The sequence below is a fragment of the Misgurnus anguillicaudatus genome, chromosome 23 (assembly GCF_027580225.2).
Source record: "Misgurnus anguillicaudatus chromosome 23, ASM2758022v2, whole genome shotgun sequence".
NCBI classification, from domain to species: Eukaryota; Metazoa; Chordata; class Actinopteri; order Cypriniformes; family Cobitidae; genus Misgurnus; species Misgurnus anguillicaudatus.
In genome coordinates, this window is record NC_073359.2 from 27,377,256 (window position 1) to 27,436,293 (window position 59,038).

Sequence of the window (59,038 nt, forward strand, 5' to 3'; positions counted from 1 at the left end):
ATCAAGATTAACAATTTTTCAGAATATCATTAAAATCAGAATATAATTTTCAAAGTTTCAAATGATATTTAAGCATAAGTCAGTCAAACCCAATAACAGACACACACAGTTGTGGGAAGCTCTAGTTACAGAAAGCTTAACCGAGTCTCTCATCAATGACCAAATTAAAAAAAGAGTCCCAAATGTAGCTATAGAATTTTGCTAGTCACTGTTTCATGACCTGAAATATCATCTTAATATTCAATAAACTTAGACAACACATGCAAAATCCTTCTTAAATGCTCTGTCCTACAGAAGGTTAGACTTTTTTAACCCACCAAGACCTAAAATTATGCCAAACATAAAAAGAAAACTGAAGAACTCAGTGGCATTCATGTTATGGTGTTTTTTAAGGATCTAGGAGGTAGAGTGCAAAAAAAATAAGACAGGGAAAAAACATCATTTTTGAGTTTATACACTGAAAGTGAAAATTCACAAGCTATGTGTGTAACACATCTTAAAAAATGTGACCTTTGCATTTAATTGTAGTGAAAACACGCAAAACAAGTCTGAACACACGCAGTACAGGTCTGAACACAGACACACCCAGAGCAGTGTGCAGCTATTCAAGCGCCCGAGGGACACCACAGTTGCAATCTGCAGGCCGTGAGACTCAAACCAGCAACTCTCGGGTTACCCAGCTAGAAGAAAAAAGTTCTAAGAACGTTCCCTGAAAGTTCCCAATGTTCCCAAAAACATTCGCCAACGTAAAACGTGTCCAGTTTTCTTTAAGTTCTAAGAACGTTTCTGTTGTCTGAACGTTAGAGAAATGTTACATTTTACCATTTTTAAACGTTATGACAATGTCATGTTTTAATGTTCACCCAATGTTTAAAACAACAACTGTTTATTATATTGACTTGTTTAATTGTTATGTAAATGGTAGAGAAACATTGCATTTTATTATTTAAGAAAACATTATTTCTGAATGTTCAGTAAATATATTGCTGTAGAAAACACAATTCACTTACTAGGTTTAGATGTTGATGTTTTGTTTCATTTAAAGTCACCCTTATTGTGATTAGTGTTTGTTTTAGTTGGTCTCTTGACACTAGACTTTTTGCTTGCTAATTTTTTCTCTGGTTGTGTTAACTTTGTGTTAATGCACCATATTTGTTATGAGAAGTTAATAGTGTAATTCTGTGGTTGTTGGTACATAATGGTAAAGATCATCACCTAATTTATTTACTAATCAAAAGTTTATTTTCTGTCAATAATGTATATTAGATCCAACTCTTTCACTGCAGTTTGTCATTAAGGAGTTTTGTTGGGAATCCTGAATGAGATTTGTAATTTGTTAATACCCAGCATGCATTGCAACATGAAGTTTTTAATTTATTGTCACCATGATTGAGATTCATACTCTGATTCTTGATGTTTGTGCGTCCCAATTGTAATGCAGAATTTTTTTGTCCAGTTTCTTAGACTCTTTAATGACAAACTGCTGTGAAAGCGCTGGATCTCATTTATGTTTTTGACAGAAAGTAAACTTTTGATTAGTAAATTAATTAGGTGATGATCTTTACCATTATGTACCAAGCACCACAGAATTACACTATTAACTTTTCATAACAAATGTGGTGTATTAATGTCACAGGTAGGGGTGGACCCAGATGTTAATAAGGTCACGCCCCTTTTTCCACCTCGAGGAGGTTCCCAAAGCCACCCCAATGACCAGACACACACGGTAAACATAATATTAAAATACTCTTTATTTAAATTACTTAAAAATAAATAAATAGGGGAGGGAGGAAGGGGAACTTAAAATAACGGCCTCTTCCATGTCGTTTCACTCGCTCTCTTTCTTCTCTTTCCACAGGCAGCGACAGGGACACAAAGACACGGTTATTTCTGACTTGGATATTTCTCACCTCTCCGCTGTTTACAGCTCTTGGTAAGTGCAATTTTCCCCCAGTTCGTTCTCCTGGTTTCTCACCTCTCCGCTGTTTACAGTTCTTGGTAAGTGCCACTTTCCCACAGTTCGTTCTCCTTTCTCTATCGACAGGGATGGGTCGACAATGTGCGAGGTGGCGGACTTACGACGGTTGGCATACACAGGGTGTCAGACGGACAGTAATTTCTAGATGGCGCCGGGGGCAAAACCCGCTCGGCGAGTTCGCTGGTCGGCAGAGGGGCGAAATGTCACACCGTCTCACCGGGTCGAGCGCTGCCCTCTCCTCGCTACCCGTAGGGCGATCGGACACCGGACAGGGGCGCCCTTTTGTAGAGACCTCGGGGCGGCGGAACTCCTTCGCCTCTAGCTCTGCAACAATGGAAATTACACAGGTAAGTTATCAATGCTACGGCCCGTATTTGTACTCACAACACTCTAAAAAAAATCCGTAAAAAAACTTGACAAAGTACTGTGTAAATATGAAGGAATTTTCCGTATTTATGTTTTACAGGCGTTTATCCGTTTTTTTAAAAAAACATGTTGCATTATGGGTGCAATAACTCCTGCTGCAATCTTTCACTTTTGCCTCTCTATCACCATCTCTGTTTGAAACCTAAAATTACAACTTGCTTGCATTATTGTCTAACATGGATGATGTTTAACTTCTAAACAAATGCTGTCAGAACAAGATACAAGTGTTAAACTATTCCAGCATCGACACATGTGATTTAGTAGACAAATCTTCTTTCTTACGTGACGTGTAAGTCAAATGGATGGATGACCTCCTGGCTCCCTGGTGTTTAAAACCCTCAACGAAGCCTTCAAGGCAGCACTGCCTGGAAGGCAATCCCCATGCCCAGAGCGTTTCAGCCAATCACAGCACTGGTGCTAGATATCGAGCCTTCCGCCAGCTTGTGGCAGTTTGAGCTCACCGTTGGTCAGATGAGTAGCGCAGATATGGTAAGATAGGAATGAGACTGTTTTTGAATTCAGCTCGAAATGTTTCAAGCATTTCAGTGGCGCGTTTTCACGTGTCCGTGGCACGACTTTCTTTTTTGTGCCAGTTTCACGTATTGGTTATGCAATTGTTTTTCCTATTTTCTTACCAGTTCTCCATATAAATTATCTTTTAAGATGTATAGGTAAAAGTGAAATAGCATTCATTAACCACTGCTTTCAGCTGGTGTGTGCGTATGTATTTCCAAAAATGTGTGAACATGACTAATCCTCGACAGAGAACTGGAAAGCAACATACACTGTAAACAAGAAATGTGTGTTTGACTGTGGGTTAATTTCTTTTCTCAGGTAAGACTGTGTGAAAATTTTGTAATATGTGAACACAAAGAGATTCTTCAGAGTTAAGTATGAAGTATTTATAATTTGACAAAGAATCTCACACATTAGTAGACCTAGATACATTGTTACATAACACAAAGTGTCTTTGTTGCAAGTGCTGGTAGAATCAGTGTTGTTTGGAATGTTGGTACTGTAGGACAGGTGGACAAGTTTTGTTTTTGGAGCTGGACCATAAAACAATAAAAAACACATTCTGTGTCTATTTTTGAGAGACGTGTTGTCTCTCTCAACAGGGGTCACGGATACCGAGGAACTGATCTGTATTTCACCCCCTCTCTCCTCTCCCTTAAAGGGGTCATATGATGAAAATGTTAGCATTGCCACTTTGTAGGTTTGAGCAAAAATGTGTCGTTTTGGGTGTGTTTTTTAAAATGCAAATGAGCGGATGAAGTGCAAACAGTGATCACAATGATGGTGGTTTATTGTAATTGAAACTCTATTGTGCTGTCAAGTCCAAAAATGTGTCGTTTTGGGTGTGTTTTTTAAAATGCAAATGAGCGGATAAAGTGCAAACACTGATCACAATGATGGTGGTTTGTTGTAATTCAAACTCAATTGTGCTGTCAAGTCCTTCTTTTCTCTCTCTTTCAGAGTTCAGATTAAGGAGGCGGTATTATTCTAATAAGATATCCTTATGACATCATAATGAAAGCCAAATTTCAATGACCTGTTTTTGCTCACACCTACAAAGTGTCAATGCTAACATTTTCATCATATGACCCCTTTAAGGTTTTGGTTACTGGAAATATACTAAACACATGTAACATTGGGTATATCATATGTTTTGATGCTACAAAGGTTTCATCTTCATGTTTGGTTTCGTTTTAAAGGTGATGGTGCGATGGTTAAAAAGGTCTAATTTCTATAATGTTAAGAGAAAGTATATCAAAGTTTAAAACTTAAGACATAATCTGTACTCCTGTGATGGGTGTCAACTCATGAGGAGATCTAGATTACAGATGGTTAACAGTCCCATTTGGTGCTCCTTCAGGTCACGAGAACCGACCAACCAAATACTGATTTTATATGTTATTATTCTTTGTCTCTTTCTGTGTATATAAGGTGGCTTGGCAAGAGACTCTGGGAAGTATTCTTTAGCAAGAATCTTACCCACACTTTGGGTGTGTGTATTCAAACATAATGGAAGACATCTTTAACAAGAACCTTCCTAGACCACTTTGTGTGTCTTTAATTGCCAGGTATGATTTGAATTTTGTGAAACGTTCATTTTTCTATGCTGATCTTTTAGTGAATGTTTTGATATATTTGTAATTGAATGATTTGAATAACCAAATTATTGATTTAAGTGTAACCTGCCTGGCAAAATAAATTGTTAATCTTTACTCAGTTTAAAACTTGTCAAGTCTTTTCTTGTATTCTAAATATTTAAGAGAAAGATACCGAAGGGGGCCTAGATTAGGAAAATTACCTCTATTGAAAATATGATGTGTATAATTGCCTCACTTTATAGGTTGGATGGAGAAATGCCTCAACCTAAACTATAGATGGATCCTCTTATTTTCAATGTGTTTTGGAGAAACCTCTACTTTTAATTTAAAGGGGACATATTATGAGATTTTTTTAAAGATGTAAACTAAGTCTAAAATAGGTCTGAGCAAAAGTGTGCCGTTTTGGGTGTGTCATTTAAAATGCAAATGAGCGGATGAAGTGCAACCACTGATCACAATGATGGTGGTTTGTTGCAATTGAAAGTCAATTGTGATGTGAAATATTTTATCTCTCTCTTTCTCTCCATACTAAATGGTTGTGCTGTGATTGGATAGTCCAGATAAAGTGGGCGGTATTACCTTATTCTGACATCACAATAAGGGCCAAATTACAATGACCCATTTTTCACATGCTTGCATAAAATGGTTTACCAAAACTAAGTTATTGGGTTGATCTTTTTAACATTTTCTAGGTTGATAGAAGCACTGGGGACACAATTATAGCACTTAAACATGGAAAAAGTCAGATTTTCATAATATGTCCCCTTTAAGTAAGAAGGAGAATGCCTCTACGCCCAGCTGTATGGAACTGCCTTAGCACCTTCAGGATTATAACTTATTCTCTATGTATATTTAAATAATTAAGAGAATGAAAACATAATAATGATAAATATAAATTATGATCAGCATCAGAATAATATTGATATTTTATAAATTGGAATCAGATTATAATTTAAACACAGAGATCAAAGAAATTAATTTAATCATGATATGGAATTATTCTTCTAGAAGCACTGAGGAAGGAACGAACACGAGACCCCTTCGCCCACTCCACTTGTATCTGTCGTTGGGCTTGTGGGTGGTACCTTACAGTACATACTACACACCTTTGTTTGATGTGATTAAAATGACAAAAGACATATGACACAAGAATGCTTCAAACAAATTCCACTCCATAATACTTAATTATCATAGAGGTATTTCCTTTTCAGTTAAATAAAATGAATTACAATTTGCAAGTAACAGTGAGACTTTAAGAATCAAGTCATCCGTCTAAACATTTCAATCTGGGCTGGTTGCATAAACATAGTCGCTAAATCAAGACTGTGTCTAATACCAACTAGCAATTTGTTAGTGTCATGACACGGGACGTGAGTCAGGACACAAACGCAGAGTTCAAAATATAAATAACATTTAATAATAAAATGGGGAAACAAAAACACGAGGAGTAACAGGGTAGCAAAAACATAGTAACATCCAGAACAAGTAACACGGGAAACAGACATGGTAAGCAATGACAATAATCCGACCATGAGTGTGACACAAACACTGGTATAAATACACAAAGACTAATGACACACAGGTGGAATGAATGATGTGATAATTAAAAAGTGTCCAGGTGATGACAATATAGAACAGACACAAAACATGACACGGATCACTGTGACAGTTAGGGCTAATCAATCTTACTTTTATAGATTGAAATTAAATCAGTCTACATTTTATGCAACTGGTTTTTAATTTTAAAATACACTGAAAAATTAATCATTCAATTTACAAAATATTTTTAAGGAATGTGGTTTCAGTCAATTTAAGCTATAAGCTATACATTTAAACAAAAGTTTTGTTATTCAAATTATTTTTGTTTAAATATAGCTTAAATAAATTGACTGTGACAACTTACCTTAAAAAAATTGAGTAAATTGAATGAATAGTTTTTTTCAGTGTATGAATCAATAATTTACATGACAAGTGGGAAAACCGGTTTGACTGTACAAAGTATCAACAATGATTTCCTCCTCTGGCTTCTGTTTGTCTTGAGAAAAAATTACTTTACTTTACTAAAAAATGTTCATAGTGTTCAATCATACTTTATATTCTTTCTACATTGCATATTAACTTTGATTTCTTACCTAATTCCATAAAAAATGTGTACTTTTACTTTTCTTAAGTAAAAAGTAATAAATCCTTTTTTACTTTTACTCAAGTAAAACAAAAACTAGATGTTTAATGTACTGAAATATTAAATATAAACCAAAAACTTAAAATTCTGAAATGTATTGGAGTAAAAATTATGATAATATGTTCTGAAATGTATGTTTTCCAAACAAAAACACTAATAAAATACGAATACTTAAAAAATTACTTTTATGTAGAAAGTAAAAATACTTAAGTAGTGTCCGCCTCTGCCCACAGGCCATCAGGATACTCAACTGCACTGCTTGACCCCTGCTTTCACTCCAACAGCAAATCTGCACTATTCATTATAAGATGTTTCTTTGTTCAAATGTATTGAAATGTTTGTTTTACAGTTTGTCATTGTTGCAGTGCTCATCTTTCACTCATTCAAGCCAGCGAAGCAGTAGGCAAAATGTATATTGGCTCTTTTGGCGACCCCTGCAGCAGGCAACTGCCTAGATTGCTTATCCCTAGAAACGGCCCTGGCAGTGGGCATCATAATGTTGGCTTGGTACAGTATATTGCAGTCACAGCCACAGACATCAGGTCCACAGACCATTGCATATGGAATTATCCAGAAACACTTCAGCAGCTTCAAAGTCTTCCTTTGACTGGTTGAATTATACAGGAGTTCCAGGAGATACATGCATATATAATGGTCTGCACAACTGTTTTAATAATAACAATAAAATGTTTTAAATAATAAGGCATGTATTAGTAATGAAAATGGTTTGGTACTATCTATTTTTGCACATGAACACTCACCTTCTTGTTGTACTGACAGTAAATCACACAAGCTACAACTATGAGCAGCGGAACAATTGTAGCTGTCAGTAGTATTACATAAAAGTGCTGTAATTCTGTAATATGCAAAGAAAAAAAGTATCATTAGTAAAAATTTTCGTTTTCTCATAGTTTGTGATAGATTGTGAAGGTAAATAAATTATGAATAAACTCTCTTTTAATGGAATCATTATTTTAAAGATAATTAAGAATAGTTTGAAAAAACTAAATTGTATTCACCCTTTAGCAAGGAATGATATTGTCAGCATTTTATTTATTTAGAAGATTCCACAAGTTTCAACGAATTATTATCACAGGATGACGTCCAACAGAAAACAACAGTGCAGGTCAATATATGACAGACAGAATTATTAATATTGCTGTTATAGCTGAACACATCTGACAGACATCAGTAATGTTGAAATATTGAGTTTGGTTTGTGATGGGATTGTTCACCACACAGCTGTATGTGTTGTTATCCTGATATTCAACCTCCAGAGGTAGAGAGAGTCTGATGTTGAGATCAGACACACTGATGCTGGACAATAAACTGTTTCCTTTATACCAGGACAGACTCACATCTCTCACATTCAACACTGAACACAATAACACACATTTTAAGCTTGATGGTGACGGACATTGAGAAGAGTTTCTCATGATAACAGGAACGGGCAGACGAGCTGGAAATACCAAAAAGTTCAAATAAATATTATGTTTAGAAAATTAAATTACTGATAAAGATATCTGTAAAGATTTTTTAGACATTAAATAATAAATGAAATAATGTATAACAGTGTTGGTGTCATTTTTAAACTTAAATGTACTCACCATAGACCAGGGGTGTCAAACTCATTTTAGGCTGAGGGCCGGATGGTAAATAACGCCATGATGTGAGGGCCGGATATTTTTTTTAAACTTTAGTGTGCTGATAATTGTGTTAATATTAACTAAACAAACCAATTAATTTGTTTGTTCAGCAAGAAAACTAGAGAAACACACAGCTCTGTGAAAACTACATTTCATAAGGTCACACTCATACTGTACATATTATACACACAAATTTACATCTGTACAAAATCCACTGGCCTTAGGTTGAAAAGCCTTAATTTAACTTCTTTTGCATTATTCCTTAATGCCAAAATTATTTATAAATCATTCACTTTTCTTTGGAATATATTTGTAATGAGAACAGTCATTTAGAAAATGAAAATGCTAGATGGGGCAGTGGCCCAAACCAAAAAGGGCACTAAGGGGGTTGGTACTATTATTATGGTTTTAATAAAATATTATGATGTGTTATATTACTAGCATGTGATTATAATGGGAAATATAATAACAAGAATTAAAGTGTGACAATCTGCTAAATATTCAATATGATTTACCTACTGGCTTGATGGAGCTTTGAATCCATGTTTGCAATGTTGAACTGCCTTTAGCAGCCTCTCTTTCCGTTCTCTGTCGTTATTTTGTGAAGGCATTGGTGTTTTTTGTATTTTTTTGTCTACAAAGTGTGCCAACAACAGCAAATTTAGTGTTTATATTAACTTAGATCTGACCGGGAACATTAAATCGATTAGACATGTATTGTAACGTTAATAAAAATGTGGCTATTTTGTTTTTGTTTTGCTTGCTAGCACTTGTTAGCACTTTTAAAACACCGACAGCAAATCATTACCGGAAGAAATACATAAACAAACTTCCAAATTAATAATTCTGTTGTTTAACAACTGATTTGATGTAATTAATCTACCTGTTAATGCAACGAACTTCGGGAACTGTCATCTTCGCTCTCCAGGCACTGTGGACACAGAGATGCTGCGGAGCGGTCGGGAAAACACGAAGTGGATCACCGGAATAAGTGGATCTTTAGCGGAGCAGTAACAATACAACAGCAAGATTTTTGGGCACCGTGTTTAGTCTATGTTCCGCGTTTTGCTGCTTTCCGCAAGTCTCTCATATTAAAATCGAACTAGACACCCGCCTGAAAGGGTTTTTAAAATATGTATTTCATATTTTATAAATCATCATGCGGGCCGGATTGGACACCTTTGTGGGCCGTATGCGGCCCGCGGGCCGTATGTTTGACACCCCTGCCATAGACAGTAACAAGAAATTTCTTGTATGAATTCCCCATGTTGGTGCTGATCTTTAGTTTATAAAGTCCAGAGTTTGTGATTGTGATGTTTGGGATGGTAAGAGATCCAGTCTGACTGTCCAGCTTTAGCCCATCATATGTATTGATAATCTCTGTATATATTTCAGCTATAACAGTCCCTTTAGGTCCAAATATCCACACTATCTGATCACCTTTCTGTATGTCAGTAATATTAGTGTGCAGAGTAACAGAATCTCCCTCCATCACTGACACAGACTTCACTTCATCTCCAAACACACCTGAAGAACAAACAACATTATTTGTTTACCCACAAATTTAGTTAAAATAACTAAACTGTTTCAGATCAGTGGCAATCATGAAAATTCACAAGACAATTTTAACCAAGTCGTTTTGCATAAATTTCATAAAAGAAAATTCTTTACTTACCGGTCGTGATTAAAAACAAACAGAGATATGCTATATGATGACTCATATTCCATAACAGATCTTCAAACAATCTTTCGATATAAACTTCACATTGAGATCGATGAATAAACTAAATTTAAACGCTGACAACCAGAGACTCTGCTTTTAAGCAGAATGATTTCGTTCCAAAAATAAATGATCAATGATCAAACGATGCATGTACTATCACCTATCACTCTCGGTGCTCTGCTTTTAAATGTGTTTTTACTCTTTGGACCCACCCCTTTTTTTTTTTTTTTTTTTGCTTCCTACGCCCTATGTTCAGTTTAACATTTAAAAGTTTATTCGGCTCCTCCTAACATCTATATAAACCACATTCCATTCATGTTTGAGAGGGTAGAGGGGAGGAGGAAGGGAGGCAACGAAGCACAGCAGATCAGCCAAAGAAACGAAGGAGCGAGTTTAAAGCCGAAAGTATACTAGGGCCATCCGAGTTTAGCCGCGGGAAGTATACTTGGAAAGCTGCGCGGATGCCTGCGCGGGTGAGCCGGACGCGGAAAAAGGTATACCCCGGCCTTTTTGGGCTGCACGCGGACGTCCCTAGTATACTTTTGGTTAAGAATTGGTTAAACAGAGACACCTGTGCACATTTTCAAGATCTCACCACTAGAGGTCTCTTAGAAGTAAACTAGGTTATATAACAGTTTACCAAACAATCCAAAACTCTTTATTAAACATGATTACAAAAAACAAATTCAAAACTCAAACATTAGCATGAAAAATTATATGGAAAACAAGCTACCTGCAAAAATTATAAAAAATTAGAGGAATCAATATCTTCATTAAGTCCAGGCCCACTAAACATGAGACGTCCGCTCGACGTGCAGAATATGTCTATGTTAGGTCGGTTGGTCCAGGCCCTTATCTGTATGTCTATACAACGTGCAGATCTGGTACAGTATCTGGACGTCTGACTATGACCCCTCTTGGACGTCAGGTAGACGTCCAAAAGGGGTTCGGGAAATCAATACAAAAATATTTTATACAAATGTGGTAAATGAGTTCTGAGTCAAAAAACATAAACATCACGTGTATTTTTGTAGAAAAATTTTGTTAAGCTGATAAAATAATGTAATCTTTATAAATGAATGAGTGTTTAAAAACATAGCACTGCTCATAGATAAAGTTCCACCTTAAATGCTCTCTCTCTGTCTCTCTCTCTCTCTCTCTCTCTCTCTCTCTCTTTCTCTCTCTTTAATTAACAGAGATGTATATGCTGACGTTTGGTTGGGGATGTTTTGTCGCCATGGTGACGATCGGTGGTTCCTTTGGTTGGGTAGTTTGACTCTTTGACTTTTCATAGTAGTGTTTGGTTTTTGTAAGAGTGTTTGCTAAAGCATGTTATTTGCTGCAAAGAAAATTTGTTATAAACAAAACTCACATGTGGATCTTACAACTTCATTCAAAGTTTACCAAGAGTAATACCACATATGTAAAGTCTGTAAATTCATTTTTTAAACCATGTAGAATTGTCTCAATTTCTCAATTGATTTGAGGTGTCACATCTTGTCACAACTTATTACTTAGGTTCATACCACCACTGGGAAGCACTTATATACAATTAAAAGTCCAGATTTCGTTGTCACATATGCAGACATCAAGAATCAGCCCATGAATCACAACAGTGGTGACACTCTCTGGACTCATGAGTTTTTATAATACGCTGGTGCAATGCATTGCAACATTTAGAAAACTCACCATCGTTGTGATTCATGGTCTGATTCTTGATGTCTGCATCTGTGTCAAAAAAATCTAGACTTTACATTTTTGATTACAGCCACGAGGTTTCAGTTACAGTAGGCAGCAGTATGCACGGAAGTATGTTTATTGCAGCTCCAAACAAAACTGAGATAGAGGTTTACTTCTAAACTAAATTTATGATGCCTTATCTGTGTTGTTAGTTCAGTTATGTTATATTATACCATCACTTCTGACCATCAATGTAATTAATGTGAAGCCACAAGTAAGTTGCATTGGTAACAATCACTTGGTGCAATAATAATGTGTTTTAAAAAACACCATCATCAAGCACACACTTTATAATATAAAAACAAAGAGTCAAACTACCCAACTAAAGGAAACACTGATCACCATGGTGGTGACAGAACATGTTCAATAAAACATCAGAATCTTGTAAATTCTCAAAAACGAGCAGGTAGAAATGACAAAAAATAGAGTGAATTTGGTTTGTTTAGTCAGTATGGTCCTACTTTAAAACAATGCTTTGTTAAAAAAACTTTTTGTAATGGTGATGACATTGTTTTAGAGAATGTACATGTAACAATTATCCAGCGAGAGCAAGTGTGGGAGGGAGAGTGAAGTTCACGTCACTTCACTTCAATTATTGAACGATAGAGAGAGAGAGAGAGAGAGAGAGAGAGAGAGAGAGAGAGAGAGAGAGAGAGAGAGAGAGAGAGAGAGAGAGAGAGAGAGAGAGAGAGCAAGACAGTTAAGGTGGAACTGGTATATTTGGGAATTATCTATAAGCAAAAATTTTTAACATTTATTCATATATAAAGATTATATATACACATATAATGTTTAAAAAGACCACATTTTAAATAGTTTTACTTTGCATGGAGGTCCCCTTGACATCAATCTTGGATGTTCAGAACAGGTCATAAAAAGACGTCATAAAAACTTTCATTCTGGCTCCTCATGGGACGTCAAAATGACGTCTTTTTATGACGCTTTGCTCAGTGGGGGGCTGCGACAAAACGTTGCACAATGTTTATTAAACAGAGACGGTGATGCGTTGAACGCCCTGTTGTGATGACGTAAGAGTTGCAACTAAGGTAGCTGAGAGGCCATTCTTTGTGTTCTTTTATAAATGTTTCTGAAGCCTGATGAAATCGTTATAAATGTGTGTTTAATACTGTAAAATACCCCCAGAATAAAAACAACATTCCAACTTGAACCCATTGAGCGAGCTGTCTCTTTACTACCGCGTAGTTTTATACATCTTGCCGCTGATTGGGCCGACATTTCTGACACACCCACCAAACAAGAGAAAACGCTTCTAAAACCTGTTGCACGCCATTGCACAACGTTTCCAAGAAACATGTCATTCAACCTGGAAACCGTAGCAAAACGTTGTGCACCGGTGTGAGCTTGAGCTTGCCCCAGGATATGTCAGAGCACTCAAAGTATGTATCCAATAAGTCTCTCATTGTTTTAACCGTCTCAGTCTGTCTCCGCCTCTGCTACATATCACAAGTTCAATTCCAATGACTTTCAAATTACTGTCACTACCATGTTTGGCCTGTAGGGGAGAGTGGGGTAAAGTGAGACATTTTTTACATTTGCTCCCCTCTAAGCGAACTAAAATGATATATCAGTCAAATTTACACATTTCCCATTAATTCAGGATGTTTCCTAGCTATGGAAATTACCAGAATGTATTCAGGACGAAGAGCAGTGAAAATATGATTGTTTTAAAAAAAGTGGTCTTGTGTCTCACTTTACCCCAGCTTAGGGGTAAACTGAGACAGACCAGAAAAATTAAGGGGGTAAAGTGAACCAGCTCGGGGTAAACTGATCCACTTACTTTTTCCACTCTGATACTACCATAACAGCACATATTGTAACAGATAAAATCCTGACGGCTAGCTTGACAACCACACATTCCAGAACTAATGTTGGACTAGTAAAAGAATCAAGGGGATTGGCCAATTAAGAACATTATTTTTCTAAACACTTGAAAGTACAGGAACTCTAAACCAAAATCAAATACAACATAATATAATTCAAAAGTTATATTTTTTTGGCCAGTTTTTGCCTTTATTTCACAGTGAGTTTCGGAGAGGACAGTTAAGTACAGGGAGGAGAGAAGGGTATTGGATCGGCAAATGACCACGAGCCGGGAATCGAACTCGGGTCGCAGAAAGTGTGAAAGCACCACATGTCGGAGCGTTGCCCACTATACACCATTGGCTCCGACAATTCACATTTTTTTAATTAACATTCAAATGACATATAGAACCAGTTAGATTAGAACGCAGTCTGGGGGTCAGAACAAAGGACCCTTAGAGCCAGCTAGTGTCTGCGGGTCAGCGCAAAAGACAATCAGAACTATCTATCAATATTTCTACCCCTTGCAGCTGCTCTTACTGTGGGTTCACACCAGACATGAGTTCAACAATTTGTGCAAGCAGATTACATTCAAAGTTAATGCAAAGACACGATCAGACGCATCCTCGCCTGGGGCGATGCGAATGATGCCATTTGAGCGGAGCATTTGCTGCGAAAACCCGCACTATTCACCTCAAACATGTCTTCGCCCAAGTTGAAGATATTTATCTCGAGCGAAAAATTTGCATGACACAATGTTAAATCCCGTGAGTAATCTAGACTAAGTAATGCTACGTAAACACCAAATGTGGGGCATCGCGCCACCCATATCACGTCATTCGCATCGCCACACGCGAGGACGCGTCTGATCGCGTCTTTGCATTGACTTTGTATGTAATCTACTTGCGCAAATTGTTGAACTTGTGTCTGGTGTGAACCCACAGTACCACGATGCCTCGCGTTTGGTGTGTACGTAGCATTAGAGACTTCTTTCCTTCCTTGACCTAAGCAGCTGCACTCTCCATCTCCTCAAGGGGTGTTTTTCGCCAGGCTTTCTTCCTGGTGTATTGACTAGGCATAATGGTTTTTCTGCAATGTTTATAACATTAAAATAAAACATATGTAATGTAATGTAATATTACATTAAAGTATGTTTTAGACTAAACTGAGCTTGTGCCTCATGTCTCACTTTACCCCACAGCATTTGTCTCACTTTACCCCACCGCCACATTTTGGAAAAAAACTCTCTCTCTTGGAAATTCAGGCTAATCTTCAGCTAGCATCAACACAAGGTTTTATATGTTGGTAGTTAATAAACATGTGTGATATAAGTTTTTCTACATCAATCAATTTGCTTTGGCACAACAGTTGATTAAGTTGACAGCAAGAAAATTTACTTTTACAAGCAAAAAATATATTTTTGTGAAAAAAACATGCTAACCACAGCAGCATGAGGTCCTCTCCTTTATGGCCAAGGGGAAATTTGAGGGGCTTAAAAACATAATAGTCTTAGGACCACAAATGTGTTCCGTTGCCTAGATACAGGGGGTGTCTCACTTTACCCGATGTCTCACTTTACCCCACTCTCCCCTATGAAGTTTTTTGCCATTGGATAATTCATGTTACCAGTCCGAATCACGTATCTATGTAAGACCCACATAGAAACGATTACATGGACATTCCAGTCTGTAGATAACATGGGTGGAATAACAATTAATAAAAACTATGAACTTACATTTCTTTTGTCGTGTGTCCTCAAATGTATTGGTGTGGATCATGTTCATACAACAATTACAATTGCCAAAGCTAAAATTTAGGTCCATTTAGGTTGTTTTAGCCAAGTTTCTTTTTTTTTGGAGCTGGAAGAAAACTCTTTACCAATTTGTCCTTGATTGTTGGGGCACATTTGAACATAAAATCAGTGGGTTCTTTAAAAAATTCCCTTAGTCTCATCTACTTGTAAGATATTCCAATTCTTTTGTATAATCCATTTAATTTGTGTCGCTTCTCTGCAGTATCTTGTGACATAATGTACTTTGTTATTAAGGCCTGTATTTAATTTTTGTTTTTTGTTTTGTTTTGCTCTTCAGCGACTGAGCTTTGACATGAGCTTTTTTTAACAATGACATACCCAATCTTCTTTGTTGAAATTGCAGTGTCAAGGCAGTAGACTGTACCTCAAAATCTGCATCTGAGTCACATATTCGTCTCAATCTCCAGGTGCATGCTTTCTAATGGTTAAGTCCAAAAAAATAATTACAGACTTATCACATTCACAATTCAGTCTTTGATTTTTAATAGTTGAATTGATGTTAACATGGAAGTCAAGTAGTTCTTTCTCACTGCCTGAGAAGAAAAGAATAACATCATCTATATAGCGTCCCCACCACACCATTTCTAAAACATTGCTGGTGGAGTACACAAAACTTTCTTCCCATAAACCAAGGAACAGGTTAGCAAAATTTGGGGCGAAACTTGCCCCCATTGCAGTCCCTTTTTCTTGTCTGTATAATGAGTCTTCAAACAGAAAAACATTGTTTTTTTAGTGTCCAATCTGACATACAATTAAATTACTAGGAGGCAGTGCATCCTTTGATCTTGATTTTAATTACCTTATAGATCCAAGCCTTCATCATGGACTATATTTCTGTACAAAGATTCCACAGCTATAAAACAATCACCAATATTCTTAATGGTAGTTATTTTCTTTAAAACTTGTGTGGGATCCTGGATATACTGTAAGATGGTTATACCGGTTAAACTGCACTGCGAACTACTTGTAATCCAATTTTAATTGCTTGTCGGAATTTCTTTGTCACTGCATTTTCATGGGACCGTGGCACAAATTTTTTTGTGGAAGTTTCACGTATTGGTTGCTCAATTGTTTTTCCTATTTTTCTTACCATTGTTGCTTGTGACTGGGGTTAGAACAACTTACTGTTAAATAAAATGACATCCTCACCTAACCCCAACTTCTGGGTTATTCTGATAAATAAACATATAAACCAATGCTTAAAATGACATCCGCATTTATGACAAACGCATTTTTTCCTCGCACGAAAACATTTTAAAAATCAGACGAAAAACCACAAATCTTAGCCCCAAGCAACAATGGTAAGAAAATGGGAAAAACAATTGCGCAACCATTACACGAAAGTGGCACGAAAAAAAATTTGTGCTATGGACACGGGAAAACGCGGTAACACGGCCCCTAAACGCTCAAAACATTTAGAGCTGAATTCAAATACAGTCACATTCCTATCTTACCATATCTGCGCTACTCACCTGACCAACAGTGAGCTCGAACTGCCAGAAGCTGGTGGAAGGCTCGATATCTAGCACCAGTGCTGAAGGCTTCGTTGAGGGCTTAAAAAAACAACGAGTCAAGAGGTCACCTCCTGCTGAAGAACTGTGCTAATTAGCAAATCCAGGTGATTGGAACAAAATAATGGAGAGGACTTTTACTCCTGGCACATGGATTGTTGCAGAGCAGAAAATGTACAATAAATTCATGTTATATAGACAGTAGATAGGAATTAATATAACATGAAATATAGAGTATAGGGTTATAAAATGTATATTATATTACACAATATAATATACAGTATAAGATGTATATTAGTGAAACTTATTCAAGTGCTTGCACAGTACCAAGAATTTTATGGGATTATCAAGACAGCAATGGTATATAAATGAATATAAATTTGAATGATATACACTGTAAAAAGTTAAAGTTGGATCAAATTATTAATAATCCCTAAAAATTTTATGTTTTTTCAACTTAAATTTTCTCAGTTTAAGTGTAATAATTAAAGTTAAAAATGTTTAAATATTTGGTGTTACCAATTGAAGTTTTTTAGGTAGATCCGCTTTTACATTTTACAGTTTATGATAGGTAAATAAAATACCATAAAATGTAAATAAAATCTACCATGAAAATGTGAAGTATCTACAAGATTGCATTGACACTATTACATGTAAAGTGATATTAGAGTATACAACCCTGACCCAAAACATAATGTTAGCAATGTTAGCAGTGAGCAAGCCAAAGGTGAAAGTGACAAAGATGGCATAAATTACAATTGTGGTTAAGTGGAGAAATCCAACTTAACTTGATCATCTTGTTCAGGCTTGATCATCAAAGTATTTTTTACCTAAGTGTTTGCAAACTTTAGTCTTTTCTTTATAAACAGCTTGTGAGTGAAATTAAAATAATGTGACTAATCATCTTCATTTTTTAAATAACATTATGTTTGTCTATTTCATTAACATGTTAAAATCTTAATCAAAATGGTGCAAAATGGTTATTTGTAATATTGTTAAACATTTTTTGAAGCAAATTTAAATTAAAATATTTAAATACTTATATAATTGTAATGTCTTCATGATTCATAAATGTATGGTGTCACATGCTGCTGTGACTGTATAACGTTGCCGGCATTCTATTGGCTGATTCAGAGGTTAAGGGCGGCCATTTTAGGTTGAACTCATTGTAGTCCAGTTTGCGGCACTTAAGTCAGCACTTAAGAATGGGTCTTACACTTTACTTAAAGTTGCTTTTAGCTTCTTTATAAACGTCTTCTATTCTCAAACTGGTCCTGCTCCTTACTAAGAATTTTTTGACATTAAGTCATAGCTTAAGACTATTCTTAAGAGCATTTCTGAGATGTTTTATACATACGGGCCCTGATGTTCTCACACACTCAAAATTGCATCAGCTTTTATTTCAGCAGAGCTATGGGCAACTGTACGAATAATTTAGATTAGTTTGCTTTTTTGCACAATTTTAATTTGTTTAAATCAAGGAAGTTGGTTATACCTTAGTGACATCTGTTAGCACAGCAAAATCTGGAACCTCAGAATAACTCTATAAGAGTTAATTTCAACACTTTAAAAGTGTCTCATGGGGTCCACTCCCAATAGAGTTATTTTAACACTTTTGAAAGTGTTGGCACATTGACTCTTTTAAAGTGTTAGCAATTTACACTATACAGAGTTAAAAATCTAACTATAAATTTACACTGATAAGTGTTAAATATTTTTTATTTGTTAAAAATTAACTCCCTCGGTGTAATTTGTTAACTCCAATGTAGTGTTATATTTTTTAATACTATGGTGTTAATATGGTAAATGTAAAGACAGAAACATATTACGGTACTTTTGGGACAAAAAAACTTTATTTTTAAACAGTTTTTTTAATGCAACAATACAGCAGTATAATCTTTAATTATCATTAAAAAACTGTTAAGGATTTTTAAAAAATGTCATCTGATCAACATTTATTTATGACAGAAAAATTGTTCTCAATGTATCATGCATTTAAGTGTTCATTAAATTAACATAACATCCGAGACAACTAAAAAGCACATTCCCAATGTATAACAACAGTACAGATATTTATAAACACAGTTTATGGGATGCTTCAGTTCATACAAACAAGTTTGACTTCATTTCAATCCAAAATCCATGTTGGTCTTCACATAATAACAGCAGAATATGATGAACCAGCTGTAAGGAGGTGATATGATCCTCGGTCAGATCTTCGGACTAGATATTGAACTTTTCTGTTAATAAAACAAAAATAAAAGGGAAACATTCATTATTAAAAAACAATACAAAATGCATTACAGAATTCACATACAGAACACATTACAAAATACTTTGAAAATAGTTATACATTTATGTTTTGCACAAAAATACTCACTTTGTTATAAAATTGCTCTTCGTCTGAAGAAATGTTCATGTAGGCCTATTTCTGTGCTCCTCCAAAGTCCCCAAAGCAAATCTCCTGAACACATTTATGGATTCAAAAACATATATTTTAAACTTAAACAGCATATAAAGCAAAAAAAAAAAAAAAACTTCCAAAACCATTATACGAGTATGAATTGCTCCATCTGAGGCTAAGACCTAAACTCAACTGCCGCATTCATATAATGACAATAACACATGACTCTTGATACTCTTGAATGTTAAACTTGATACTAACAGCAATATAAAACATATCACCTCACAACTCTCAAATGTAATTGATCAAAATTTTATTTATTAAACATTTACTTACCATTTACAGTGAAGAGATGACCTTCTGCTTGAACTGCATCATCCAAAAACACGGTTCAGTGTGTGCTGTAAAAAGTGGGAGGTCTTCTCTATTTAACACCCTAAGAGTTAACAAACTCCACTAACAAAACACTGTAGGAGTTAATTAAAAAAAAAGTGGTAACACTCTGTTTTGACACCAACTCTTTATTTTTATAGAGTTAAATAAATTTTTTTTTAACTCAATTCAGTGTTAAATTAACTCCGAACTCTTTATATTTCCATTAACACCGTAATTTTAACTCTGCTAAATTTGCTGTGAGTGCTTTAGTGCAGTGCCACAGTCAATTAAACGTTTGAGGATTCTACGTAAGCAAAGTAGACTCTGAACCTGAACCTGAACATGTCTGAAAGACATCAGTAATGTTAAGATGTTGAATGTGGTTAGGGTAGGCCTACTGCTTAGCACACAGCTCTTGATATTCAGAGACAAATTAATTATTAAGACCAACTTAGAGAATGAATACACAGTTAAAGAGAATAATGTCTACCAACCACAGGTTTGTGTATAATTCACATGAATTCAGCTGAGGAGGACCTCTGGCGGTGAAGTTCAAGACTGCAGGAATTTAAGTAAGACCTAGATAAATAAAATCTTTATCATATTTATTGTTCGTTTACTGATATTAACCAATTGAACATGTACACTTAATATACGACTAAAAGGTCAAACTTATGTATGCAAAAACTTACAATACTTGAAATTACATATATTAAACATCTATATAAATTTAAACTAGAGCTGGGAAGCGGCCATTAAACATTTTAATCTAATTAATTGTGTGCCAATTAATTTATCCAATTAATCTCATAAATATTTGCATGTAATGGAGAAACCCTCAAATTGAATTAAATTGAATAAAATAAACACGTTTCAGGTTTTTAGGTTGGCCTTATAGTTTTCAGGTACATAAATTGAATTACATGATAAAAGCCTAATTTACAGCAAGAAAGGTTGTATTTGTTAATATTAGTAAATGCATTAGTTAACATGAACCAACAATGAACAATATATCTACAGCATTTTAAGATTTACTCATTTATTATTAAAATCAAAAGTTTTAATTGTTTTAATATTAGTTAATGGACCATGCACTAACATGAATATTTCTATTGGCATTCTAACGTTAACAATGATTAATACATGCTGAAAAACGTGATCATTATTCGTTTATGTTAGCAAAGGCTTATGTTATCAAATAGCCTACAAACTTATTGTAAAGTGTTACTGATTAGGTAATTAAATGTAAAATAATACTGTACAGTCGTTACTGTTAATAGATTTATTCTTATTAAAGTTACAAATATTATTCAGTCAAGACAAATTAATGATTTTTTTTTCTTTGTCTGATGCATTACATTGGAAACAGACATCATAAGGTTTATAGCCTACTACCATTTTAAAAGTGCATGGATCCAGCATACTGCATGCGATTTATTTCTCTACTGATTCACTTAAGCAAAGTGTATTTATGAGGATAATCGCGGTATTTTAAGACAATTTTAAGCTCTTGTTTGTTAAACACAGTATCGCCTAATTTTTTATGTCTTTGTTATTATATACTGAATTTGTACCATTGAAAACTATTAAATTAATGTTCTTACTTGCAGATTATTTAATCCTCCACAAGAGGTCGCCAAGTTCATTCTAGTTTGAATGTTCGTTTGTGGGAAGAAATATTCTAAGAAAAGCACAAGAAATGCATGCATTTTGAATATTCTAATAATAGTTTAAGACATGAAGAGTTTCGTTGCAAAACGAGATAAATCCATTTTTTTACATTTTTGTCAAAACATGTTTATTATTATGTTATCATGTTATTAATTTGTTTTATGGTGCTACTTAGCTGTAATTTTTAAGTTATGAAGGTTTAAATCAAAACAAACCAACTGCAGTTGCATTGAAATTAATTGGAATGCACAACCAAAAAACGAGATTTCTGAACAATTAAAAAAAACTATGGTTATCTCGTTTTGCAACGAAACTCTTCACATATTAAAAGAGAAGTTATTTTCTTAAAAAGGAGATTTTTTTAGCTAAAATAAATTCAGCCTTAAAATTATTATTTTGGTAAGTATGCAATTAATAAACACTATTTTTATTTATATTATTGTTAAGAAAATATTTAACATTTTAAGTTTTTTAATAAATAATATTGAATCTGTATTTAAAAAGCATAACACTGATTAATTTAACAAGAGATTTTTTCTGTGTGATTTGATTATGCGAATTAAATAAATTGTCTGTCCTATAGAGGGCAGAAGAGTTTTTCCTTTTTTAGTGTGTGTTTAATTATAGGCATGAATTCAACTCGTGTGAACATAAAAAAAATCTTTTTGCCATACCTGATTAATTGATATTTATGTTATATGTTTATTGATTTTAGAAATAGTGGTGTCTGGCATTGCAAGTAATTGTTTTCCTTTTTCTTTTGTTGTTGTATTTTTTATAAAATGTAACAAAACATAATGTAGCCTAACCCACGTCAGTTGGAAATGTGTGTCTTTTATGTTATCAGTGCTTTAAATGGGCCATGGTTTGTTTTTTGTGAATAGTGTGTTATAATTTGTTGTTTGATAAGATGAAGTCTTGTGCAAAATAGGTGATGCAAGAATAAATTGTTCGGTAGAGGAAAGTCTTGTGCATTTTGAGGCGATGAAAGCAGCCAAAGATTGAGTTTATGTCAGAGCGCAAGATAACAATTAATAGTTAAAGGTTTTCATATTACAAGGAAAATTAACACAAGGCATAATTCACATGTATTGTAGATACATTTCTGATGATAAACGTTTCATTTTATAGGTGTTACAAGTTGCCACAAATGTTTTTAGACAATTTGTATGTCTTTGATTTGAATTGTGCTTACTGTGTATCAAGAAGGGTCAGAAGGGTTCCTGATCAAGTTAATGGCCCCTAGAATTTGGGACAGGATCTAATGCATTAAGACAGATTATTTTACTGTAAGCCAGTGTGATGTGAACTTTAATAAACTTTAAAGTTGCAGTGCTATTTGCAATGTACCAGGCCAGACTCACATCTCTCACATTCAACACTGCACAAAAACACACATTTTGAGCTTGATGATGATGAAGATTAAGATCATTGTGAATAGAGTCTGCTGAAGATGACAGGAGTGGGCAGACGAACTTGGAAACATGAGAATGACATTAGAAGAACTTTTGCTTTCAAAAAGTCTGATTCAATCTATTTGAAGTGCTAAGTACGTAACAAGATAATGGAGAAAAAAACAATAGTTACATTTAAGATCCATTTAAAGTCCACATTTGTTTACTGTATTTATGGAAGTTTAGTGAGAGATGATAGTGAAGGTTTTATTTATATTTTCGATTAGGTGGCAGAAACGTTTGAAAAAAGTTAAAAAGGATCAATCAGCACTTTCACGACCCCTACTGTTCTAGTACTGTATTGTGGTATATTTGTGTCAGAAAGTTATATTAAGACACTTTGAAATACCATGATACTAAAAGATTACTATAGACACTATAGTATTTACATTCAATTCACCAAGAGAAATCAGGCATAATGTTTGTGATATTTTGTGCAAGCAATCCATTGTGAACAGAAGACAAATCCAGTCCAAAATCAGTGAATAGACAGTATCAGTGAATAAAACACTTAGGACGATTTATAATTATTTGTTTTATTTGTCTATACAAACATGGGTTAGGTGGTTGTTGTCGTTTATGTTTTTCCACAATGTCATTTCAAGTTAAAAATGCATTTAAATGAAAATAATAAATTGAAAACAACTTTTCTTTGTTCAGACTTGTTCATGAATGACCTGTAAATGACCACACCCTGTCCTGAAAAACAACTTCTGATGTGTTTTGTTCCTACACTCAAAAAAATGATTCATTGGATAAACTCAATAAAATTGTGGGCAGGATTTCCATCCAATATGAATGTGTACCCCTAACTCATAAAAAATAGCTTTACACAATTAAAATAAATTGAGTTAGTCCAACTCAATTTAAATTAAATGGCAATACTCAATTAGTTGCCTCAACTCAATTTAGTTTAGTCTGAATAACTCAATTTAGCATAGTTTGAATAACTCAATGTAGTGTGGTCTGAATAACTCAATTCTGTTATTTTATATAAACCGTTTTTGTATCATATTAATAAGCATAAGCACATGTTAGCATGCTAATAATAATAACATATGATACTTTGGATGAGCATGTGAGAAGAGACTGATCTCTAAACACGCATTAACACAGTTAGTGCTCATTGAGAGACATACGTCACATCCACAACCTAACCACAGGGCCACTCTTCTGCACGATGGTAACCAAACAATTTGAAAAAATATAACACAAACGCTTCTAAATCAATAAGATAAACGGACATTAAACACTATTAAGTCTTTCTCTTTACCTAAAAATGCATAAAATAACACTTAAAGGGGTCATATGATGAAAATGTTAGCATTGCCACTTTGTAGGTGTGAGCAAAAATAGGTCATTGAAATTTGGCTTTCATTATGATGTCATAAGGATATCTTATCAGAATAATACCGCCTCCTTAATCTGAACTCTCCAACCACTGCACTGCCGTTTAGTGCAGAGAGAAAGAGAGAGAAAAGAAGGACTTGATAGCACAATTGAGTTTGAATTACAACAAACCACCATCATTGTGATCAGTGTTTGCACTTCATCCACTCATTTGCATTTTAAAAAACACACCCAAAACGACACATTTTTGCTCAAACCTACAAAGTGGCAATGCTAACATTTTCATCATATGACCCCTTTAATTTAAAAAATTACTCTCCAAAAGCAGTTGCATGCAAAGCATGCTGGGAAATTATTTTTCCAGAACCCAAACTCAAACTAATTGTGTTAACGCAATTAAAAAAAAATCAATAAATTATAGTACATATTCATTTTGTGTTAGACTAATTAAATATATATACTTATTGCTCTTAATGAGGTATTTTACATTAATTGAACACAATTTTAATGTGTCATTTCTAAGAAGGGCTTCAATCATTTTTTTGAGTGTAAGAAACATGTGACTGTGGGTCTGTGGAGACAGGAAGTTTTTTGAACAGGAGAAACTGGGTGAACGGAAATATTTGCGTGATTGTTTTCCCCAAACCAGTTCAGATAGGAGTTTTACTTAAACATGAGCTCAGGGGCAGAAAGAAATTTGATTGGTTCACAAAAATGACCAATGAAAGTCCTCAACCGGATCCTTCAAGGCAGCTTCTGCAGTGAAGCAGTTCGAGCTCACCGTTGGTCAGGTGAGTAGCGCAGATGGTTAGATTGGAATGTGAATGTTTTGAATTCTAGAATTCTAGAATGTTTACCCATAAACACCTTTAAAGGACGGAAATAGTTGCAGAAAAAGTTTCATCAGATCTTCCACACAACTGCTGTGTGCAGTATTCATTGTAAAAAAAAACTGGAGTTACTCATGGGAAAGAACTGGAACAGAAAGTGCCAAACACTATAATTTATGTTAAGTAGATGTTGGAGGATCATTTACTCAGATGTAGCTGTATGAAAACTTGGACAGCAATATCATGAAAACATAAAATTACTTTCTCTGTAATCCCCTTTTAGAAACACTCCTTTCTCCTGTTGGGTTGCAAGCTCTTCTTGTGATTGATGAGGGAAACATGCATGTGTTAAGCATGTGACAAAAAAGGACACAAGTTTTAGGAATTCTGGGAATTAAAAGGCATAATCCAGAAGCAATAATACCCAATAAATAGAGAAGGAACGACTCTTCAAAAACATGTAATATTTATTTTTTCTTGTATGCACATTGAGAATAAAACTAGACGTAACATTTCTGCAATTTTGACTATGGAAGTACACACTACAAGTAGAAATATAATAGCAAGATATAACAGCAGAACTTTAACATATACCATAGTGACTTCTGAAGTATTTATAACTATTTAAGTATTCACACATTTTTATTATGCTTTCTGAACAGGGAAATGAAATAGTCTCTAAATTCCACCAGTGTGCTCAAGCTGTCTGACGTCAAGACTCCCTGGCACGCCACTACTTGTTTACTTTCGATTTCATGTTAATGCGAACTCTAAACATCACAATGCAAAACAAACATATCATAGTTTTTTTTCATACAAAGACACAATAAATAGTAGTGTAACACAACAATGTAAACATATATTAACAATAAATCCAGAGGTAGTTAACTAAAGTGCAATTGTATGTCTGCAAGTATTGCAGTGAGGTAGTCCATGATGTGCAAAGAAAAAGAAATCCTGGAAAACAAGCTACAGTGTTTCATTCGTGATCCAGATTCAGACGCTTTTAAAGCTTCTTCTAGATGACAATGCATGTTGGCATGATATAATGTATCTCCTAGGTATGAAAAAAAAAATAAGAAAGTATAAGTTTGCATTATAGATAAGACAATATTTTAGTACTTTCTATTTTTGTACATTAACACTCACCTTCTTTACTGTTTGTTTACAGTTGTTGTGGTGGCAGTAAATCACACATACAGCTTTAATTATGAGCAGCAACACAGCAACAACAACTATCAGTATTAAATGTGAACGCTGGCTGAGTTCTGTAATCAACAAAAGAAAATAAAGACTTATTAGTTTTGTCTTTGTTATAACATAAATCTCAGCCTGGGAAAATAAATGATTACAATAGTACCTAAAAGAAATATATAAAGGTTTGACAAACTTTTCCTGATATTATAAGTTATTAGTATACCATTCTCATTCTAGAGAGCATTTATTTAAAGCAACACTAAAGAGTTTTTGCTTTTTGCTCCCCCTACAGGTTAGAAGCGTAATTGTTCATTACCACTGTCGTAAATCCTGCAGCATAGCTGGCTCTGATTGAATTGTAAGTCTGCCGTAAAGCAAGTTTTTGTAGTTTTCACTCGAACTACAGGACCACGACCCGACGGTTGGAAACTTCTTTAGTGCGGTTTTGGCCGATAGAGGGCTGCAAAGCGAATGTGAAAGTGCCATTCACCCTGTTATGAGTTGTTGAACCACTAAAACTTTTTTGGAAACATTATTTTAAGGTAAAAAAAAAACTCTTTGGTGTAGCTTTAAATGAACATTTGTATACACACAACAGCAGGGATTAATATTATCAGTGTTTTTTTTCTGGGGTTGTTCTAATTTTGCTTTAATAAAGGAAAAGTGTCCACTGCAGTTATCACAGGATAAGTAAACAAACAGTGCAGGTTTACTGTACATTGCTGACATACCTGAACACATCTGACAAACATCAGTAATTTTGAGATGTTGAGTTTGGTTTGTGATGGTATTGTTGAGTATACATCTGTATGTGTTTGTATCCTGATATTCAACCTCCAGAGATAGAGAGAGTCTGATGTTGAGATCAGACACACTGATGCTGGACAATAAACTGTTTTCTTTGTACCAGGACAGACTCACATCTCTCACATTAAACACTGAACACAATAACACACATTTTGAGACTGATGATGAGGATGAAGGACATTGTGAAGAGTTTCTCCTGATGACAGGAATGGGCAAAAGATCTGAAAAAATATTATTTCACCAATTACATTTTTGATAAAGATAAACATAATTAACCATGTTTGCAAAGCAATAATACTGAATGAAACATTATATTCTCACTTTCTTTTTAAGTTTTTTTTAATAGTTTTGTTACAATGCTTAACATCATTTATGTTTTGTTAAATGACGGATATTTATGTATCTACACATTCATACACACAATAATAAGTTTACTCACCATAAACAGTAATATTGAATCTCTTGTATGAATTTCCTCTGTTACTGAAGATCTGTAGTTTATAAAGTCCAGAATTTGTGATTGTGATGTTTGTGATGGTGAGAGATCCAGTCTTATTGTTCAGCTTCAGTCGGTCAGATATACTGAAGATAATCTGTGTAAAGAGTTTAGCTATAGTCCCTTTAGATTCACACTTCCACAGTATCTGCTGATCTGTCTGTATTTCAGTTATATCAGTGTTTAGAGTAACAGAATCTCCCTCCATCACTGACACTGACTTCACTTCATCTCCATCTACAACAAACACATCTGAAGAACAACATTTTTTTACACACAAATTTAGTAAACAAAAAACAGTTTAAGGTCATGTCAAGTTCACAAAGACAACTTTAGACCATCTAAATAAGCCTTTCCACGTGAGTTTGATAAAAAAAAAACAGAAATCATAAAATAATTTATTTTACTTAACATAAAGCATTCTTGCTAATATTTTATAAAAGAAAATTTAAATAATTTACGTACCGATCATGACTAATAAACAAAGACAAAGAGAAGCTGTGTTGTAAGTTATATTCATATTTTTTAACAGGTCGATAAATAAACACGATTCAAACAATCTTCCCATTCCTCCAAAAGTTAACGTAAAAGAAATAACTTCCTCCTACAAACAATCGATGAGGCGCAGGCATGCGAAGGAAGTTCTCTACCAAGGGAGTTAGCTGTCTCGAGTTTTTATATGTGCTCAACTTTATGCAGCATGACACGTGACATGATGACAGCCAGCCCAGAACTACCCGTATGTGAGAAATCATATTGAGGGAAATCGCTCTCGCGCTACTCTGATGTCACTCATAATAACACACGCACACATCCACGCTGTTGTGTTGTTATTGAGGTTGAATGTTTGTGGTTAATTCTGCTGATTAGTTAAACAGTTAAACCAGAGCTTAGCTGTGGGTTTGGGTATCTGTAGATGTGCCGTTTCCAAATTCATCCAAATAAAATATTTTATATAGCCTATTTAAAAAATACAAATGTATCCAAATTAAATTTGTACCCAAACAAGACAACTGAACAGTGCTGCCTTTTTTGGTATACACAAACTAGCTAAACCTGCATGACAAGCAGTCTCCTGAAGATGCGTATAAATAGTACGAGGTGTAAAACTTGTGCAATACCAAATTCCACTTTGGCGTGCATGATACGCAAGTCCTTCCCATTCACTTAAACGGTGCATCTTTTTTGTCGTTTTATTTATTAGTTTCTCAATTTTTTTGCTATTTTTTACCATTTTCGCTTGGGTTTAGGGTTAAAACAACTTTTTGTTATATAAAAATGAAATCCTAACCCAAACCCCAACTCTAACCCCAACTCCAAGCGACCATGGCTTGACCCAAGCGAAAATGGTTTAAAAAACAGAACAAAATTGAGAAACCAATAAAACGACAAAAAAAGATGCCCCGTTTAAGTGAATGGGAAGGACTTGTATCATATGCACACCAAAGTGGAATTTGGCGAATGTATTGCACAAGTTTTACACTTCGTGCTATTTATACGCATCCTCGGGAGACTGGGTAGGTTATTATCCATAGTAAACCATGAAGTCTCTATTAAGAAAGTTTAACAAAAGTTTTCTCACACTTACTTTAATACAACATTTTAATAAAAACAGTCTAAAGTTTGGGATCAGACACACTGATTCTGGACAATAAACTGTTTCCTTTGTACCAGGACAGACTTACATCTCTCACATTCAACACTGCACAAAAACACACATTTTGAGCTTGATGATGATGAAGATTAAGATCATTGTGGATAGAGTCTGCTGAAGATGACAGGAGTGGGCAGACAAACTTGGAAACATGAGAATGACATTAGAAGAACTTTTGCTTTCGAAAAGTCTGAGTCAATCTATTTGAAGTGCTAAGTACGTAACAAGATAATGGAGAAAAAAACAATAGTTACATTTAAGATCCATTTAAAGTCCACATTTGTTTACTGTATTTATGGAAGTTTAGTGAGAGATGATAGTGAAGGTTTTATTTATATTTTCGACTAGGTGGCAGAAACGTTTGAAAAAGTTAAAAAGGATCAATCAGCACTTTCACGACCCCTACTGTTCTAGTACTGTATTGTGGTATAGTTGTGTCAGAAAGTTATATTAAGACGCTTTGAAATACCATGATACTGAAAGATTATTATACACAGCAAAATCTCCGGTGTTAAATAAACACTGCTTGGTGTATATATAATCCACTCCCAGATGGGTGTGTATAAAGACTGGTGTTAAAATGTAACACTGAAGCAGTGTTAAAGTTAATGAGATAATGAAGTGATGATTAAGACATTAATGGTGAACACCTGCTGGTCATTCTGTGTCAAATAACTAAATTTTCCTGGATTTTTTTTTTGGAGAAAGTAATACTAAAATTTTGAAGAAAGACAAAATGCAATAGATGAATCCGCAGTATTAAATGAACATTATTGGGTGTATGACTCCAAAAGCTGCAATCTTTCACGTTTGCCTCTCTATCATCATCTCTGTTAAGGGAACTAGAATTGTAACTTGCAGCGTTATTTTCTAAACCGGGATGATAAGTTTAACTTCTAAACTGTCAGAACAAAATACAAGCATCCACACACATGATTTAGTAGACAAATCTTCTTTCTGACGTGATGTAATCACAGAATGTATCACATTAAATCTTAAGTTTGTGTTTGTTATGGGTTCATTTGAAGTCACCATTATTGTGATTAACGTTTCCTTTAGTTAGGCATTCTTCTTTTAACCTTCACTTAACTCATTTTCCTCTTTTAGCAATTGTAACATTGTTTTATTAAGACTGTTTGTTCATTGCTTGATGTAGAGGGAAAACTTTTCATAGCATCTGAGATTGGTTATTTGTTTTATTCTTTACCAATCATTAAAACATTTGATCATAAATAAATGATAAAGACAACAATGCAAATACAAAAATGCTCTATGAAAGACACTGTTCTGTAAGACTGCTGTAATGCTTTAGTTTTTTCTTCCACAATGTAATTTCAAGTTAAAATGCATTTAAATGAAAATATTAAATTAAAAACAAATACACTCATAAAATGCAGAGTTATTTTCAAAAAGGGACAAACCCAGTCGTTGGTTAAATTAACTCAGAAAATGTTTAGATTTCACCCAGCAATGGGCTAAAAGAACAGACATGTTTTTAAGTTTTGCTTTTTTAACTTTTTTAACTTTGATTTTTTTAAATCTAAAATTCACAAATTGCAGCACAACACATAAAACCACTGAAAAACCTTTAAGTGTCCATAAACAGATGACTATCGCCCTCTGCTGGTGGTGTCCTCTGATGTCTATGATCTCATGACCCACTACAGTCACAGCAGCCACGCCCACCACAGCAGCAATGACCAATCGTATCACAGTTTCAGCTAACTGCAACATGGGGCAAAAATAAAAACACTTATACATTAATGTGCACTACTTCTCAAATAAACAAAAATAGAAATTCAATACAATCAACTGATCTGCACTACATGAACATGGATAAACAGAAAACTGAAATTACAAAACTCACCATATAGTAAATTGAATTTCTCATATAAAGATCTTCTGTTATTTTAGATCTGTAGTTCATAAAGTCCAGAGTATGTGCTTGTGATGTTTGTGATGGTGATAGATGCAGTCTGATTGTCCAACTTCAGTCTGTTGCCAAAAATCTCAGTACTGTCATGCATTTCAATGTCTTTCTTATAAATCTGAGCTATAGGAGTCCCTTTAGGTCCAAACATCCATAGTATCTGATCATTTGTCTGTATTTCAGTAATATCAGTGTGTAGAGTAACAGAATCTCCCTCAGTCACTGACACTGACTTCACTTCATCACCAAACACATCTGCACACACAACATTGTAAGAATAATAACAGATCAATTATAATAGATGTGAGTGACACACTGAGTTTGACTCAAATCAAGAATGACAAAAACACATTTATGGAGAATCGAAGTCTTTCTTAAATGCCACACAAACTAAAACCATATAAATCCATTTTTTTCAGCGTTCAGTGTCTATAATACAGAACCACTATGAGGAAGTTTAGTAAGAGATGATCATGAGGTTTAATTCACATCTGACAATATTATGACTTCTCGTTTCATTTTGTGGTAAAAATAAATAACACAAGCCACAGATAGAGATGTAGGTGTTAGACAAAATAACACCTGTGTTGGTGGACACACATAAAATTTGAAACCCCAATATTTTCCTTTTCACTATTTTCTTTGGTGTGTAAGCATATGTTAGTACATGTTAACCATCTGCAAATTTCAAAGTCTACAATGACATGAGTAATTATCTCCAAAAGAAATCTCTTTTCTTGGACTACAATGAGTGCAAGAATAAGTGGCAACAGTTTTCTTCCACAGCAAGTCGACATGGACGCAACGGTCATCGTAATTCCTCCCGTTTCTGACTCACAGCCTGTAAGTAGTCTATGTTAAAGAATTTACTGACTAAACAATGACTCAAACACATCACATTTCCAGAACAAGCTTAAGGTGAGCAAGTAAGAAATCATTACTTTATAGACAAGTTTCCTGGGCACTTCCGGTTTACTTCCTGTTTCTGCCAAGAACTTCCTGCGCAGGCTGAGTAGTGGTGTAAAAATGGCTTTGGAATGGCAACATTCGACCGAAAATCTTGTTAAAAATGGTGTTTTGTCCATTCCGCATCCAAGCAAGGTAACTAAAAATAAAAATAAAATAAAAATAAAAAGTAATCTCCTCTAGCCTTCCTGCCTAGCATTTTAAATGCTTGTTGATCGACGCTGATAGGAAGAGAGACACTTTGCATACATTGCGAGTTACTTTTACTTTTAGAGTTACTTTTAAGACAACAGCAAGGTGTTTACAGTGAGCACAGAATGCGGGGGTGTTTGACAGTCAGAGGTGTAAAATCCATGCGCCATGAGTAAAAGTCCTCTCCAGTATTTTGTTCCAATCACCTGGATTTGCTAATTAGCACAGTTTTTCAGCAGGACGTGACCTCCTGACTCGTTGGTGTTTTAAAGGGGTCATGTGATGAAAATGTTAGCATTGCCACTTTGTAGGTTTGAGCAAAAATGTGTCGTTTTGGGTGTGTTTTTTAAAATGCAAATGAGCGGATGAAGTGCAAACACTGATCACAATGATGGTGGTTTATTGTAATTCAAACTCAATTGTGCTGGCAAGTCCAAAAATGTGTCGTTTTGGGTGTGTTTTTTAAAATGCAAATGAGCGGATAAAGTGCAAACACTGATCACAATGATGGTGGTTTGTTGTAATTCAAACTCAATTGTGCTGTCAAGTCCTTCTTTTCTCTCTCTTTCAGAGTTCAGATTAAGGAGGCGGTATTATTCTAATAAGATATCCTTATGACATCATAATGAAAGCCAAATTTCAATGACCTGTTTTTGCTCACACCTACAAAGTGGCAATGCTAACATTTTCATCATATGACCCCTTTGAGCATTGGTTTTTATGTTTATTTGACAGAATTTTAAACTGTTTTCAGTTTTGGTTGGGTTTAGAGTAGGGTTAGGGTGAGAATATAATATTCTGTAACAAAGTTATTCTAACCCCAATCCCAAGCGACAATGGTAAGAAAATAGGAAAAACTGTTGAGTAACCAACACGTGAAACCGGCACGAAAAAGAAACTCGTGCCACAGACACGTGGAAACATGTCACCCAAATGCTCGAAACATTTCGAGCTAAAATCAAATTCAGTCACATCCCTATCTCACCACATCTGCGCCACTCACCCGACCAACGGCGAGCCCAAACCGCCAGAAGCCGGCAGAAGGCCCGACATCCAGCACCAGAGCCGTGATTAACCGAAACACTCAGGGCACGGGGAGTGCCTTGAAGGCTTCGTTGAGGGCCTAAAACACCAACGAGCCAGGAGGTCACCCCCGCTGAAAAACTGCGCCAACCAGCAAATCCAGGCGATTGGAACAAAACACGGGAGAGGACTTTTACTCCTGGCACATGGAATTACCCACCTCTGACTCTCATTCACTTGATATGCTGTTTGGCATGAGGCTGTGGTTTGTTGTTGCTCCTTTCAACCAAACATTCAGCAATCGCCACGAGTTGTTGCAACAGCACAATATGTCCTGGAGCCGTGTCGGCATGTAACACCATCCATAGTTTACTTTTTCTGCACGCTAACCAAAGACAGTAAAAGATGCTATAACTCGCTAACCGGAAGTGCTTTGCAGACACAACAGGAAGTCGTTGGCAGAGTGAAAGGCTAATGGCGGCCCGCCTATTTCACCTGGGAAACTTGTCTATAATGATGTCAACAAACTTGTCATGCCACCACCAGAGGGCACTCCACTCAACTCCTAGACTGTCATCCCTTGCGCAACAGTGTCATCCCCTTGTCCATTGTAGGGATGAAACGATAACATATTATTTGTAGACAATTGTTTATTTATAGAAATTATAGAATATAGAAATGTTAATTGCAGTGTACATAAGTAGTATAAGCAGATTTTTGTCTAGTAAAATGCAACAGACAAACCTTCCTGAACATACACTTACACTTACAGTAAGTTCATTTATGGTCAATAGTCTCATGTGATAGAATACAAGTCCCATGACTCCCATCTGACTGAGTGAACAAGAAAATACTTAAGATCATGTGTATTCAATAATCATTTAGTAACATTAAGCTTTTCTCAGAATTTCACTATTCGATATTGAGAAAGAACATAAATTAAGTCAATAGTAAACTGTAATGCAGAAATATTGTTTGCTTTTACCCTGTAAAAATACTTTGCTGCCTTAAAAAATGTTTGTTAAATCAAGATTAACAAGTTATGTCAACAGAGATGAGTTGTCACAACTTATAAAATATAGTTGAGAAAAGTCAAGTTAATTTTATAAGTTATAACAACTCTTTTAAGGCAGCAAAGTGTTTTTAACAGTGTATAAATACTAATTTTTCCTAAAACAAAACTGATTTCAAGACATTTTGACTTTATTTTGCTGATTTTTATGTATAAATCTTTAAAAAATAATTGCATGAATTTGCACATTAAAATGCTTTTGCGACTGGTTTTCAGCTGAGATTCCCAGACAACATGATGATGGTGTTATCTCACAACACGCATGAGTACACTGTGTGTGTGTGGTCATCAGGTTTCTGTTGAAACAAGAAAGCATTGCATTGGTTTGACATCATTCATGGTCTAATGTTTAGAGAGTCAGGTTTTAAGTGAAAAATCCCTCCATGCCTATCTATCCCATTCATGCCTTGGAAAATCCCTGCTTTTGTGATTTGAGAACATCAAGCTCTGGGTCAATATGTGTATCTAGACCAGGGGTGTCAAACTCATTTTAGGCTGAGGGCCGGATGGTAAATAACGCCATGATGTGAGGGCCGGATTTTTTTTTTTAACTTTAGTGTGCTGATAATTGTGTTAATATTAACTAAACAAACCAATTAATTTGTTTGTTCAGCAAGAAAACCAGAGAAACACACAGCTCTGTGAAAACTACATTTCATAAGGTCACACTCATACTGTACATATTATACACACAAATTTACATCTGTACAAAATCCACTGGCCTTAGGTTGAAAAGCCTTAATTTAACTTCTTTTGCATTATTCCTTAATGCCAAAATTATTTATAAATCATTAAATTTTCTTTGGAATATATTTGTAATGAGAACAGTCATTTAGAAAATGAAAATGCTAGATGGGGCAGTGGCCCAAACCAAAAAGGGCACTAGGGGGGTTGGTACTATTATTATGGTTTTAATAAAATATTATGATGTGTTATATTACTAGCATGTGATTATAATGGGAAATATAATAACAAGAATTAAAGTGTGACAATCTGCTAAATATTCAATATGATTTACCTGCTGGCTTGATGGAGCTTTGAATCCATGTTTGCAATGTTGAACTGCCTTTAGCAGCCTCTCTTTCCGTTCTCTGTCGTTGTTTTGTGAAGGCATTGGTGTTTTTTGTATTTTTTTGTCTACAAAGTGTGCCAACAACAGCAAATTTAGTGTTTATATTAACTTAGATCTGACCGGGAACATTAAATCGATTAGACATGTATTGTAACGTTAATAAAAATGTGGCTATTTTGTTTTTGTTTTGCTTGCTAGCACTTGTTAGCACTTTTAAAACACCGACAGCAAATCATTACCGGAAGAAATACATAAACAAACTTCCAAATTAATAATTCTGTTGTTTAACAACTGATTTGATGTAATTAATCTACCTGTTAATGCAACGAACTTCGGGAACTGTCGTCTTCGCTCTCCAGGCACTGTGGACACAGAGATGCTGCGGAGCGGTCGGGAAAACACGAAGTGGATCACCGGAATAAGTGGATCTTTAGCGGAGCAGTAACAATACAACAGCAAGATTTTTGGGCACCGTGTTAAGTCTATGTTCCGCGGTTTGCTGCTTTCCGCAAGTCTCTCATATTAAAAACGAACTAGACACCCGCCTGAAAGGGTTTTTAAAATATGTATTTCATATTTTATAAATCATCATGCGGGCCGGATTGGACACCTTTGTGGGCCGTATGCGGCCCGCGGGCCGTATGTTTGACACCCCTGATCTAGACAGACGCTTGAGGCACCTAAAGGCTCAGACACTTAATAGTGGTACTCTGTATTTAGTCTGTATTGTACAACACCCAATACATATTTAAGGATAATTGCAGTAAGTCACGGCATGAAGAATAGTATGAATGTGAACAACACAATATTTTGGTCCCTTTGGCTTGTGCAAGAAGACATACAGCAGATCTTTGCCTTTGTGCACAGCAAAATCCCCTGTGTTAAATGCACACTGTGGGTGTATATATAATCCACTCCCAGATGGGTGTGTATAAAGACCGGTGTTAAAATGTAACACTGAAGCAGTGTTAAAGTTAATGAGATAATGAAGTGATGAATAAGACATTAATGGTGAACACCTGCTGGTCATTCTGGGTCAAATTAACTAAATTTTCCTGGATGTTTTTTGGAGAAAGTAATACTAAAATGATGAAGAAAGACAAAATGTAATAGATGAATACAGCGAAATCCCCAGTATTAAATGAACATTGTTGGGTGTATGACTCCAAAAGCTGCAATCTTTCACATTTACCTCTCTATCATCATCTCTGTTAAAAAAACTAAAATTATAACTTGCAGCGTTATTTTCTAAACCGGGATGATAAGTTTAACTTCTAAACAGCTGTCAGAACAAAAAACAAGCATCCACACACATGATTTAGTAGACAAATCTTCTTTCTGACGTGATGTAATCACAGAATGTATCACATTAAATCTTAAAGGGGTCATATTATGACAGATTTTTAAGATGTAAAATAAATCTTTGCTGTCCCCAGAGTGTGTATGTGAAGTTTTAGCTCAAAATACTCCACAGCTAATTTATTATAGCATGTCATAACTGATAATTTGTAGGCCTGAGCAAAAGTGAGCCGTTTTTGGGTGTGTCGTTTAAAATGCAAATGAGCGGATGAAGTGCAAACACTGATCACAATGATGGTGATTTGTTGTAATTGAAACTCAATTGTGCTGTCAAGTACTTTTTTCTTTCTCTCTTTCAATTTCAATTCAATTTCAATTTAAAGAACTTTATTGGCATGATTGTGTCACTTACAATATTGCCAAAGCATTATACACAAAACAAGAAACATACAATAACACAATAGTAGCAAATATTAAGTTGCAATTAAGCTAAGGTGCTGGGTGATGGATGAAGTACTACTGCAAATAAAATAAAATAGAATCAGAGGATATTTACAGTACAGTCTTTGAAATATAAATATTTGAAGTATACAAATGTACATTTACGGAGGCACATGAGAGGTAAAATAAAAGTACTGTACAAGATCAGGGCTGTAGATTATTTCTGATGGTGTGTAGCTGATAAATTAATTTAGCAGCAGCTGATGGGTGTCTTTCTCTCTGCACTATGGCAGTGCTGTGGTTGGATATTGCAGATAAAGGGGGCGGTATTATTGTAATTCGCCTTACTACCTACCTCACAAAACAGGCAAATTCTGAACGACCTAATTTTTCACACACTTGCAGAAAATGGCTTACCCAAACAAAGTTACTGGGTTAATCTTGATTACATTTTCTAGGTTGATAGAAGCACTGGGGACCCAATTATAGCACTTAAAAATGGAAAAAGTCTGATTTTCACGCTATGACCCCTTTAAGTTTGTGTTTGTTATGAGTTCATTTGAAGTCACCATTATTGTGATTAACGTTTCCTTTAGTTAGGCATTCTTCCTTTAACCTTCACTAAACTAATTTTCCTCTTTTAGCAATTGTAACAATGTTTTAATAAGACTGTTTGTTCATTGCTTAATGTAGAGGGAAAACTTTTCATAGCATCTGAGATTTGATATTTATTTTATTCTTTACCAATCATTAAAACATTTGATCATAAATAAATGATGAAGACAACAATGCAAATACAAAGATGCTCTATGATTATGACACTGTTCTGAATAAGACTGCTGTTATGCTTTAGTTTTTTTTTTCTCTTTTTTTGCTTAAGAGAGACATCATAACTTCTGATACAAATCTCAACAAGGGTGACAGTAAATGGTAAGAAATTTGCACAATTTTGTCATGTCACAATGCATGATGGGAGTTATGAATGAGTTTTATACAATCCTGGTACCCAGCATGCATTGCGGCATGAAGCTTTGTTGTTGATTGTCACCATGATTGTGTTTTATAGGCTGATTGTTGATGTCTCAGTGTGTCTGTGTAACACCACAGATTAGATTTCGGTGAAAAATATTAACTCTTAAGGCTAAATGGATTTCATGGGGTTGATCAAATATAAAATACACTTTTATACAGTGATTATTTTTTTGTATGAGAACATTGAATCACAACACTTATGTTTTCATAATAATTAACATTGTAACAGTTATAGACTTCATTTTTCTCATCTTCCTCTGCTTTAACAGATGTGTTTAATTAACACACTGCCACAATGAGCAGAAAAAAACTAAAAATAAACTTCAAGACCCAAGTACCCAACTAAAGGAAACGCTAATCGGAGCAATGGTGACTAACTTTATTAACCAGATTTACAGCAGTTGTATCGAAGTTATCCATGTAACTCTGCAAGCAAGTTGTAATTTTAGTTTTCAAACAGAGATGATGATAGTGTTTATTTAACTGTGGGGATTTCTATTACATTTAAATATTTTGTCTTTCTGCATTATTTTAGTATTAATTTATCCAGAAAAAGAGTCATCAAAATAAAAAAATTAAAGACAGGGAAAATTCTCAAATTTAGTTAATTTGACACAGAATGACCAGCAGGTGTTCACCATTAATGTCTTAATCATCACTTCATTATCTCATTAACTTTAACACTGATTCAGTGTTACATTTTAACATCGGTCTTTATACACACCCATCTGGGAGTGGATTATATATACACCCACAGTGTGCATTTAACACCGGGGATTTTGCTGTGTGTGTATACAGGCCAAAGCTTTGAAACAAACCACAGTAACTCAAAGCAAGATATACAGCACACACATCAACACAATCTCTTACCGGAGTTTCTTTATGGTGAGCACAAAATGTTGTATCAGCATATTGTATCTCTTCCTCATGAGTCTGAACTGTTATCAATAATAAACAGAAAATTGTGCTTAAAAAAATAATATCGGGATACATAATTACACACAAAGGACTTTTAGTAGAATAAAAACTGTTAATACTTGCCTTCTTGCCTTTTATGTCTAGAATAGAGAACGTATATCACAGCTAGAGCTGCAGAAACCACAACCAATATAACCAGAACAACAACTATCTCTACCCAATCGGTGAGTGCTGTAATGTAAAAATTAAAAAACAGAAAATACATTCAGCAGCGTTTGACTTAAGAAACCAGATCTCTAAAACATTATAGTGAAGATTTTATACAACTTATAAAAAAAAGTTTGAGTAAAGAAACAAATATATTTGTTGATCAATCTGTGGGTCGTCCTTCACAACCATCAATAAATGGACAAATATCTGTCACTGCAGTCTTACCTGAACACGTCTGACAGAGATGAGTGATGTTGAGATGTTGAGTTTGGTTTGTGATGGTATTGTTGAGTACACATCTGTATGTGTTTGTATCCTGATATTCAACCTCCAGAGGTAGAGAGAGTCTGATGTTGAGATCAGACACACTGATGCTGGACAATAAACTGTTTCCTTTGTACCAGGACAGACTCACATCTCTCACATTCAACACTGAACACAATAATGAACAGTTTGACCTTGATGATCTTTCTGATGATGATGATGAAGAACATTGTGAAGAGTCTCTGATGATGACCGGAACGGACAGAGGAGCTAAAAAAATGACAATGGAAAGTTACTTAAAAATTAAAATAATTACAATATGATCGAAAAAGACCTGTAGTACCTGTAGTCTCAATTTATGTGCATTATTAATACCACCAGAGCTCCTTTTTTATTTCTGTAATTAAACAATTCACTTACCATAGACAATAACAGTAAAACTTGTGGATGATATCTTGTCTCTGATGATCTGTAGTTTATAAAGTCCATTGTGAGTCGATCTGATGTTTGTGATGGTGAGAGATCCAGTCTGACTGTTCATCTGTAGATGATCTTTAAATATCCCATCCTCACTGACAATCACAGAGTTCATCTGGTCTCTTATAATAATTTCAGCTATACGATTGGTTTGGTCAAAAGTCCAGAGAAATTGTATGTCTCTCTGTGTTTGAGTAATATCAGTGTGTAGAGTAACAGAATCTTCCTCCATCACTGATACTGACTTCACTTCATCTCCATCAACACCTGAAACACAAAACAGAAAATAATTTCATAACTTATTAACAAAATATCATGGTAAGTCAAAATAGTTTAATTAATTTACACCAACACTAGTTTAACCAAGACCTAGATGTATGGATCACGGTTTTTTGTTGTTTGAACCATAATATTTAATTCTGTGTTACTGGAACCTGTTGTGCAAACGTGGACAATTACACTGCTTCATGTTAAAAAAAATATTGTTTTTTTAGAAAAATTTAGAAAAAAAAGACAAACCATAGCTCGGGTCTTAGAAGGTTAAGTGTTGGTTTACTTTTTGTATTTGTTTTTCTATTTATTTATTTATAGAGCACTTTACAGGTTACTCTGTAGCTCCAAAGTGCTGTACATAAAATACAATGACTCAACAACACAACAAAACATATCATCCATCAACAATGATAAATTAGGTGCTGTCTCTTAATTCATGGATCCATTACTATTGTAGTTTGCTTGTAGCCTAAGGTTAGCTTTTTATTTAGACTTTATTATAAAATTCATAAAAGTTGTGAAGATTATTTTGTTGGACAAAACATGTCATAAAATTATATTAAACACGGAGCTTGTCTTTTTACGATAATCCAAAATCTATTGGAATACTGAATGGGCGTTTTGGCGAGAAACAATGTCCCACTGGTTGGCCTACAGAAATATGTCACATGGCACTCTAATCGCAAGGCTTCAAAACACATGCAAAATGATAACCTTTCTTGACAATGGCCCCAATGGCCTGGATGGGCATGTGACCATTCTTTAAACTGGCCCAGGCCTGTAGGTTATCCAGGCCACAATGGGTTGAAATGGGTTGAAATTTGTAGTGTTGATTGTGTGAGTGGGATGCACAACCCCAGCTAGAAATAAAAAGTTCTAAGAACGTTCCCTGAAAGTTCCCGAATGTTCCCAAAAACATTCTGCCAACGTTAAAAGCGGCTAGTTTTTTTTAAGTTCTAGGAACGTTTCTGTTGTCTGAACATTAGAGTAATGTTACATTTTACCATTTTTAAACGTTATGACAATGTCATGTTTTAATGATCACACAATGTTTAAAACAACAGCTGTTTATTATATTGACTTGTTTAATTGTTATGTAAATGATAGAGAAACATTGCATTTTATTATTTAATAAAACATTATTTCTGAATGTTCAGTAAATATATTGCTGTAGAAAACTCAATTCACTTACTAGGTTTAGATGTTGATGTTTGTTTCATTTATAGTCACCCTTATTGTGATTAGTGTTTGTTTTAGTTGGTCTCTTGACACTTGACTTTTTGCTTGCTATTTTTTTCCTGCTTGTGTTAACTTTGTGTTAATGCACCACATTTGTTATGAACATGCCAAGTTATTAGCGTATTTCTGTGGTTGTTGGTACATAATGGTAAAGATCATCACCTAAATCAGGGGTGGGCAATTCCTGGTCCTGAGGGCCAGTGTCCCCGCAGAGTCCAGCTCCAACCCCAATCAAACACAGCTGAAAAATCTAATTGAAGTCTTCAGGACGCGTGATTTCTTTCCCCAAACCAGTTCAGACAGGAGCCCCACCCAAACACGAGCCCAGGGGCAGAAAGAAACTCGACCGGCCCACAAAAATGACCAATGAAAGTCCCCAACCGGAGCCCCCAAGGCAGCCCCCGCAGCGAAGCAGCCCGAGCCCACCGCCGGCCAGGCGAGCAGCGCAGACGGCCAGACAGGAATGCGACTGTCCTGAATTCAGCTCGAAATGTCTCGAGCGTCTAAGTTACGTGTTACCACGTTTTCGCGTGTCCGTGGCGCGACTTTCTTTTTCGTGCCGGTTTCGCGTGGTGTTTGCTCAATTGTTTTTCCTATTTTCTTACCGTTGTCGTTTGGGATTGGGGTTGGAACAACTTTCTGTTACGTAAAATGACATCCTAACCCAAACCCAACTCTAACCCCAACATCAAGTGAAAGCAGTTTAAATTTCTGACAAATAAATGTATAAACCACTGCCATTCTAACCCAACTTCATCCTCGCGCGAAAACTGTTTAAAAATAAAAAAACCCCACAAGTCTAACCCCAATCCCAAACGACAATGGTTTGAAAAAAGGGAAAAAAATTGAGTAAACATTACGTGAAACTGGAACAAAAAAGAAAGTCGTGCCACATATACGTAAAACGTGGTAACACGTAACTTAAGCGCTCTAAACATTTCGAGCTGAATTCAAAACTAGTCACATTCCTATCTAACCATCTGCGCTACTCACCTGACCAACGGTGAGCTCGAACTGCTTCACTGCAGAAGCTGCCTTGAAGGCTCCGGTTGAGGACTTTCATTGGTCATTTTTGTGAACCAATCAAATTTCTTTCTGCCCCTGAGCTCATGCCCAAGCAAAACTCCCATCCGAACTGGCCCGGGAAAAAAATCAAGTCTTCAGGACTGTTTGCAAATGACATTCAGGTGTGTTTGACTAAGGCTGAAGCCAAACTCTGCAGGACTGTGGCCCTCGATGCCCACCCCTGACCTAATTCATTTACTAATCAAAACTTTATTTTCTGTCAAAAATGTAAATGAGATCCAGTGCTTTCACAGCAGTTTGTCATTAAGGAGTTTTAGAAACTTTGGACAAAAAATATCTGCTGTATTACTGGGATGCACAAACATCAAGAATCAGACTATGAATCTCAATCATGGTGACAATTAAATGAAAAACTTCATGATGCAATGCATGCTGGGTATTAACAAATTACAAACCTCATTCAGGACTCCCAGCATGCACTGCAGCATGGATAAATAAGGATTTTTTTTAACAATTTTAATTGTCACCATGGTTGAGATTCATAGTCTGATTCTTGATGTTTGGGCATCCCAACTATACAGCAGATATTTTTTGTCCAAAGCTTCCAAAACTCCCCAATGACAAACCGCCGCGAAAGAGTTGGATCCAATACACACCATTGGCAGAAAATAAACTTTTGATTAGTAAATGAACTAGGTGATGATCTTTACCATTATGTACCAACAACCACAGAAACACACTAATAACTTTTCATAACAAATGTGGTGCACCACCACAAAGTCAACACAACCAGGAAAAAACTAGTAGGCAAAAAGTCAAGTGTCAAGAGATCAACTAAAACAAACACGAATCACAATAAGGGTGACTTAAAATGAAACATCAACATCTAAACCTAGTAAGTGAATTGAGTTTTCTACAGCAATATATTTACTGCACATTCAGAAATAATGTTTTATAAAATAATAAAATGCAATGTTTCTCTATCATTTACATAACAATTAAACAAGTCAATATAATAAACAGTTGTTGTTTTAAACATTGTGTGAACATTAAAACATGACATTGTCATAACGTTTAAAAATGGTAAAATGTAACATTACTCTAACGTTCAGACAACAGAAACGTTCCTAGAACTTAAAAAAAAACTAGCCGCTTTTAACGTTGGCAGAATGTTTTTGGGAACATTCGGGAACTTTCAGGGAATGTTCTTAGAACTTTTTATTTCTAGCTGGGACATTGGAATAATATACTGATGTGATTGTTGATATAAGGAGTTTTGGGTCATACAAATTATGGGAGTTTTCCAGGCGAAATAACAAAACAGGAGGAGGGTGGGAGACAAATTTGAAATACAAGAATGAAAAATTAGGGTGTTGACGGGTATGGTTTACACTTGGCATTAACATGCGACCTGTATCCGAATATAATACACATACAGGTCAGTGTGTGAGTGTGCAGGAAGATCAAAGAGCGATCAGAGAGGTTATGGTGCATAGGGGAAACGAGAAAAGTGCACAATTAGGGGAAAGTTAAGCTTAATAGATGAAGCTGTCTTTCAGTCTAGGGTCCTGAGACTCGCAGTCTATTCCCTGAAGGAAGCACACTGACGAAGCTGTATTTCAGGTGGGTGGGATCACCTGCAATGCAGAGGTCTTTTCGAGTAAGAGATGATGGGTGCTGTAAATATTTTGGAGGGAGGAGAAAGCAACATCACTGATCTTTTAATCTGCCATCAATATGTGTTGAAGGGTTGGCAGGAAGCTTTGCAGGGGCCACACAGATGCAAGTGGTAAGACTGCATTGGTTGCAACATCGAGATTCATCTGTAAACGATGCACATGATATGGGGGCTGGGACTCTGGGTTTCCTGAGTTTGTAGAGGAAGTTACTGGTGTGCTTTCTTGGCCAGTGATGCGCACACTCTCATTTCTAAGCTTGGATGGCTCTTTAAAGGGGTTGAAAGTTTACACTTTAAAGCTTAAACAAAGTGCTAAATAAGATTGTAATTTCTATATGTTTTACTGTTGTGAATATTAAAGTATTTTTCTGTGGAGAAAATTGATCAGAAGTATAACTTTTCATTTTTGTTTCTAACTTTTCCTTCGTTAATCATTTCAGATAGGATATCAAACGAGTAAAACATGTAGGATATCAAAACGGGTTAAAAAAAGTATATCTTAACACGAACGGGTAAAACATCTTAAAGAGATCACCCAAAAATTAAAATTCTGTCAAACCATTCGTGGACACCATTCACTTCCATAGTAGGAAAAAAGAATACTATGAAAGTAAATGGGGTACAAGAATGGTAAAAATTTCTCAAAATATCATCCTTTGTGTCCATCAGAACAAAAACATTTTTAAAGGTTTGTAACAACATGAGAGTGAGTGTCCTAAATGATGACAGAATTTATATTTTTGTGTGAACTATCCCTTTAACACGAACTCAAAACTTCTGTGAGATGAAACCTGATGTGAAATTTGATCGTATAGCCACTGCTCACATCCACATTGATAAATGCTAAGTATTGCGGAATCAACTATATGCACAGTTTTCCGTCAAATTCTCATTGCATAAATGTCTACATTTACAACACCAATATTGTGATTATTTCGGAGGAAGGACTTATAAGTAAGATGTTTACATGACTGGAGCTAACATCTTCACTCCTTTTTACATTCATTTTTTATTTTCTAATTATTCGCGAATAATTGTGATAATATTCACAGATAGCCCAATACAAATGAAGAACTCACATGTACTGTCCACTGCTTTAATTTACTTTGACAAACATGTTCTTGGATGCATTCGGTGCCCTGATGAAGACAGAATATCATGACAGTGCCTGTACAGGTTTTATATGCTGCTCTGGCGTTATTTGAGCTGCAAGTGCTGACACCGAGTCATTGACAGAGTTCAGGGAAAACTTAATGTCAAGCTTAAAATGAATTCATGCGTGACAAAAACACACACGTATACTGCGATTAAAACGGGGTTAAAACGATTAGACATACAAATTTAAACCAGCTTAATCCCAATATTTTCATTCAAAAGTTCAGGCTTTTTCAGTTATTTTTTGTTTATGTTGCATTTGCTTTAAAATGTTTTACTGGGTTTACCCACCGCACATCAGAGCTTGATATGTTACTCTGAGTTTATGAACTTGTGGTAGTAATTAAATGAATAAATGTGGCTGAAAACCGTTGTTTGTATGACAGCCATTGTAAAGTCATATAAAATAATTTAAAGTCAGCAGCTCGTTTATGTATCAATAATGCAAACTGCTTAAGTTTTTAAACTGTAAATGGAGCTCTATAATGTGCACTGATACAGTAAAAGTTTTTAAATGTATAGCCATGAGGAGATGGTAAGACTGAACATTTATTTGGCCCAGCAATGTTTTCAAATATAAAAGACAACTAATTTTGTGAATCAGACATTTAAAAAATATATATCACTTACCTCGATCTCGTGCGAGCCATAAGTACATACCAAATAAAAAACATTTATTGATCATATTTTCAAGTCCAATAAATATTTTCTCATTATCAAACTTCGCATGATTAAGCCCAGTATTCTGGGTCCGAGCTATAAAATCTCTTCAGGTTCCTTTGAAATTCTGAAATCATTTCATTATTTTTCGCTTCTCAAAAGCAAGCGAAAATAGCTTAAAACTAAAGAACAGAACAGAGAAAAGGTTGTCCGAGCACAGTTTATCTCAGTTCTTTTTAGAGAAATGTCAGTTCCTCAGACCTGCGTTTATACCACTAGAGTTTTCTGAGAGGTTGGGCTTAAGAGGGCTATGTTGCAGCTGCAGGGGCGTCGATTAAAGTGTTGATTCTGTGTTCAAATAAATAAATTGGAGAACACAAGATACGTTAGCTCTGGAGCAACATAAAGGTGAACAAATTAACATCTGAACCTGCCTTGATTCAGTACAAATATTTTCACTTCAATTTCACACCCTAACTCTTACCTACATATCACATGCTTTTTTAATATTATATTAAAATGAAAGCCTCTTTGAGTTAAACCTTAATTCAATGTTTCTCTGCCTTTTGTTCAACCTTTCAGATACCAGCTGCAGATTATAAACCTGACCACATCCCCCAAGCAATCTTTATTTGTACATTTGACAGCAAACACCTGTATTAGTTGACAGTTTGTTACTATCATAGGCAGAACTGTTTGTGCAGTATGTCACATGTGAATGGTCCCTTACGCCACCTTTTATGTGCAAGGTATCAGCATAATGTAAACAATCATAGAAAATCATAATATATTAATCATATTTGTTTTCACAGTACTGATAAATAATACATACGAATTGATATCCATTGATAACCTTTCTGTACAGTATAGTAAAGATATAACGACAGAAATATTAAGCCACAGTGAGCAACTAACCTAATATAATGAGCAAAAGCTTTCTGAGAAAATGTATAAACCATGCAAATCAGACTGTTAAAATATAACTTGCATCTGTTTTTCTTAGTTAATAAGTTTAACACTAAGCAGTTATTATTCAAATTATAGTAGTTCACCCAAGAATGAAAATTCTGTCATCATTTTCTGATCCAATTATATAAACATGTATAAATGTCTTTTTGTATTCTGATGAATACAAAAGAAAATATTTTGATGAATGATGGTTGTAACCATTGACTTCTATAGTAGGAAAACTAAAAAAAGTGAAAAATTGTGAAAGTATGGTGATAAATGATGGTAAGCACACAGTTAATAACAGTACACATTGAATTTCATCGTATTTGTTTATCGTACTATGGAAGTCAGTGGTTACAATCAGCTGTGTGCTTTCCATCATTTATCAAAATATTTTTGTTCATCAAAAAATCATACAGATTTGAACCAACATGAGCATAAGAAAATGATGACAGAATTTTCATTTTTGAGGGGAACTATAACTTTAACACACTTAAAAAAATGATTCAAGCCCTTCTTAGAAATGACACATTAAAATTGTGTTCAATAAATTTAAAATACCTCATTAAGAGCAATAAGTATATATTAAATTACACTCTAAAAAACGATTCGTTGGCTGAACAACCATAACTTATGAAAGTAATTGGATTAAACACAAAAAACTTAGTATTTATAACTTTTCAACCTTTACTTACCATATTTAGTATGTGTAACACAAAAATTTAAGTTACCAGGTGAACTTAAATGTATCCAAAAATAAAATGAAAAAACATAAGTAATGCTAACTACTATAACAATTGCATCAAAATTAAGTAAATCTAGCATAACATTTTAAGTAACTATAGAGCCACGTGATTTCCCATGATGCCTTTCCAGCCAAAAATTATGACATCTGTCGTAGCCATTTTGTGAAGCACATGCCCTGTAAAAAATCCAACTTCAAAATGTTCTTTTAACAAAAAACAAAGTTTTTCTTGTTGAAGGGCATCAGTTCATTAATTTGTGTTCACTGAATGAAATAAGCATAATCATCCTGCTAACAAATATCATTTGTTGACTGGAGTTTTAAGTTTTTGTCCAATTTGTTTACCCAACTTGCCAAATTGAGTAATCTGAACAAGCAATTTAAAAAAAAAACAATGGTCTGAATAGTTCCCAGCATGCATTGCGACATGTTCACTTCTTTGGTTAATATTTACTAAAAAAGATGACTGTTTTAATGTTTGCTGGGTTTATTTATGTTGATATGTTGTTAATGTTAGTTATATGTTGTATTTAGAGTTATTTTGAAAAAAATTATGTTTGTTCATTGTTACCATGATTGAGAAGTGTGTGCTCAGTGTAGAGGGCAACACAGTGGGTTAGCGCGCATCATAGTTTGCTCACAGCAAAAAGGTCTCTGATTCAAGCAAGAGCTAAGTCAGACAAAGACTTTGTTCAGGAGACCTTTCTGTGTACACTAAATTATGTATACCTTTCTGTGTATACTAAATTGCTCCAACTTCACTCTAAAATATGTGTTGGATTTACTTAAAAAGTGTGATGCAAAAATGGTGCATATATATTATAAGTAATCCCAACTTGGAATCATTTTACTTAAAATAAACAAGAAAATATGTGTTATATGAACTTAAATATTTGAGTTCATCATCATTCTTTACTTAAAAATTTAAGTAAATAAAACACAGGTTTTCTTGTAAATTTTAAGTAAAACTATCAAAGTTGGGAATACTTAAAAAGTGTGATGCAAAAATGGTGCATATATATTTTAAGTAAATCCAACACATCATTTTTTAGAGTGTAGTCTAACGCAAAATGAATATGTACTATAATTTAATGATTTCTTTTTAATTGTGTTAACACAATTACTTTGAGTTTGGGTTCTGGAAAAAAAAATTCCAGCATGCTTTGCATGCGACTGCTTTTGGAGAGTAATTTTTTTAATTAATTATTATTTTATGCATTTTTAGGTATGAGAAAGACTTAATAGGGTTTAATGTCTGTTTATCTTATTGATTTAGAAGCGTTTGTGTTATATTTTTCGAATTGTTTGGTTACCATTGTGCAGAAGAGTGGCGCTGGGGGTTAGGTTGTGGATTTGACGTATGCACCTCAATGAGCACTAACTGCCTGTTTGGAGATCAGTCTCTTCTCACATGCCCATCCAAAGTATCAAATGATATTATTATTAGCATGCTTACATGTGCTTATGCTAATTAGTATGATATAAAAACTTTTAATATTAAATAACAGAATTGAGTTATTCAAACTACTTTAAATCGAGTTATTCAGACTACACTAAATTGAGTTGAGACAACTAATTAAGTTTTGCCATTTACTTTAAATTGAGTTGGACTAGCTCAATATATTTTTATTGTGTAAAGCAGTTTTTATGAGTTATGGGTACACATTCATATTGGATGGAAATCCTGCCCACAATTTTATTGAGTTAATCCAATGAATAATTTTTTTGAGTGCACATAGTTAAAAATCTTAAAGTATAGTATCGACTCATGACTGCTTACAACAGACTTGCTAACTAACAGACATTGCTTCTCTCATGATAGTTAATGTTAATATATTGTACATAAGGAGATTTTAAACTCATTTTCTCAACTCTATCGCCCTCTGGTGTCCTCAGATGTCTGATCTCACTTCATAAACCACTACAGTCAAAGTAGCCACGCCTACCGATGCTAAGATGACCAATCGGCTCACGGTTGAATTGAAACTGCAATGGGGGTTTGCCTTAAAAATAATATTAATACATTAATGTGCACTTTATCAAACTAAAGGTACTAGTTGAACTGAGCCCTATTTAACATCACTCTCATAAATCATTAACTGATCATCAAATCACAAATTTAGCTTTACAACATTTTTAATTTCTTATATTATAGTTTAGATTACATAATGAGCATCTTTTATTATATTATATTATAGTAGGAATCTGATGTTTTTGGTCATTCGTGTTTTTTTATTCACTTTATTCCAACAAAATCATTACATTCACTGTCATTTGTAAATTATTCTTGCATTCTTGTTTAGTTTGTTGAGATTTTCTGCAGTATTTAAATATGTTGTCCGGGACTTATAAACAGTGATAGGACGCTTAAAATCAGCATCTTACTGGCTCTTTAATAATGATGACAAATACAAACATCTCTTTAAGTTTTGCCTTTATTTGGAATTTCTGTGTGTCATAAATTACACAAGAACACATAAAACCACTGAAAACCACTTTAGGTGTCCATAAACAGATATTACTATTGCCCTCTGGTGTCCTCTGATGTCTATGATCTCAGTTCATAAACCACAACAGTCACAGTAGCCACGCCCACCACAGCAGCGATGACCAATCGGCTCACAGTTTCAGATAAACTGCAACAGGGGATGTGGTCTAAAAAAATAACACTAATACATTAATGTGCACTTCTTCACAAATAAACAAAAAATAAATTAGTAACACTGAACACAACAACACACATTTTGAGCTTGATGATGATGATGAAGAAGAGTTTAAAGAGTTTCTGATGGTGACAGGATTGGGCAGACGAGCTGAAAAACATGACAATGAACAGAAAAAGACACTTGATATACTAAAAAATAAATAAAAACATGGTAATTTAAAGTAATGTATCTAATCTAAGTGCAGTACTAAGTCTGTAATGATGTTTTATAGCCTTTAATACTGATCAGATCAAATCAAATGTCACCAACATATCAGAAGGCCTGAAGGTGAGTAAATAAACAGATTTTCTTTTCAATTTTTGTGTGAATCTCTTTAAAATCTCTTTAAATTAAGAGTTATCATGCTTCACTATCTTAAATGCTTTATAATTTACAGAGATAAAGAAATATTCAGACCCGGTAAACACTCACCAAATTATAAAGAGGAAATGGATTCGTCATTAAACTTTAATTTGTACTTCAAGTATATTGTGTTCATTTCAATGTCACCTTCTCAGGTTACAAGCCCAACTCTCTAAACACTTCAGACCCCCCCCCCCCCACCCGATGATAACACTGAATTTTTCATATAATAGTCGCACATTATTGAGCATATGGCATGATAAAAACCAACTTTGTCTTTTTACCAAAAAAGTTCATTAACAATAATCACGAATTATGCAGCCTAAACAAACAGTGTGCAAGAATGATATTAAACTCACCATAGACAGTAACATTGAATCTCTTGTATGAAGATCCTCTGTCACTGATGATCTGTAGTTTATAAAGTCCAGAGTCTGCGACTGTGATGTTTGTGATGGTGAGAGATCCAGTCTGAGTGTCCAGCTTCAGTCTGTCTCCAAATATCTCATTATTACTGTCATACATATCAATGCTTTTCTTAAAGATTACAGCTATAAGAGTCTCTTGAGGTCCAAACATCCACACTATCTGATCAAGTCTCTCTATTTGAGTAATATCAGTGTGTAGAGTAACAGAATCTCCCTCCATCACTGATTTCACTTCATCACCATCAACACCAAACACACCTGAAACACAACAATTTAAGAATAATAACAGATCAAATAGACACAATTTGTTTGTCTTTAAAATCAAGGATGCCAAAAATACATTTATGTAGAATCAAAATCTTTCTTACCTGCCACAAGAACCAAAAACAAATAAGTTAATATTTGTTTACTGCATTTATCCATAATGAGCATCTGAAGTACAGAACCACGATGAGGAAGTAGTGAGAGATCTTGAGGTTTTATTCACATCCTTCACTAGTTCACAGGAAAGTTATTTTAAAATCTTGTTTTTTTCTGTGGTAAAAATAACATAAGCCACATTTAGATATGTTTAGGAAAAACTAACACCTGGGTTGGTGGGCATGCATAAAATACGAATCTACTTACTGACAAAAAGGGCTCGATTGGTAATCATGCACACCGGCCATTTTCCAGGTGGGCCGACTGTATAGCGGTCAGTACAGCCTTTATTTATTTATTTATCGTTGCCAAGGATTTCTCCATTATGCACATCAGTGTCATCTGTATTTATAGGTTAAATGTAGTCACAGTACGCCACAGAGGCGACCCTTGCGAAAATTAACCTGGTTTTATTGTGGCAAAAGTGTAGTAACCATGGTTTTTTGGTGTTTTGATAACTATCAGCAAAGGTTTTACTACACTAACCATGGAAACCATAGATGTCAAAGCCATGGTTATTTTGTGGTTACCATGGTTTTACTACAGTAATCATGTTTTTTTTGGTTTTAAAGGGGTCATATGATGAAAATGTTAGCATTGCCACTTTGTAGGTTTGAGCAAAAATGTGTCGTTTTGGGTGTGTTTTTTAAAATGCAAATGAGTGGATGAAGTGCAAACACTGATCACAATGATGGTGGTTTGTTGTAATTGAAACTCTATTGTGCTGTCAAGTCCAAAAATGTGTCGTTTGGGTGTGTACTCTGTGTTTCAGGCTCATTCCCTGCTCAGAGCCCTCTCCCTGGACAGCACGCCAAATACGTTTACTAATTTAATTCTTTTAACTTATTTGTAAGTGTGAACTCGTGAAAACACAAATAATTCAATATTATTCTAAACTAATAACCATGGTCTTTGGTGTATTGATAACTATCAGCAAAACCATTTACTACAGAAACTATGGTTTAACTATAGTTTTTGAAAACCATGGTTATTTTGTGGTTACCATGGTTTTACTACAGTAACCATAGTTTTTTGGTTTAACTGTAGTAACCATGGTTAATTTTCGTAAGGGTGAGAATCGAATATAGAAAGTATAGAAAGGTGAAATAATTCAGCCTACCCAAATCTTTAGTGTAGGGTTGTTAAAGTGTGCAAGCGAATATATTTTTATCCCCAAGTTAAAAAAATCATTATTTATTAATACGGGTTAATAATAAATAATACTGCGCAGACCAATCATCACATAACATCACAATTTTGCGATAACATAGCTGTGTTTTGTACGCACATGTCTTCTTTCTCCATCACGATTATCTATCATGTGCCAATTGTTCTGCACAGCGGGAAGTAAACTGTTATGCACCGTAAAAAAAATTCTGTAGAAATTACAGTATTACTGGGTATTACTGGCAACTAGCTGCCAGTAACTTACTGTAGATTTTACATTTATGTTATTTACATCAGTTTGTTCAAAGTTAAATGAACATGAAACATTTTCAGTCTTTATCTTCTACAAGTTAATGGCAACCAACTGCATAATTACAGCAATTTTTACTGTGTGTGTGTGTGTGTGTGTGTGTGTGTGTGTGTGTGTGTGTGTGTGTGTGTGTGTGTGTGTGTGTGTGTGTGTGTGTGTATACGTGTGTGTGTGTGTGTGTGTGTGTGTGTGCAACTGTTACACAGCAATTTACAGTAAAATGTAAAAACTGTCATGTAACATAACAATGTGTTAAAATATGTTTCAAAATAATGACTCGCAACATACAGTCAGAATCTTATACCGGCCCATGCCTAGCCCACAGACATTTTACTTTTATATTTATTATAAACTGAGTAAAATAGATCAACAACAGCTCATTTCATTTTTTTTTTTTATAGTTTAAAAACATAAAAATCATACAGCCACCCTGATGTTAAGTTTTCAAAACCACTAAAATTTTCTGTGAAAACGTCTCCAAGTTATGAGCTGTGTTTATACAAAACTCATTGAACTTATTAAGTCATGTGATTGATTTGATGTATACATTTACGAAAATATTATATATTTTTTTAAAGCATATTATAATTTAAAGGCTTTTTTACCTGGCATTTGAAAATAACACATTTTAGTGTTGCGATGGCAATACCGCAACACCCTGAAAGTGAAACCGTGGTATTTTTGCTAAAGGTTATCATACCGCTAGTATCTTTGACGTTTTACTTTTATATTCTTTATAAACTATGCACACCTAGTTAGTGTGGAAGTGATGAGTTAAACAGATCAACAACAGCTCATTTTATTTATTTAGTTTTTTTTTTATTTAGTTTAAAAACATAAAAATCATACAGCCACCCTGGTGTCAAATGCTGTTTCTCTTCAATACATCGTATAAGCTAAATGAAAATGCTACAAATAATTAAGCAAATAGAGAAAAAATGGGGATTTCTGATCAATGTGTGACTGACGTCTGATGTCTTCTGTTCTGTTCAGCTCTTCTGGATCTGATGTCATAAATCAAAACAACAACAGCAGCTGCAGCAGCCACGCCCATCAGAGCAGAGACGACCAATCGGATCACAGCTTCAGACGTTTCGCAAGAATTTTCGTAATCTGAGGGGAAAAGTGTGCTTATGTAAAACAGAAATAATGTAAACTCAACAAAACTATGTGAGTTTGGCCAAAAAAGGAACAGCATGTAATCATGTAAAAAAGGCTTTAGTCAAAATCAAACCCAAAATCAATATAGTAACAGTCTGCATTTATTATAAACTTAGCACCAACAAATTATGGTTAAATTGTCTTTTATCTCAACTAAACAGTGAATAAACACCAACATCTCAGCTGATTTACCTGGACACATCTGACAGAGATCATTGATGTTGAGATGTTGAGTTTGGTTTGTGATAGTATTGTTCACTACACATCTGTATGTGTTTGTATCCTGAAAATCAACCTCCAGAGATAGAGAGAGTCTAATGTTGAGATCAGACACACTGATGCTGGACAATAAACTGTTTCCTTTATACCAGGAGAGACTTACATCTCTCATATTCAACACTGAACACAATAAGGAACAGTTTGATCTTTCTGCTAATAGATGATTTAGTGGACAGTATCTGATGATGACAGGAACAGGCAGACGTGCTGAAAAACATTAGGGGGAAAAACTCTCAGTGTTTCTAAAGATTTTACTTGAGTTTTAAACATGGAAGATCATACGCACCATATACAGTTACATTGAAAGTTTTCCTTGAGACTTTATTTCCAATGATCTGAGCTTTATACACTCCAGAGTCTTCTTTTGTGATGTTTCTGATTATTAGAGATCCAGTCTTTTCCAGTTTAAGCCTCTCTTTCAATCCTTCAGAGGCAGATATGTCTTTAGATGATTTAATAACACCCGTAATACGAGTGTCTTCAGGTCCAAACCTCCACACTATCTGATCATCTCTCTGTATTTCAGTGTGTAGAGTAAGAGAATCTCCCTCCGTCACTGACACGGACTTCACTTCATCGCCATCAACACCAAACACACCTATAAATAGTTTGTCGAAATTTAGTTTTGGGAAAGTTTTCAAACTTAAATCTGAATAATAAAGGCACTGATTTTAAATGTAACATGCAATTGAACAGCAAGTTGAGTTTTTTTTTTTTAGCCTGGGCTTGGTTTTTCACCAAAGTACAGTAGGACAGTAACTTACAATAGATTTTTTTTAGCAGACCATATGTAACAGGAAGACAAAAACTGTTGAGTATAATATATTAAGCCTTACATATGTAGTATGAGATATACAAAACATAAATTATAAATTGTTAAGTTTATTAATAATATTGGATTACTCAAGCACTTTACCAATTGCCAACTTTTATCTGGTAATACAAGTAAATCGTAAATCTTCTGTAATTTTGTTATAAAGCAAAAAGACTTACCAGCAAATTGCCACATGCACAAAAAGATCAAAAGAAAGTTTTGAGCCATACTGTCTTTAGCAGTCTAAGTTCACATCACTCGAAATGTGTGAAAACTGACCAGGTGTTGCATTTGAATGTTCCTCTAAAGGATACGGCCGTCCTGCATGCATGCAGGCTGTGGTTGCATTAGTTACATGTTACATCACATATCTTTCTCATATATTCACCACAATAGGCCATACTGCTTTTGTTTTTCGGTATGTCAGAAGGTATTCATTATTAATATTCAATTATTAACATCAAGATCAGATTTTTTTAATAAACTAGAAAAAATATGCACAAGTTCTTTCTGTAGTCCATAAAGGTCAAGACAAACTTTTATATAGATGTAAAAAACCGAGACCACCGCAAGTTTCACTTTGACTCACCCTCACACTGTGTATGTGTCAAACACACTCTGAATGTAAGCTTTTGTGCCAAAATGTAACTAGTAAAACAACATAATTATATAAAATAATATGTAATTATAACAAAATTAACCTTTTTTTTATATATGATATGCAGTGGCCCCACTCGTTGATTTTATTTTATTTTATTTTGTCATATTCCTAAGCTTTACATTTTAGCTTGTTCATCACAAAAAAGCTCAAAGAAATTCTTATAGTCATCTCTGAAATCTCTTTTTAGACGAATGCATTACAGCTCCAGTATTATTACATCTTGAAGTTTAGAAAGGTATAAATACTTCCTGTATTCACTGTGTCAAAGTTCTGTATCTTTCAGCATCCGCTGGCATTACCTGGGGTGACAAATGTGGTGTATTTTTGGGGAGACGATACAATGTATCTATCAAGAAACCCTAACCATTTGACTAGATATTCTTTGAATGATCCACAATCTATATTGGGACACAGAAGTAGTTAGCAAGTAGTGAAAGTATCCCCAGGTACTACAAAAAACAGTTCTAAATGACTGGTGAACACATATCAAGATACAAACTACATTCTGCCGTATTTAGGGGTTCAACAAAAAATATGCAGCCGGCGTCCACTTCCTGCAGCAGGAAGTAGCTGCCAGTAAAAGTTGATGCTGGCTGCCACTAACACACATAAGTAGGAAGTACCTGCCGCTTAAAGCAAAATGATGATAAAAGATTACTTAATCTACATCATTTTATGTTGGTGCTACCCGCTATAAAATCGAGAAAGAGCATGAAGAAGAGAGAAAGCCCGAAGTTGAAGTACTAAAGTTGTTTACACGTCGGTAAGTAATAGCAAGCATACGTGGGCCACATGTGGATTTTAGCTGTCAAATTTGGTCGAGATATGGCATGGCTGAACATATATGGGCCAAATTGTAACCATATCTGTTTTGCCATAGCTTCATAAATGGCGGGAATGTTCTTTTGGTTCACAAGTCATTTTGAGGTATTTGGCCCACATAACAAAAAATACATGAGAACCACATCTGTTTTAGATATGGCACAACGTAGAAAACAACGAGTTCTGGTTGACATTTGGGTTGCACTCAGAGGTGTAAAATCCATGTGCCAGGAGTAAAAGTCCTCTCCATTATTTTGTTCCAATCACCTGGATTTGCTAATTAGGACAGTTTTTCAGCAGGAGGTGACCTCCTGACTCATTGGTTTTTAAAGCCCTCAACGAAGCCTTCAAGGCAGCGCTGCCTGGAAGGCACTCCCCGTCCAGTGTTGGGGTAGTTACTCAAAAAATGTAATTAGTTACTAGTTACTAGTTACTTCTTTAAATTGTAATGAGATTACTTTACTAGTTACTGCATTTGAAAAGTAACTTCACTACTTATTACTTTACTTTCCTTTTTCTTAATTTACCACATAGATACATGGACATGGTTTAGGCGGGGTCGGCTGATGATGAGTGACTACTTTAAATGACCGGCCAGGGCTCTAGACTAACTTTTTGCACTGGTGCGCCTAACATCTTGTGCACCCTAATTTTTGACCCCATCGGATTTATAGTTCGCCCAAAAATTAAAATTCTGTATAATTTACTCCCTCTCATGTTGTTGCAAACCTGTATAGATGTCTTTGTTCTGGTGAACATGAATGAAAATATTTTGGGGAATGTTTGTGGCCAAACCATTCATGAGCCCCATTCACTTCCATAGTATTATTTTTTCCTACTATAGAAGTGAATGGGGCTCATGCTTGGTTTGGTTGTTAACATTTCTCGAGATATGTTGCTTCGTGTTGATCAGAACAAGGAAATTTGTGCAGGTTTGTAACAAAATGAGGGTTAATGATGAAAGATTTTTTTATTTTTGGGTGAACTGTCCCTTTAACACCGCAAGTTTAGCGCCCATGGTGGTTTAATACAGAATATAAACATATAGGCTATTTTATAAGTTTAATGTTGTCATTCCATTTTCCTTATACGAGTCATGCACAGTCCTGTTTGATAACCCGCATCCGCGCGATTAAAATAACAGTTGACCCGTTATCCGACATCAGCATCAATTTATTTCATACCCGTTTTACCGGCCGCACCGCAAATCGTGATGTAAGTAGAAACCTTAAAAGATGCAGAACATTGACAGAAATAAGCACAGGACCATGACTGTTCAAATATATTATCATTTAATGTTAAAACTTTGTGATGGTCGGCAGATTGACAGCTGAGCGGACAGCAGTGTTTGTTGCATAAGCGCTGCGCTTATATTTATTATTACCTTATAAATTGATGATATGATTGCAGTGATTCCAAAGTGATGTCCAAAAAAACTCAAGTAGAATTTTAAATGTTTAAAGTTTAATGTCTCTTTCTCGCTGCCCTGTGTAAACCCACGCGGGTGATGGCATGAAACGCGTGAGGAGCTTACATTTTGCATTACCTTAAATTACCTTAAATTATGGTCATACAAATAAAAGTAAAACAACATTCAAAACTGTAATGTGTACATTTATTTATGTAAAGTTACACTCGCAATAATAACAAAACATTGTGCTTTTTTAAATAGGTAAAAAGTGTTTTGTGCTGCATCGGTTTGGGAGCGAGTCACACAAAAATAAACTCATATAGGCTATAGTCTACTTTTGAATTCGTTTTGTTAATTGGCTACTTATTTAAGTGAAACACATTTCATATAGGCTTATTTATTTTATTATTTTTTCACCAAAGAAAGACGTAATCATCACGTTCTATTCATTTTAATGCTTTTTGCGCATAAACTAAACCATTGGGGGAATTATTTATAAATGAATCAACAACGCAAATCAAGGAATGAACTTATTTCTCTATTTAAGACAGTCTGGCAGGGCGGTAACAGCGATACAGCAAACACCGAAAAGTTTATAGGATTAGATTTGGAAGTAAATTATGAAGAAAACAGCGGTCCTGACTCATGGCTTTTTTCTATAAATTGGGCGCACGCGACATTG

General features: G+C 34.9%; 2 protein-coding genes and 2 long non-coding RNA genes across 4 annotated transcripts; all 4 read right to left on the reverse strand.

Moving 5' to 3' along the window:
* Positions 1-7,827: 7,827 nt before the first annotated feature.
* LOC129452940 (titin-like) lies at positions 7,828-33,536 on the reverse strand. The gene is made up of 7 exons (XM_073861770.1): positions 33,524-33,536; positions 33,284-33,403; positions 31,106-31,377; positions 30,804-30,917; positions 27,482-27,764; positions 26,967-27,263; positions 7,828-8,159 (listed from the first exon to the last, which is right to left on the reverse strand). Exons 1-7 carry the CDS (start codon positions 33,534-33,536, stop codon positions 7,828-7,830), a joined length of 1,431 nt encoding a protein of 476 aa, XP_073717871.1.
* On the reverse strand, positions 18,474-19,890 carry LOC141359275 (uncharacterized). The gene is made up of 3 exons (XR_012365685.1): positions 19,695-19,890; positions 19,335-19,418; positions 18,474-19,194 (listed from the first exon to the last, which is right to left on the reverse strand). It is a non-coding gene; the product is annotated as an uncharacterized lncRNA (long non-coding RNA).
* A 5,713-nt stretch (positions 33,537-39,249) lies between the features above and the next one.
* LOC129452942 (uncharacterized) lies at positions 39,250-51,734 on the reverse strand. The gene is made up of 5 exons (XM_073861771.1): positions 51,680-51,734; positions 51,453-51,569; positions 40,032-40,244; positions 39,573-39,881; positions 39,250-39,368 (listed from the first exon to the last, which is right to left on the reverse strand). Exons 1-5 carry the CDS (start codon positions 51,732-51,734, stop codon positions 39,250-39,252), a joined length of 813 nt encoding a protein of 270 aa, XP_073717872.1.
* A 2,839-nt stretch (positions 51,735-54,573) lies between these two features.
* On the reverse strand, positions 54,574-55,737 carry LOC129452619 (uncharacterized). Its single transcript, XR_012365688.1, has 3 exons — positions 55,642-55,737; positions 54,935-55,246; positions 54,574-54,855 (listed from the first exon to the last, which is right to left on the reverse strand). It is a non-coding gene; the product is annotated as an uncharacterized lncRNA (long non-coding RNA).
* Between the last annotated feature and the right edge of the window lie 3,301 nt (positions 55,738-59,038).

What these genes read in the sequence shown, in the direction of transcription:
- LOC129452940 (XM_073861770.1), bottom strand. An exon ending in TTGGGCTCGCCGTTGGTCGG is followed by an intron (nt 31,378 to 33,283) that starts GTGAGTGGCGCA and finishes TTGTGTGTGCAG; the next exon opens with ATGTGTTTGGTGATGAAGTG. An exon ending in GACTTTATGAACTACAGATC is followed by an intron (nt 30,918 to 31,105) that starts TAAAATAACAGA and finishes CCCATGTTGCAG; the next exon opens with TTAGCTGAAACTGTGATACG.
- LOC129452942 (XM_073861771.1), bottom strand. Translation starts at nt 51,734, where the DNA reads ATGGATAAATGCAGTAAACAAATATTAACTTATTTGTTTTTGGTTCTT. An exon ending in GATAGTGTGGATGTTTGGAC is followed by an intron (nt 40,245 to 51,452) that starts CTCAAGAGACTC and finishes TCTGGACTTTTG; the next exon opens with ACCAAACCAATCGTATAGCT. An exon ending in TCTCTGTCAGACGTGTTCAG is followed by an intron (nt 39,369 to 39,572) that starts GTAAGACTGCAG and finishes TTTACATTACAG; the next exon opens with CACTCACCGATTGGGTAGAG.